The sequence below is a fragment of the Oncorhynchus clarkii genome, chromosome 22 (genome assembly GCF_045791955.1).
Source record: "Oncorhynchus clarkii lewisi isolate Uvic-CL-2024 chromosome 22, UVic_Ocla_1.0, whole genome shotgun sequence".
NCBI classification, from domain to species: Eukaryota; Metazoa; Chordata; class Actinopteri; order Salmoniformes; family Salmonidae; genus Oncorhynchus; species Oncorhynchus clarkii.
The window spans coordinates 7,517,277-7,589,365 of record NC_092168.1 but is presented as its reverse complement, the minus strand read 5'-3'; positions in this window follow the sequence as shown (position 1 = coordinate 7,589,365).

The window sequence follows — 72,089 nt, the reverse complement described above, 5'->3', positions numbered from 1 at the left end:
AGAAACGTTGGGGTCCGTCTCTATGGGCTGAGCCGGTTTCACTGCACCTAGCCTTGCGTCTCTGAGACCTTTCTAAATGTCGTCATTTTTGTAATGGTCAAAATGAATTGAAGTCATTGCAAATGTACGAGGCTGTTCCTCGGTCCGAGAACCTTCTAGAGCCACCTAACTCACCACGCACTATCGACCGGAGGTCTAGAACAGGTTTCTAAAGTTTCGGAACTCTAGGTCTGACGGTTCTTTTTTAGCTCGAACAAAGCTAACTATTGCAGCCACTGACTGTCTCTACGCACCCCAATACGTCCCTCCTTCCAAGTTGTGTGTTAGTGTGATTTAGTTTTCCTTTGAAATTTTATGGGAAAAATGACTGATTTACAGTTCATGGGGGTTGCCTAATGACACATATGAAGTTTTGGACAGATCTGACTTTTTTAGCCTTCGAAGCATTCCCTGAGACACCAATTATGGCACTTCCGGTTGGCACAGGAAGCTATAAGTCAACACATATCCTCATTGGGGTATGCTTTTACAGAATCCTGAGTTTTAAGTCTTTACGTTCAGAACTGACTGATTTACACAGGGTTGAATGCACTATGTCTATCAAACTGCAAGGCAGGGTATGGATATACACTTTTAGGGTGATTTTAACCACTTCCGGTTGGTCCAGGAAGCTTAGAATCAACACAGTTAGACCTCATAGTGGCTTGATGGACTGTCACCGAAGACAGGTTCATACGGCATTCATAACCCACATAGGCTTCAGGTTGAATTTAGGGGTGCAGGCAATGTATTCCTATGGGGAGAGATGTCATTGTAATCTGTGAGATCAAAAAACCCTGTTTTAGTGTGAAGGGTTAATGCCACACGGTCAAGGTTAGGCTTGCACAGATCGGGAGGACCTTAGGAACATTCCTGTGGTGGAATTTTTCTTCTCACCCTAATGGTTCTCTCACTGTCACCCAAAATCAAATGACGTTGTGGGGCAGGCTTCATTTTGGGCCTACTTTTCTAATGGTCGCTGCGCTTAGACCGAGCGAGCTACGGTCAAGCGGGATATCTCGTTGAAGTCGGCACAGTCCGGAGACTATGGTGATGCCATTTTTTGTGTTGATTTCAGAATGCCATTTTGGTGATGGTCCCTCTCCGTTTAAACACATTGCAAATGTACAAAAGTCAACTAGCAAGTCAGTGTCCATCAGTCAATTAGATGTCATTATGACACCAAACTGATACCAATTGACACCAAACCCACTTTTTCCAACTCATTTAGAAGCCTACTATCACATATGTCAGAGCAGGCCCATAATTCACAGCGCCTTCAGTTTAAAACATAATAAAACGTAAAACACATAGTTACGTTCTAGCTGCGGGTCCAGTTCGGACATTATGTGTAGGCCTATGTGAGGCGACCCCGAATCCCGAGTTTCGGCTCGATAGGTCCTTCGGTGCCCGAGCAAAACCCTAATTGGTGCTGAAAATCCACTTTTTTACATGCCTTGCTACGGGGTCCTTGAATGAGCTATCGGACAGAAACGTTGGGGTCCGTCTCTATGGGCCGAGCCGGTTTCACTGCACCTAGCCTTGCGTCTCTGAGACTTTTCTAAATGTCGTCATTTTCGTAATGGTCAAAATGAATTGAAGTCATTGCAAATGTACGAGGCTGTTCCTCGGTCCGAGAACCTTCTAGAGCCACCTAACTCACCACGCACTATCGACCGGAGGTCTAGAACAGGTTTCTACAGTTTCGGAACTCTAGGTCTGACGGTTCTTTTTTAGCTCGAACAAAGCTAACTATTGCAGCCACTGACTGTCTCTACGCACCCCAATACGTCCCTCCTTCCAAGTTGTGTGTTAGTGTGATTTAGTTTTCCTTTGAAATTTTATGGGAAAAATGACTGATTTACAGTTCATGGGGGTTGCCTAATCACACATATGAAGTTTTGGACAGATCTGACTTTTTTAACCCTTCGAAACTGCCCCTGAGACACCAATTATGGCACTTCCGGTTGGCACAGGATGCTATAAGTCAACACATATCCTCATTGGGGTATGCTTTTACAGAATCCTGAGTTTTAAGTCTTTACGTTCAGAACTGACTGATTTACACAGGGTTGAATGCACTATGTCTATCAAACTGCAAGGCAGGGTATGGATATACACTTTTAGGGTGATTTTAACCACTTCCGGTTGGTCCAGTAAGCTTAGAATCAACACAGTTAGACCTCATAGTGGCCTGATGGACTGTCACCGAAGACAGGTTCATACGGCATTCATAACCCACATAGGCTTCAGGTTGAATTTAGGGGTGCAGGCAATGTATTCCTATGGGGAGAGATGTCATTGTAATCTGTGAGATCAAAAAACCCTGTTTTAGTGTGAAGGGTTAATGCCACACGGTCAAGGTTAGGCTTGCACAGATCGGGAGGACCTTAGGAACATTCCTGTGGTGGAATTTTTCTTCTCACCCTAATGGTTCTCTCACTGTCACCCAAAATCAAATGACGTTGTGGGGCAGGCTTCATTTTGGGCCTACTTTTCTAATGGTCGCTGCGCTTAGACCGAGCGAGCTACGGTCAAGCGGGATATCTCGTTGAAGTCGGCACAGTCCGGAGACTATGGTGATGCCATTTTTTGTGTTGATTTCAGAATGCCATTTTGGTGATGGTCCCTCTCCGTTTAAACACATTGCAAATGTACAAAAGTCAACTAGCAAGTCAGTGTCCATCAGTCAATTAGATGTCATTATGACACCAAACTGATACCAATTGACACCAAACCCACTTTTTCCAACTCATTTAGAAGCCTACTATCACATATGTCAGAGCAGGCCCATAATTCACAGCGCCTTCAGTTTAAAACATAATAAAACGTAAAACACATAGTTACGTTCTAGCTGCGGGTCCAGTTCGGACATTATGTGTAGGCCTATGTGAGGCGACCCCGAATCCCGAGTTTCGGCTCGATAGGTCCTTCGGTGCCCGAGCAAAACCCTAATTGGTGCTGAAAATCCACTTTTTTACATGCCTTGCTACGGGGTCCTTGAATGAGCTATCGGACAGAAACGTTGGGGTCCGTCTCTATGGGCCGAGCCGGTTTCACTGCACCTAGCCTTGCGTCTCTGAGACTTTTCTAAATGTCGTCATTTTCGTAATGGTCAAAATGAATTGAAGTCATTGCAAATGTACGAGGCTGTTCCTCGGTCCGAGAACCTTCTAGAGCCACCTAACTCACCACGCACTATCGACCGGAGGTCTAGAACAGGTTTCTACAGTTTCGGAACTCTAGGTCTGACGGTTCTTTTTTAGCTCGAACAAAGCTAACTATTGCAGCCACTGACTGTCTCTACGCACCCCAATACGTCCCTCCTTCCAAGTTGTGTGTTAGTGTGATTTAGTTTTCCTTTGAAATTTTATGGGAAAAATGACTGATTTACAGTTCATGGGGGTTGCCTAATCACACATATGAAGTTTTGGACAGATCTGACTTTTTTAACCCTTCGAAACTGCCCCTGAGACACCAATTATGGCACTTCCGGTTGGCACAGGATGCTATAAGTCAACACATATCCTCATTGGGGTATGCTTTTACAGAATCCTGAGTTTTAAGTCTTTACGTTCAGAACTGACTGATTTACACAGGGTTGAATGCACTATGTCTATCAAACTGCAAGGCAGGGTATGGATATACACTTTTAGGGTGATTTTAACCACTTCCGGTTGGTCCAGGAAGCTTAGAATCAACACAGTTAGACCTCATAGTGGCCTGATGGACTGTCACCGAAGACAGGTTCATACGGCATTCATAACCCACATAGGCTTCAGGTTGAATTTAGGGGTGCAGGCAATGTATTCCTATGGGGAGAGATGTCATTGTAATCTGTGAGATCAAAAAACCCTGTTTTAGTGTGAAGGGTTAATGCCACACGGTCAAGGTTAGGCTTGCACAGATCGGGAGGACCTTAGGAACATTCCTGTGGTGGAATTTTTCTTCTCACCCTAATGGTTCTCTCACTGTCACCCAAAATCAAATGACGTTGTGGGGCAGGCTTCATTTTGGGCCTACTTTTCTAATGGTCGCTGCGCTTAGACCGAGCGAGCTACGGTCAAGCGGGATATCTCGTTGAAGTCGGCACAGTCCGGAGACTATGGTGATGCCATTTTTTGTGTTGATTTCAGAATGCCATTTTGGTGATGGTCCCTCTCCGTTTAAACACATTGCAAATGTACAAAAGTCAACTAGCAAGTCAGTGTCCATCAGTCAATTAGATGTCATTATGACACCAAACTGATACCAATTGACACCAAACCCACTTTTTCCAACTCATTTAGAAGCCTACTATCACATATGTCAGAGCAGGCCCATAATTCACAGCGCCTTCAGTTTAAAACATAATAAAACGTAAAACACATAGTTACGTTCTAGCTGCGGGTCCAGTTCGGACATTATGTGTAGGCCTATGTGAGGCGACCCCGAATCCCGAGTTTCGGCTCGATAGGTCCTTCGGTGCCCGAGCAAAACCCTAATTGGTGCTGAAAATCCACTTTTTTACATGCCTTGCTACGGGGTCCTTGAATGAGCTATCGGACAGAAACGTTGGGGTCCGTCTCTATGGGCCGAGCCGGTTTCACTGCACCTAGCCTTGCGTCTCTGAGACTTTTCTAAATGTCGTCATTTTCGTAATGGTCAAAATGAATTGAAGTCATTGCAAATGTACGAGGCTGTTCCTCGGTCCGAGAACCTTCTAGAGCCACCTAACTCACCACGCACTATCGACCGGAGGTCTAGAACAGGTTTCTACAGTTTCGGAACTCTAGGTCTGACGGTTCTTTTTTAGCTCGAACAAAGCTAACTATTGCAGCCACTGACTGTCTCTACGCACCCCAATACGTCCCTCCTTCCAAGTTGTGTGTTAGTGTGATTTAGTTTTCCTTTGAAATTTTATGGGAAAAATGACTGATTTACAGTTCATGGGGGTTGCCTAATCACACATATGAAGTTTTGGACAGATCTGACTTTTTTAACCCTTCGAAACAGCCCCTGAGACACCAATTATGGCACTTCCGGTTGGCACAGGAAGCTATAAGTCAACACATATCCTCATTGGGGTATGCTTTTACAGAATCCTGAGTTTTAAGTCTTTACGTTCAGAACTGACTGATTTACACAGGGTTGAATGCACTATGTCTATCAAACTGCAAGGCAGGGTATGGATATACACTTTTAGGGTGATTTTAACCACTTCCGGTTGGTCCAGGAAGCTTAGAATCAACACAGGTAGACCTCATAGTGGCCTGATGGACTGTCACCGAAGACAGGTTCATACGGCATTCATAACCCACATAGGCTTCAGGTTGAATTTAGGGGTGCAGGCAATGTATTCCTATGGGGAGAGATGTCATTGTAATCTGTGAGATCAAAAAACCCTGTTTTAGTGTGAAGGGTTAATGCCACACGGTCAAGGTTAGGCTTGCACAGATCGGGAGGACCTTAGGAACATTCCTGTGGTGGAATTTTTCTTCTCACCCTAATGGTTCTCTCACTGTCACCCAAAATCAAATGACGTTGTGGGGCAGGCTTCATTTTGGGCCTACTTTTCTAATGGTCGCTGCGCTTAGACCGAGCGAGCTACGGTCAAGCGGGATATCTCGTTGAAGTCGGCACAGTCCGGAGACTATGGTGATGCCATTTTTTGTGTTGATTTCAGAATGCCATTTTGGTGATGGTCCCTCTCCGTTTAAACACATTGCAAATGTACAAAAGTCAACTAGCAAGTCAGTGTCCATCAGTCAATTAGATGTCATTATGACACCAAACTGATACCAATTGACACCAAACCCACTTTTTCCAACTCATTTAGAAGCCTACTATCACATATGTCAGAGCAGGCCCATAATTCACAGCGCCTTCAGTTTAAAACATAATAAAACGTAAAACACATAGTTACGTTCTAGCTGCGGGTCCAGTTCGGACATTATGTGTAGGCCTATGTGAGGCGACCCCGAATCCCGAGTTTCGGCTCGATAGGTCCTTCGGTGCCCGAGCAAAACCCTAATTGGTGCTGAAAATCCACTTTTTTACATGCCTTGCTACGGGGTCCTTGAATGAGCTATCGGACAGAAACGTTGGGGTCCGTCTCTATGGGCCGAGCCGGTTTCACTGCACCTAGCCTTGCGTCTCTGAGACTTTTCTAAATGTCGTCATTTTCGTAATGGTCAAAATGAATTGAAGTCATTGCAAATGTACGAGGCTGTTCCTCGGTCCGAGAACCTTCTAGAGCCACCTAACTCACCACGCACTATCGACCGGAGGTCTAGAACAGGTTTCTACAGTTTCGGAACTCTAGGTCTGACGGTTCTTTTTTAGCTCGAACAAAGCTAACTATTGCAGCCACTGACTGTCTCTACGCACCCCAATACGTCCCTCCTTCCAAGTTGTGTGTTAGTGTGATTTAGTTTTCCTTTGAAATTTTATGGGAAAAATGACTGATTTACAGTTCATGGGGGTTGCCTAATCACACATATGAAGTTTTGGACAGATCTGACTTTTTTAACCCTTCGAAACAGCCCCTGAGACACCAATTATGGCACTTCCGGTTGGCACAGGAAGCTATAAGTCAACACATATCCTCATTGGGGTATGCTTTTACAGAATCCTGAGTTTTAAGTCTTTACGTTCAGAACTGACTGATTTACACAGGGTTGAATGCACTATGTCTATCAAACTGCAAGGCAGGGTATGGATATACACTTTTAGGGTGATTTTAACCACTTCCGGTTGGTCCAGGAAGCTTAGAATCAACACAGTTAGACCTCATAGTGGCCTGATGGACTGTCACCGAAGACAGGTTCATACGGCATTCATAACCCACATAGGCTTCAGGTTGAATTTAGGGGTGCAGGCAATGTATTCCTATGGGGAGAGATGTCATTGTAATCTGTGAGATCAAAAAACCCTGTTTTAGTGTGAAGGGTTAATGCCACACGGTCAAGGTTAGGCTTGCACAGATCGGGAGGACCTTAGGAACATTCCTGTGGTGGAATTTTTCTTCTCACCCTAATGGTTCTCTCACTGTCACCCAAAATCAAATGACGTTGTGGGGCAGGCTTCATTTTGGGCCTACTTTTCTAATGGTCGCTGCGCTTAGACCGAGCGAGCTACGGTCAAGCGGGATATCTCGTTGAAGTCGGCACAGTCCGGAGACTATGGTGATGCCATTTTTTGTGTTGATTTCAGAATGCCATTTTGGTGATGGTCCCTCTCCGTTTAAACACATTGCAAATGTACAAAAGTCAACTAGCAAGTCAGTGTCCATCAGTCAATTAGATGTCATTATGACACCAAACTGATACCAATTGACACCAAACCCACTTTTTCCAACTCATTTAGAAGCCTACTATCACATATGTCAGAGCAGGCCCATAATTCACAGCGCCTTCAGTTTAAAACATAATAAAACGTAAAACACATAGTTACGTTCTAGCTGCGGGTCCAGTTCGGACATTATGTGTAGGCCTATGTGAGGCGACCCCGAATCCCGAGTTTCGGCTCGATAGGTCCTTCGGTGCCCGAGCAAAACCCTAATTGGTGCTGAAAATCCACTTTTTTACATGCCTTGCTACGGGGTCCTTGAATGAGCTATCGGACAGAAACGTTGGGGTCCGTCTCTATGGGCCGAGCCGGTTTCACTGCACCTAGCCTTGCGTCTCTGAGACTTTTCTAAATGTCGTCATTTTCGTAATGGTCAAAATGAATTGAAGTCATTGCAAATGTACGAGGCTGTTCCTCGGTCCGAGAACCTTCTAGAGCCACCTAACTCACCACGCACTATCGACCGGAGGTCTAGAACAGGTTTCTACAGTTTCGGAACTCTAGGTCTGACGGTTCTTTTTTAGCTCGAACAAAGCTAACTATTGCAGCCACTGACTGTCTCTACGCACCCCAATACGTCCCTCCTTCCAAGTTGTGTGTTAGTGTGATTTAGTTTTCCTTTGAAATTTTATGGGAAAAATGACTGATTTACAGTTCATGGGGGTTGCCTAATCACACATATGAAGTTTTGGACAGATCTGACTTTTTTAACCCTTCGAAACTGCCCCTGAGACACCAATTATGGCACTTCCGGTTGGCACAGGATGCTATAAGTCAACACATATCCTCATTGGGGTATGCTTTTACAGAATCCTGAGTTTTAAGTCTTTACGTTCAGAACTGACTGATTTACACAGGGTTGAATGCACTATGTCTATCAAACTGCAAGGCAGGGTATGGATATACACTTTTAGGGTGATTTTAACCACTTCCGGTTGGTCCAGGAAGCTTAGAATCAACACAGGTAGACCTCATAGTGGCCTGATGGACTGTCACCGAAGACAGGTTCATACGGCATTCATAACCCACATAGGCTTCAGGTTGAATTTAGGGGTGCAGGCAATGTATTCCTATGGGGAGAGATGTCATTGTAATCTGTGAGATCAAAAAACCCTGTTTTAGTGTGAAGGGTTAATGCCACACGGTCAAGGTTAGGCTTGCACAGATCGGGAGGACCTTAGGAACATTCCTGTGGTGGAATTTGTCTTCTCACCCTAATGGTTCTCTCACTGTCACCCAAAATCAAATGACGTTGTGGGGCAGGCTTCATTTTGGGCCTACTTTTCTAATGGTCGCTGCGCTTAGACCGAGCGAGCTACGGTCAAGCGGGATATCTCGTTGAAGTCGGCACAGTCCGGAGACTATGGTGATGCCATTTTTTGTGTTGATTTCAGAATGCCATTTTGGTGATGGTCCCTCTCCGTTTAAACACATTGCAAATGTACAAAAGTCAACTAGCAAGTCAGTGTCCATCAGTCAATTAGATGTCATTATGACACCAAACTGATACCAATTGACACCAAACCCACTTTTTCCAACTCATTTAGAAGCCTACTATCACATATGTCAGAGCAGGCCCATAATTCACAGCGCCTTCAGTTTAAAACATAATAAAACGTAAAACACATAGTTACGTTCTAGCTGCGGGTCCAGTTCGGACATTATGTGTAGGCCTATGTGAGGCGACCCCGAATCCCGAGTTTCGGCTCGATAGGTCCTTCGGTGCCCGAGCAAAACCCTAATTGGTGCTGAAAATCCACTTTTTTACATGCCTTGCTACGGGGTCCTTGAATGAGCTATCGGACAGAAACGTTGGGGTCCGTCTCTATGGGCCGAGCCGGTTTCACTGCACCTAGCCTTGCGTCTCTGAGACTTTTCTAAATGTCGTCATTTTCGTAATGGTCAAAATGAATTGAAGTCATTGCAAATGTACGAGGCTGTTCCTCGGTCCGAGAACCTTCTAGAGCCACCTAACTCACCACGCACTATCGACCGGAGGTCTAGAACAGGTTTCTACAGTTTCGGAACTCTAGGTCTGACGGTTCTTTTTTAGCTCGAACAAAGCTAACTATTGCAGCCACTGACTGTCTCTACGCACCCCAATACGTCCCTCCTTCCAAGTTGTGTGTTAGTGTGATTTAGTTTTCCTTTGAAATTTTATGGGAAAAATGACTGATTTACAGTTCATGGGGGTTGCCTAATCACACATATGAAGTTTTGGACAGATCTGACTTTTTTAACCCTTCGAAACTGCCCCTGAGACACCAATTATGGCACTTCCGGTTGGCACAGGATGCTATAAGTCAACACATATCCTCATTGGGGTATGCTTTTACAGAATCCTGAGTTTTAAGTCTTTACGTTCAGAACTGACTGATTTACACAGGGTTGAATGCACTATGTCTATCAAACTGCAAGGCAGGGTATGGATATACACTTTTAGGGTGATTTTAACCACTTCCGGTTGGTCCAGGAAGCTTAGAATCAACACAGTTAGACCTCATAGTGGCCTGATGGACTGTCACCGAAGACAGGTTCATACGGCATTCATAACCCACATAGGCTTCAGGTTGAATTTAGGGGTGCAGGCAATGTATTCCTACGGGGAGAGATGTCATTGTAATCTGTGAGATCAAAAAACCCTGTTTTAGTGTGAAGGGTTAATGCCACACGGTCAAGGTTAGGCTTGCACAGATCGGGAGGACCTTAGGAACATTCCTGTGGTGGAATTTTTCTTCTCACCCTAATGGTTCTCTCACTGTCACCCAAAATCAAATGACGTTGTGGGGCAGGCTTCATTTTGGGCCTACTTTTCTAATGGTCGCTGCGCTTAGACCGAGCGAGCTACGGTCAAGCGGGATATCTCGTTGAAGTCGGCACAGTCCGGAGACTATGGTGATGCCATTTTTTGTGTTGATTTCAGAATGCCATTTTGGTGATGGTCCCTCTCCGTTTAAACACATTGCAAATGTACAAAAGTCAACTAGCATGTCAGTGTCCATCAGTCAATTAGATGTCATTATGACACCAAACTGATACCAATTGACACCAAACCCACTTTTTCCAACTCATTTAGAAGCCTACTATCACATATGTCAGAGCAGGCCCATAATTCACAGCGCCTTCAGTTTAAAACATAATAAAACGTAAAACACATAGTTACGTTCTAGCTGCGGGTCCAGTTCGGACATTATGTGTAGGCCTATGTGAGGCGACCCCGAATCCCGAGTTTCGGCTCGATAGGTCCTTCGGTGCCCGAGCAAAACCCTAATTGGTGCTGAAAATCCACTTTTTTACATGCCTTGCTACGGGGTCCTTGAATGAGCTATCGGACAGAAACGTTGGGGTCCGTCTCTATGGGCCGAGCCGGTTTCACTGCACCTAGCCTTGCGTCTCTGAGACTTTTCTAAATGTCGTCATTTTCGTAATGGTCAAAATGAATTGAAGTCATTGCAAATGTACGAGGCTGTTCCTCGGTCCGAGAACCTTCTAGAGCCACCTAACTCACCACGCACTATCGACCGGAGGTCTAGAACAGGTTTCTACAGTTTCGGAACTCTAGGTCTGACGGTTCTTTTTTAGCTCGAACAAAGCTAACTATTGCAGCCACTGACTGTCTCTACGCACCCCAATACGTCCCTCCTTCCAAGTTGTGTGTTAGTGTGATTTAGTTTTCCTTTGAAATTTTATGGGAAAAATGACTGATTTACAGTTCATGGGGGTTGCCTAATCACACATATGAAGTTTTGGACAGATCTGACTTTTTTAACCCTTCGAAACAGCCCCTGAGACACCAATTATGGCACTTCCGGTTGGCACAGGAAGCTATAAGTCAACACATATCCTCATTGGGGTATGCTTTTACAGAATCCTGAGTTTTAAGTCTTTACGTTCAGAACTGACTGATTTACACAGGGTTGAATGCACTATGTCTATCAAACTGCAAGGCAGGGTATGGATATACACTTTTAGGGTGATTTTAACCACTTCCGGTTGGTCCAGGAAGCTTAGAATCAACACAGGTAGACCTCATAGTGGCCTGATGGACTGTCACCGAAGACAGGTTCATACGGCATTCATAACCCACATAGGCTTCAGGTTGAATTTAGGGGTGCAGGCAATGTATTCCTATGGGGAGAGATGTCATTGTAATCTGTGAGATCAAAAAACCCTGTTTTAGTGTGAAGGGTTAATGCCACACGGTCAAGGTTAGGCTTGCACAGATCGGGAGGACCTTAGGAACATTCCTGTGGTGGAATTTTTCTTCTCACCCTAATGGTTCTCTCACTGTCACCCAAAATCAAATGACGTTGTGGGGCAGGCTTCATTTTGGGCCTACTTTTCTAATGGTCGCTGCGCTTAGACCGAGCGAGCTACGGTCAAGCGGGATATCTCGTTGAAGTCGGCACAGTCCGGAGACTATGGTGATGCCATTTTTTGTGTTGATTTCAGAATGCCATTTTGGTGATGGTCCCTCTCCGTTTAAACACATTGCAAATGTACAAAAGTCAACTAGCAAGTCAGTGTCCATCAGTCAATTAGATGTCATTATGACACCAAACTGATACCAATTGACACCAAACCCACTTTTTCCAACTCATTTAGAAGCCTACTATCACATATGTCAGAGCAGGCCCATAATTCACAGCGCCTTCAGTTTAAAACATAATAAAACGTAAAACACATAGTTACGTTCTAGCTGCGGGTCCAGTTCGGACATTATGTGTAGGCCTATGTGAGGCGACCCCGAATCCCGAGTTTCGGCTCGATAGGTCCTTCGGTGCCCGAGCAAAACCCTAATTGGTGCTGAAAATCCACTTTTTTACATGCCTTGCTACGGGGTCCTTGAATGAGCTATCGGACAGAAACGTTGGGGTCCGTCTCTATGGGCCGAGCCGGTTTCACTGCACCTAGCCTTGCGTCTCTGAGACTTTTCTAAATGTCGTCATTTTCGTAATGGTCAAAATGAATTGAAGTCATTGCAAATGTACGAGGCTGTTCCTCGGTCCGAGAACCTTCTAGAGCCACCTAACTCACCACGCACTATCGACCGGAGGTCTAGAACAGGTTTCTACAGTTTCGGAACTCTAGGTCTGACGGTTCTTTTTTAGCTCGAACAAAGCTAACTATTGCAGCCACTGACTGTCTCTACGCACCCCAATACGTCCCTCCTTCCAAGTTGTGTGTTAGTGTGATTTAGTTTTCCTTTGAAATTTTATGGGAAAAATGACTGATTTACAGTTCATGGGGGTTGCCTAATCACACATATGAAGTTTTGGACAGATCTGACTTTTTTAACCCTTCGAAACAGCCCCTGAGACACCAATTATGGCACTTCCGGTTGGCACAGGAAGCTATAAGTCAACACATATCCTCATTGGGGTATGCTTTTACAGAATCCTGAGTTTTAAGTCTTTACGTTCAGAACTGACTGATTTACACAGGGTTGAATGCACTATGTCTATCAAACTGCAAGGCAGGGTATGGATATACACTTTTAGGGTGATTTTAACCACTTCCGGTTGGTCCAGGAAGCTTAGAATCAACACAGGTAGACCTCATAGTGGCCTGATGGACTGTCACCGAAGACAGGTTCATACGGCATTCATAACCCACATAGGCTTCAGGTTGAATTTAGGGGTGCAGGCAATGTATTCCTATGGGGAGAGATGTCATTGTAATCTGTGAGATCAAAAAACCCTGTTTTAGTGTGAAGGGTTAATGCCACACGGTCAAGGTTAGGCTTGCACAGATCGGGAGGACCTTAGGAACATTCCTGTGGTGGAATTTTTCTTCTCACCCTAATGGTTCTCTCACTGTCACCCAAAATCAAATGACGTTGTGGGGCAGGCTTCATTTTGGGCCTACTTTTCTAATGGTCGCTGCGCTTAGACCGAGCGAGCTACGGTCAAGCGGGATATCTCGTTGAAGTCGGCACAGTCCGGAGACTATGGTGATGCCATTTTTTGTGTTGATTTCAGAATGCCATTTTGGTGATGGTCCCTCTCCGTTTAAACACATTGCAAATGTACAAAAGTCAACTAGCAAGTCAGTGTCCATCAGTCAATTAGATGTCATTATGACACCAAACTGATACCAATTGACACCAAACCCACTTTTTCCAACTCATTTAGAAGCCTACTATCACATATGTCAGAGCAGGCCCATAATTCACAGCGCCTTCAGTTTAAAACATAATAAAACGTAAAACACATAGTTACGTTCTAGCTGCGGGTCCAGTTCGGACATTATGTGTAGGCCTATGTGAGGCGACCCCGAATCCCGAGTTTCGGCTCGATAGGTCCTTCGGTGCCCGAGCAAAACCCTAATTGGTGCTGAAAATCCACTTTTTTACATGCCTTGCTACGGGGTCCTTGAATGAGCTATCGGACAGAAACTTTTGGGACCGTCTCTTATGGCAGAGCCGGTTTCACTGCACCTAGCCTTGCGTCTCTGAGACTTTTCTAAATGTCGTCATTTTCGTAATGGTCAAAATGAATTGAAGTCATTGCAAATGTACGAGGCTGTTCCTCGGTCCGAGAACCTTCTAGAGCCACCTAACTCACCACGCACTATCGACCGGAGGTCTAGAACAGGTTTCTACAGTTTCGGAACTCTAGGTCTGACGGTTCTTTTTTAGCTCGAACAAAGCTAACTATTGCAGCCACTGACTGTCTCTACGCACCCCAATACGTCCCTCCTTCCAAGTTGTGTGTTAGTGTGATTTAGTTTTCCTTTGAAATTTTATGTGAAAAATGACTGATTTACAGTTCATGGGGGTTGCCTAATCACACATATGAAGTTTTGGACAGATCTGACTTTTTTAACCCTTCGAAACTGCCCCTGAGACACCAATTATGGCACTTCCGGTTGGCACAGGATGCTATAAGTCAACACATATCCTCATTGGGGTATGCTTTTACAGAATCCTGAGTTTTAAGTCTTTACGTTCAGAACTGACTGATTTACACAGGGTTGAATGCACTATGTCTATCAAACTGCAAGGCAGGGTATGGATATACACTTTTAGGGTGATTTTAACCACTTCCGGTTGGTCCAGGAAGCTTAGAATCAACACAGGTAGACCTCATAGTGGCCTGATGGACTGTCACCGAAGACAGGTTCATACGGCATTCATAACCCACATAGGCTTCAGGTTGAATTTAGGGGTGCAGGCAATGTATTCCTATGGGGAGAGATGTCATTGTAATCTGTGAGATCAAAAAACCCTGTTTTAGTGTGAAGGGTTAATGCCACACGGTCAAGGTTAGGCTTGCACAGATCGGGAGGACCTTAGGAACATTCCTGTGGTGGAATTTGTCTTCTCACCCTAATGGTTCTCTCACTGTCACCCAAAATCAAATGACGTTGTGGGGCAGGCTTCATTTTGGGCCTACTTTTCTAATGGTCGCTGCGCTTAGACCGAGCGAGCTACGGTCAAGCGGGATATCTCGTTGAAGTCGGCACAGTCCGGAGACTATGGTGATGCCATTTTTTGTGTTGATTTCAGAATGCCATTTTGGTGATGGTCCCTCTCCGTTTAAACACATTGCAAATGTACAAAAGTCAACTAGCAAGTCAGTGTCCATCAGTCAATTAGATGTCATTATGACACCAAACTGATACCAATTGACACCAAACCCACTTTTTCCAACTCATTTAGAAGCCTACTATCACATATGTCAGAGCAGGCCCATAATTCACAGCGCCTTCAGTTTAAAACATAATAAAACGTAAAACACATAGTTACGTTCTAGCTGCGGGTCCAGTTCGGACATTATGTGTAGGCCTATGTGAGGCGACCCCGAATCCCGAGTTTCGGCTCGATAGGTCCTTCGGTGCCCGAGCAAAACCCTAATTGGTGCTGAAAATCCACTTTTTTACATGCCTTGCTACGGGGTCCTTGAATGAGCTATCGGACAGAAACGTTGGGGTCCGTCTCTATGGGCCGAGCCGGTTTCACTGCACCTAGCCTTGCGTCTCTGAGACTTTTCTAAATGTCGTCATTTTCGTAATGGTCAAAATGAATTGAAGTCATTGCAAATGTACGAGGCTGTTCCTCGGTCCGAGAACCTTCTAGAGCCACCTAACTCACCACGCACTATCGACCGGAGGTCTAGAACAGGTTTCTACAGTTTCGGAACTCTAGGTCTGACGGTTCTTTTTTAGCTCGAACAAAGCTAACTATTGCAGCCACTGACTGTCTCTACGCACCCCAATACGTCCCTCCTTCCAAGTTGTGTGTTAGTGTGATTTAGTTTTCCTTTGAAATTTTATGGGAAAAATGACTGATTTACAGTTCATGGGGGTTGCCTAATCACACATATGAAGTTTTGGACAGATCTGACTTTTTTAACCCTTCGAAACTGCCCCTGAGACACCAATTATGGCACTTCCGGTTGGCACAGGATGCTATAAGTCAACACATATCCTCATTGGGGTATGCTTTTACAGAATCCTGAGTTTTAAGTCTTTACGTTCAGAACTGACTGATTTACACAGGGTTGAATGCACTATGTCTATCAAACTGCAAGGCAGGGTATGGATATACACTTTTAGGGTGATTTTAACCACTTCCGGTTGGTCCAGGAAGCTTAGAATCAACACAGTTAGACCTCATAGTGGCCTGATGGACTGTCACCGAAGACAGGTTCATACGGCATTCATAACCCACATAGGCTTCAGGTTGAATTTAGGGGTGCAGGCAATGTATTCCTACGGGGAGAGATGTCATTGTAATCTGTGAGATCAAAAAACCCTGTTTTAGTGTGAAGGGTTAATGCCACACGGTCAAGGTTAGGCTTGCACAGATCGGGAGGACCTTAGGAACATTCCTGTGGTGGAATTTTTCTTCTCACCCTAATGGTTCTCTCACTGTCACCCAAAATCAAATGACGTTGTGGGGCAGGCTTCATTTTGGGCCTACTTTTCTAATGGTCGCTGCGCTTAGACCGAGCGAGCTACGGTCAAGCGGGATATCTCGTTGAAGTCGGCACAGTCCGGAGACTATGGTGATGCCATTTTTTGTGTTGATTTCAGAATGCCATTTTGGTGATGGTCCCTCTCCGTTTAAACACATTGCAAATGTACAAAAGTCAACTAGCATGTCAGTGTCCATCAGTCAATTAGATGTCATTATGACACCAAACTGATACCAATTGACACCAAACCCACTTTTTCCAACTCATTTAGAAGCCTACTATCACATATGTCAGAGCAGGCCCATAATTCACAGCGCCTTCAGTTTAAAACATAATAAAACGTAAAACACATAGTTACGTTCTAGCTGCGGGTCCAGTTCGGACATTATGTGTAGGCCTATGTGAGGCGACCCCGAATCCCGAGTTTCGGCTCGATAGGTCCTTCGGTGCCCGAGCAAAACCCTAATTGGTGCTGAAAATCCACTTTTTTACATGCCTTGCTACGGGGTCCTTGAATGAGCTATCGGACAGAAACGTTGGGGTCCGTCTCTATGGGCCGAGCCGGTTTCACTGCACCTAGCCTTGCGTCTCTGAGACTTTTCTAAATGTCGTCATTTTCGTAATGGTCAAAATGAATTGAAGTCATTGCAAATGTACGAGGCTGTTCCTCGGTCCGAGAACCTTCTAGAGCCACCTAACTCACCACGCACTATCGACCGGAGGTCTAGAACAGGTTTCTACAGTTTCGGAACTCTAGGTCTGACGGTTCTTTTTTAGCTCGAACAAAGCTAACTATTGCAGCCACTGACTGTCTCTACGCACCCCAATACGTCCCTCCTTCCAAGTTGTGTGTTAGTGTGATTTAGTTTTCCTTTGAAATTTTATGGGAAAAATGACTGATTTACAGTTCATGGGGGTTGCCTAATCACACATATGAAGTTTTGGACAGATCTGACTTTTTTAACCCTTCGAAACTGCCCCTGAGACACCAATTATGGCACTTCCGGTTGGCACAGGATGCTATAAGTCAACACATATCCTCATTGGGGTATGCTTTTACAGAATCCTGAGTTTTAAGTCTTTACGTTCAGAACTGACTGATTTACACAGGGTTGAATGCACTATGTCTATCAAACTGCAAGGCAGGGTATGGATATACACTTTTAGGGTGATTTTAACCACTTCCGGTTGGTCCAGGAAGCTTAGAATCAACACAGTTAGACCTCATAGTGGCCTGATGGACTGTCACCGAAGACAGGTTCATACGGCATTCATAACCCACATAGGCTTCAGGTTGAATTTAGGGGTGCAGGCAATGTATTCCTATGGGGAGAGATGTCATTGTAATCTGTGAGATCAAAAAACCCTGTTTTAGTGTGAAGGGTTAATGCCACACGGTCAAGGTTAGGCTTGCACAGATCGGGAGGACCTTAGGAACATTCCTGTGGTGGAATTTTTCTTCTCACCCTAATGGTTCTCTCACTGTCACCCAAAATCAAATGACGTTGTGGGGCAGGCTTCATTTTGGGCCTACTTTTCTAATGGTCGCTGCGCTTAGACCGAGCGAGCTACGGTCAAGCGGGATATCTCGTTGAAGTCGGCACAGTCCGGAGACTATGGTGATGCCATTTTTTGTGTTGATTTCAGAATGCCATTTTGGTGATGGTCCCTCTCCGTTTAAACACATTGCAAATGTACAAAAGTCAACTAGCAAGTCAGTGTCCATCAGTCAATTAGATGTCATTATGACACCAAACTGATACCAATTGACACCAAACCCACTTTTTCCAACTCATTTAGAAGCCTACTATCACATATGTCAGAGCAGGCCCATAATTCACAGCGCCTTCAGTTTAAAACATAATAAAACGTAAAACACATAGTTACGTTCTAGCTGCGGGTCCAGTTCGGACATTATGTGTAGGCCTATGTGAGGCGACCCCGAATCCCGAGTTTCGGCTCGATAGGTCCTTCGGTGCCCGAGCAAAACCCTAATTGGTGCTGAAAATCCACTTTTTTACATGCCTTGCTACGGGGTCCTTGAATGAGCTATCGGACAGAAACGTTGGGGTCCGTCTCTATGGGCCGAGCCGGTTTCACTGCACCTAGCCTTGCGTCTCTGAGACTTTTCTAAATGTCGTCATTTTCGTAATGGTCAAAATGAATTGAAGTCATTGCAAATGTACGAGGCTGTTCCTCGGTCCGAGAACCTTCTAGAGCCACCTAACTCACCACGCACTATCGACCGGAGGTCTAGAACAGGTTTCTACAGTTTCGGAACTCTAGGTCTGACGGTTCTTTTTTAGCTCGAACAAAGCTAACTATTGCAGCCACTGACTGTCTCTACGCACCCCAATACGTCCCTCCTTCCAAGTTGTGTGTTAGTGTGATTTAGTTTTCCTTTGAAATTTTATGGGAAAAATGACTGATTTACAGTTCATGGGGGTTGCCTAATCACACATATGAAGTTTTGGACAGATCTGACTTTTTTAACCCTTCGAAACTGCCCCTGAGACACCAATTATGGCACTTCCGGTTGGCACAGGATGCTATAAGTCAACACATATCCTCATTGGGGTATGCTTTTACAGAATCCTGAGTTTTAAGTCTTTACGTTCAGAACTGACTGATTTACACAGGGTTGAATGCACTATGTCTATCAAACTGCAAGGCAGGGTATGGATATACACTTTTAGGGTGATTTTAACCACTTCCGGTTGGTCCAGGAAGCTTAGAATCAACACAGTTAGACCTCATAGTGGCCTGATGGACTGTCACCGAAGACAGGTTCATACGGCATTCATAACCCACATAGGCTTCAGGTTGAATTTAGGGGTGCAGGCAATGTATTCCTATGGGGAGAGATGTCATTGTAATCTGTGAGATCAAAAAACCCTGTTTTAGTGTGAAGGGTTAATGCCACACGGTCAAGGTTAGGCTTGCACAGATCGGGAGGACCTTAGGAACATTCCTGTGGTGGAATTTTTCTTCTCACCCTAATGGTTCTCTCACTGTCACCCAAAATCAAATGACGTTGTGGGGCAGGCTTCATTTTGGGCCTACTTTTCTAATGGTCGCTGCGCTTAGACCGAGCGAGCTACGGTCAAGCGGGATATCTCGTTGAAGTCGGCACAGTCCGGAGACTATGGTGATGCCATTTTTTGTGTTGATTTCAGAATGCCATTTTGGTGATGGTCCCTCTCCGTTTAAACACATTGCAAATGTACAAAAGTCAACTAGCAAGTCAGTGTCCATCAGTCAATTAGATGTCATTATGACACCAAACTGATACCAATTGACACCAAACCCACTTTTTCCAACTCATTTAGAAGCCTACTATCACATATGTCAGAGCAGGCCCATAATTCACAGCGCCTTCAGTTTAAAACATAATAAAACGTAAAACACATAGTTACGTTCTAGCTGCGGGTCCAGTTCGGACATTATGTGTAGGCCTATGTGAGGCGACCCCGAATCCCGAGTTTCGGCTCGATAGGTCCTTCGGTGCCCGAGCAAAACCCTAATTGGTGCTGAAAATCCACTTTTTTACATGCCTTGCTACGGGGTCCTTGAATGAGCTATCGGACAGAAACGTTGGGGTCCGTCTCTATGGGCCGAGCCGGTTTCACTGCACCTAGCCTTGCGTCTCTGAGACTTTTCTAAATGTCGTCATTTTCGTAATGGTCAAAATGAATTGAAGTCATTGCAAATGTACGAGGCTGTTCCTCGGTCCGAGAACCTTCTAGAGCCACCTAACTCACCACGCACTATCGACCGGAGGTCTAGAACAGGTTTCTACAGTTTCGGAACTCTAGGTCTGACGGTTCTTTTTTAGCTCGAACAAAGCTAACTATTGCAGCCACTGACTGTCTCTACGCACCCCAATACGTCCCTCCTTCCAAGTTGTGTGTTAGTGTGATTTAGTTTTCCTTTGAAATTTTATGGGAAAAATGACTGATTTACAGTTCATGGGGGTTGCCTAATCACACATATGAAGTTTTGGACAGATCTGACTTTTTTAACCCTTCGAAACTGCCCCTGAGACACCAATTATGGCACTTCCGGTTGGCACAGGATGCTATAAGTCAACACATATCCTCATTGGGGTATGCTTTTACAGAATCCTGAGTTTTAAGTCTTTACGTTCAGAACTGACTGATTTACACAGGGTTGAATGCACTATGTCTATCAAACTGCAAGGCAGGGTATGGATATACACTTTTAGGGTGATTTTAACCACTTCCGGTTGGTCCAGGAAGCTTAGAATCAACACAGTTAGACCTCATAGTGGCCTGATGGACTGTCACCGAAGACAGGTTCATACGGCATTCATAACCCACATAGGCTTCAGGTTGAATTTAGGGGTGCAGGCAATGTATTCCTATGGGGAGAGATGTCATTGTAATCTGTGAGATCAAAAAACCCTGTTTTAGTGTGAAGGGTTAATGCCACACGGTCAAGGTTAGGCTTGCACAGATCGGGAGGACCTTAGGAACATTCCTGTGGTGGAATTTTTCTTCTCACCCTAATGGTTCTCTCACTGTCACCCAAAATCAAATGACGTTGTGGGGCAGGCTTCATTTTGGGCCTACTTTTCTAATGGTCGCTGCGCTTAGACCGAGCGAGCTACGGTCAAGCGGGATATCTCGTTGAAGTCGGCACAGTCCGGAGACTATGGTGATGCCATTTTTTGTGTTGATTTCAGAATGCCATTTTGGTGATGGTCCCTCTCCGTTTAAACACATTGCAAATGTACAAAAGTCAACTAGCAAGTCAGTGTCCATCAGTCAATTAGATGTCATTATGACACCAAACTGATACCAATTGACACCAAACCCACTTTTTCCAACTCATTTAGAAGCCTACTATCACATATGTCAGAGCAGGCCCATAATTCACAGCGCCTTCAGTTTAAAACATAATAAAACGTAAAACACATAGTTACGTTCTAGCTGCGGGTCCAGTTCGGACATTATGTGTAGGCCTATGTGAGGCGACCCCGAATCCCGAGTTTCGGCTCGATAGGTCCTTCGGTGCCCGAGCAAAACCCTAATTGGTGCTGAAAATCCACTTTTTTACATGCCTTGCTACGGGGTCCTTGAATGAGCTATCGGACAGAAACGTTGGGGTCCGTCTCTATGGGCCGAGCCGGTTTCACTGCACCTAGCCTTGCGTCTCTGAGACTTTTCTAAATGTCGTCATTTTCGTAATGGTCAAAATGAATTGAAGTCATTGCAAATGTACGAGGCTGTTCCTCGGTCCGAGAACCTTCTAGAGCCACCTAACTCACCACGCACTATCGACCGGAGGTCTAGAACAGGTTTCTACAGTTTCGGAACTCTAGGTCTGACGGTTCTTTTTTAGCTCGAACAAAGCTAACTATTGCAGCCACTGACTGTCTCTACGCACCCCAATACGTCCCTCCTTCCAAGTTGTGTGTTAGTGTGATTTAGTTTTCCTTTGAAATTTTATGGGAAAAATGACTGATTTACAGTTCATGGGGGTTGCCTAATCACACATATGAAGTTTTGGACAGATCTGACTTTTTTAACCCTTCGAAACTGCCCCTGAGACACCAATTATGGCACTTCCGGTTGGCACAGGATGCTATAAGTCAACACATATCCTCATTGGGGTATGCTTTTACAGAATCCTGAGTTTTAAGTCTTTACGTTCAGAACTGACTGATTTACACAGGGTTGAATGCACTATGTCTATCAAACTGCAAGGCAGGGTATGGATATACACTTTTAGGGTGATTTTAACCACTTCCGGTTGGTCCAGGAAGCTTAGAATCAACACAGTTAGACCTCATAGTGGCCTGATGGACTGTCACCGAAGACAGGTTCATACGGCATTCATAACCCACATAGGCTTCAGGTTGAATTTAGGGGTGCAGGCAATGTATTCCTATGGGGAGAGATGTCATTGTAATCTGTGAGATCAAAAAACCCTGTTTTAGTGTGAAGGGTTAATGCCACACGGTCAAGGTTAGGCTTGCACAGATCGGGAGGACCTTAGGAACATTCCTGTGGTGGAATTTTTCTTCTCACCCTAATGGTTCTCTCACTGTCACCCAAAATCAAATGACGTTGTGGGGCAGGCTTCATTTTGGGCCTACTTTTCTAATGGTCGCTGCGCTTAGACCGAGCGAGCTACGGTCAAGCGGGATATCTCGTTGAAGTCGGCACAGTCCGGAGACTATGGTGATGCCATTTTTTGTGTTGATTTCAGAATGCCATTTTGGTGATGGTCCCTCTCCGTTTAAACACATTGCAAATGTACAAAAGTCAACTAGCATGTCAGTGTCCATCAGTCAATTAGATGTCATTATGACACCAAACTGATACCAATTGACACCAAACCCACTTTTTCCAACTCATTTAGAAGCCTACTATCACATATGTCAGAGCAGGCCCATAATTCACAGCGCCTTCAGTTTAAAACATAATAAAACGTAAAACACATAGTTACGTTCTAGCTGCGGGTCCAGTTCGGACATTATGTGTAGGCCTATGTGAGGCGACCCCGAATCCCGAGTTTCGGCTCGATAGGTCCTTCGGTGCCCGAGCAAAACCCTAATTGGTGCTGAAAATCCACTTTTTTACATGCCTTGCTACGGGGTCCTTGAATGAGCTATCGGACAGAAACGTTGGGGTCCGTCTCTATGGGCCGAGCCGGTTTCACTGCACCTAGCCTTGCGTCTCTGAGACTTTTCTAAATGTCGTCATTTTCGTAATGGTCAAAATGAATTGAAGTCATTGCAAATGTACGAGGCTGTTCCTCGGTCCGAGAACCTTCTAGAGCCACCTAACTCACCACGCACTATCGACCGGAGGTCTAGAACAGGTTTCTACAGTTTCGGAACTCTAGGTCTGACGGTTCTTTTTTAGCTCGAACAAAGCTAACTATTGCAGCCACTGACTGTCTCTACGCACCCCAATACGTCCCTCCTTCCAAGTTGTGTGTTAGTGTGATTTAGTTTTCCTTTGAAATTTTATGGGAAAAATGACTGATTTACAGTTCATGGGGGTTGCCTAATCACACATATGAAGTTTTGGACAGATCTGACTTTTTTAACCCTTCGAAACTGCCCCTGAGACACCAATTATGGCACTTCCGGTTGGCACAGGATGCTATAAGTCAACACATATCCTCATTGGGGTATGCTTTTACAGAATCCTGAGTTTTAAGTCTTTACGTTCAGAACTGACTGATTTACACAGGGTTGAATGCACTATGTCTATCAAACTGCAAGGCAGGGTATGGATATACACTTTTAGGGTGATTTTAACCACTTCCGGTTGGTCCAGGAAGCTTAGAATCAACACAGTTAGACCTCATAGTGGCCTGATGGACTGTCACCGAAGACAGGTTCATACGGCATTCATAACCCACATAGGCTTCAGGTTGAATTTAGGGGTGCAGGCAATGTATTCCTATGGGGAGAGATGTCATTGTAATCTGTGAGATCAAAAAACCCTGTTTTAGTGTGAAGGGTTAATGCCACACGGTCAAGGTTAGGCTTGCACAGATCGGGAGGACCTTAGGAACATTCCTGTGGTGGAATTTTTCTTCTCACCCTAATGGTTCTCTCACTGTCACCCAAAATCAAATGACGTTGTGGGGCAGGCTTCATTTTGGGCCTACTTTTCTAATGGTCGCTGCGCTTAGACCGAGCGAGCTACGGTCAAGCGGGATATCTCGTTGAAGTCGGCACAGTCCGGAGACTATGGTGATGCCATTTTTTGTGTTGATTTCAGAATGCCATTTTGGTGATGGTCCCTCTCCGTTTAAACACATTGCAAATGTACAAAAGTCAACTAGCAAGTCAGTGTCCATCAGTCAATTAGATGTCATTATGACACCAAACTGATACCAATTGACACCAAACCCACTTTTTCCAACTCATTTAGAAGCCTACTATCACATATGTCAGAGCAGGCCCATAATTCACAGCGCCTTCAGTTTAAAACATAATAAAACGTAAAACACATAGTTACGTTCTAGCTGCGGGTCCAGTTCGGACATTATGTGTAGGCCTATGTGAGGCGACCCCGAATCCCGAGTTTCGGCTCGATAGGTCCTTCGGTGCCCGAGCAAAACCCTAATTGGTGCTGAAAATCCACTTTTTTACATGCCTTGCTACGGGGTCCTTGAATGAGCTATCGGACAGAAACGTTGGGGTCCGTCTCTATGGGCCGAGCCGGTTTCACTGCACCTAGCCTTGCGTCTCTGAGACTTTTCTAAATGTCGTCATTTTCGTAATGGTCAAAATGAATTGAAGTCATTGCAAATGTACGAGGCTGTTCCTCGGTCCGAGAACCTTCTAGAGCCACCTAACTCACCACGCACTATCGACCGGAGGTCTAGAACAGGTTTCTACAGTTTCGGAACTCTAGGTCTGACGGTTCTTTTTTAGCTCGAACAAAGCTAACTATTGCAGCCACTGACTGTCTCTACGCACCCCAATACGTCCCTCCTTCCAAGTTGTGTGTTAGTGTGATTTAGTTTTCCTTTGAAATTTTATGGGAAAAATGACTGATTTACAGTTCATGGGGGTTGCCTAATCACACATATGAAGTTTTGGACAGATCTGACTTTTTTAACCCTTCGAAACAGCCCCTGAGACACCAATTATGGCACTTCCGGTTGGCACAGGATGCTATAAGTCAACACATATCCTCATTGGGGTATGCTTTTACAGAATCCTGAGTTTTAAGTCTTTACGTTCAGAACTGACTGATTTACACAGGGTTGAATGCACTATGTCTATCAAACTGCAAGGCAGGGTATGGATATACACTTTTAGGGTGATTTTAACCACTTCCGGTTGGTCCAGGAAGCTTAGAATCAACACAGTTAGACCTCATAGTGGCCTGATGGACTGTCACCGAAGACAGGTTCATACGGCATTCATAACCCACATAGGCTTCAGGTTGAATTTAGGGGTGCAGGCAATGTATTCCTATGGGGAGAGATGTCATTGTAATCTGTGAGATCAAAAAACCCTGTTTTAGTGTGAAGGGTTAATGCCACACGGTCAAGGTTAGGCTTGCACAGATCGGGAGGACCTTAGGAACATTCCTGTGGTGGAATTTTTCTTCTCACCCTAATGGTTCTCTCACTGTCACCCAAAATCAAATGACGTTGTGGGGCAGGCTTCATTTTGGGCCTACTTTTCTAATGGTCGCTGCGCTTAGACCGAGCGAGCTACGGTCAAGCGGGATATCTCGTTGAAGTCGGCACAGTCCGGAGACTATGGTGATGCCATTTTTTGTGTTGATTTCAGAATGCCATTTTGGTGATGGTCCCTCTCCGTTTAAACACATTGCAAATGTACAAAAGTCAACTAGCAAGTCAGTGTCCATCAGTCAATTAGATGTCATTATGACACCAAACTGATACCAATTGACACCAAACCCACTTTTTCCAACTCATTTAGAAGCCTACTATCACATATGTCAGAGCAGGCCCATAATTCACAGCGCCTTCAGTTTAAAACATAATAAAACGTAAAACACATAGTTACGTTCTAGCTGCGGGTCCAGTTCGGACATTATGTGTAGGCCTATGTGAGGCGACCCCGAATCCCGAGTTTCGGCTCGATAGGTCCTTCGGTGCCCGAGCAAAACCCTAATTGGTGCTGAAAATCCACTTTTTTACATGCCTTGCTACGGGGTCCTTGAATGAGCTATCGGACAGAAACGTTGGGGTCCGTCTCTATGGGCCGAGCCGGTTTCACTGCACCTAGCCTTGCGTCTCTGAGACTTTTCTAAATGTCGTCATTTTCGTAATGGTCAAAATGAATTGAAGTCATTGCAAATGTACGAGGCTGTTCCTCGGTCCGAGAACCTTCTAGAGCCACCTAACTCACCACGCACTATCGACCGGAGGTCTAGAACAGGTTTCTACAGTTTCGGAACTCTAGGTCTGACGGTTCTTTTTTAGCTCGAACAAAGCTAACTATTGCAGCCACTGACTGTCTCTACGCACCCCAATACGTCCCTCCTTCCAAGTTGTGTGTTAGTGTGATTTAGTTTTCCTTTGAAATTTTATGGGAAAAATGACTGATTTACAGTTCATGGGGGTTGCCTAATCACACATATGAAGTTTTGGACAGATCTGACTTTTTTAACCCTTCGAAACTGCCCCTGAGACACCAATTATGGCACTTCCGGTTGGCACAGGATGCTATAAGTCAACACATATCCTCATTGGGGTATGCTTTTACAGAATCCTGAGTTTTAAGTCTTTACGTTCAGAACTGACTGATTTACACAGGGTTGAATGCACTATGTCTATCAAACTGCAAGGCAGGGTATGGATATACACTTTTAGGGTGATTTTAACCACTTCCGGTTGGTCCAGGAAGCTTAGAATCAACACAGTTAGACCTCATAGTGGCCTGATGGACTGTCACCGAAGACAGGTTCATACGGCATTCATAACCCACATAGGCTTCAGGTTGAATTTAGGGGTGCAGGCAATGTATTCCTATGGGGAGAGATGTCATTGTAATCTGTGAGATCAAAAAACCCTGTTTTAGTGTGAAGGGTTAATGCCACACGGTCAAGGTTAGGCTTGCACAGATCGGGAGGACCTTAGGAACATTCCTGTGGTGGAATTTGTCTTCTCACCCTAATGGTTCTCTCACTGTCACCCAAAATCAAATGACGTTGTGGGGCAGGCTTCATTTTGGGCCTACTTTTCTAATGGTCGCTGCGCTTAGACCGAGCGAGCTACGGTCAAGCGGGATATCTCGTTGAAGTCGGCACAGTCCGGAGACTATGGTGATGCCATTTTTTGTGTTGATTTCAGAATGCCATTTTGGTGATGGTCCCTCTCCGTTTAAACACATTGCAAATGTACAAAAGTCAACTAGCAAGTCAGTGTCCATCAGTCAATTAGATGTCATTATGACACCAAACTGATACCAATTGACACCAAACCCACTTTTTCCAACTCATTTAGAAGCCTACTATCACATATGTCAGAGCAGGCCCATAATTCACAGCGCCTTCAGTTTAAAACATAATAAAACGTAAAACACATAGTTACGTTCTAGCTGCGGGTCCAGTTCGGACATTATGTGTAGGCCTATGTGAGGCGACCCCGAATCCCGAGTTTCGGCTCGATAGGTCCTTCGGTGCCCGAGCAAAACCCTAATTGGTGCTGAAAATCCACTTTTTTACATGCCTTGCTACGGGGTCCTTGAATGAGCTATCGGACAGAAACTTTTGGGACCGTCTCTTATGGCCGAGCCGGTTTCACTGCACCTAGCCTTGCGTCTCTGAGACTTTTCTAAATGTCGTCATTTTCGTAATGGTCAAAATGAATTGAAGTCATTGCAAATGTACGAGGCTGTTCCTCGGTCCGAGAACCTTCTAGAGCCACCTAACTCACCACGCACTATCGACCGGAGGTCTAGAACAGGTTTCTACAGTTTCGGAACTCTAGGTCTGACGGTTCTTTTTTAGCTCGAACAAAGCTAACTATTGCAGCCACTGACTGTCTCTACGCACCCCAATACGTCCCTCCTTCCAAGTTGTGTGTTAGTGTGATTTAGTTTTCCTTTGAAATTTTATGGGAAAAATGACTGATTTACAGTTCATGGGGGTTGCCTAATCACACATATGAAGTTTTGGACAGATCTGACTTTTTTAACCCTTCGAAACAGCCCCTGAGACACCAATTATGGCACTTCCGGTTGGCACAGGAAGCTATAAGTCAACACATATCCTCATTGGGGTATGCTTTTACAGAATCCTGAGTTTTAAGTCTTTACGTTCAGAACTGACTGATTTACACAGGGTTGAATGCACTATGTCTATCAAACTGCAAGGCAGGGTATGGATATACACTTTTAGGGTGATTTTAACCACTTCCGGTTGGTCCAGGAAGCTTAGAATCAACACAGGTAGACCTCATAGTGGCCTGATGGACTGTCACCGAAGACAGGTTCATACGGCATTCATAACCCACATAGGCTTCAGGTTGAATTTAGGGGTGCAGGCAATGTATTCCTATGGGGAGAGATGTCATTGTAATCTGTGAGATCAAAAAACCCTGTTTTAGTGTGAAGGGTTAATGCCACACGGTCAAGGTTAGGCTTGCACAGATCGGGAGGACCTTAGGAACATTCCTGTGGTGGAATTTGTCTTCTCACCCTAATGGTTCTCTCACTGTCACCCAAAATCAAATGACGTTGTGGGGCAGGCTTCATTTTGGGCCTACTTTTCTAATGGTCGCTGCGCTTAGACCGAGCGAGCTACGGTCAAGCGGGATATCTCGTTGAAGTCGGCACAGTCCGGAGACTATGGTGATGCCATTTTTTGTGTTGATTTCAGAATGCCATTTTGGTGATGGTCCCTCTCCGTTTAAACACATTGCAAATGTACAAAAGTCAACTAGCAAGTCAGTGTCCATCAGTCAATTAGATGTCATTATGACACCAAACTGATACCAATTGACACCAAACCCACTTTTTCCAACTCATTTAGAAGCCTACTATCACATATGTCAGAGCAGGCCCATAATTCACAGCGCCTTCAGTTTAAAACATAATAAAACGTAAAACACATAGTTACGTTCTAGCTGCGGGTCCAGTTCGGACATTATGTGTAGGCCTATGTGAGGCGACCCCGAATCCCGAGTTTCGGCTCGATAGGTCCTTCGGTGCCCGAGCAAAACCCTAATTGGTGCTGAAAATCCACTTTTTTACATGCCTTGCTACGGGGTCCTTGAATGAGCTATCGGACAGAAACGTTGGGGTCCGTCTCTATGGGCCGAGCCGGTTTCACTGCACCTAGCCTTGCGTCTCTGAGACTTTTCTAAATGTCGTCATTTTCGTAATGGTCAAAATGAATTGAAGTCATTGCAAATGTACGAGGCTGTTCCTCGGTCCGAGAACCTTCTAGAGCCACCTAACTCACCACGCACTATCGACCGGAGGTCTAGAACAGGTTTCTACAGTTTCGGAACTCTAGGTCTGACGGTTCTTTTTTAGCTCGAACAAAGCTAACTATTGCAGCCACTGACTGTCTCTACGCACCCCAATACGTCCCTCCTTCCAAGTTGTGTGTTAGTGTGATTTAGTTTTCCTTTGAAATTTTATGGGAAAAATGACTGATTTACAGTTCATGGGGGTTGCCTAATCACACATATGAAGTTTTGGACAGATCTGACTTTTTTAGCCTTCGAAGCAGCCCCTGAGACACCAATTATGGCACTTCCGGTTGGCACAGGATGCTATAAGTCAACACATATCCTCATTGGGGTATGCTTTTACAGAATCCTGAGTTTTAAGTCTTTACGTTCAGAACTGACTGATTTACACAGGGTTGAATGCACTATGTCTATCAAACTGCAAGGCAGGGTATGGATATACACTTTTAGGGTGATTTTAACCACTTCCGGTTGGTCCAGGAAGCTTAGAATCAACACAGGTAGACCTCATAGTGGCCTGATGGACTGTCACCGAAGACAGGTTCATACGGCATTCATAACCCACATAGGCTTCAGGTTGAATTTAGGGGTGCAGGCAATGTATTCCTATGGGGAGAGATGTCATTGTAATCTGTGAGATCAAAAAACCCTGTTTTAGTGTGAAGGGTTAATGCCACACGGTCAAGGTTAGGCTTGCACAGATCGGGAGGACCTTAGGAACATTCCTGTGGTGGAATTTGTCTTCTCACCCTAACGGTTCTCTCACTGTCACCCAAAATCAAATGACGTTGTGGGGCAGGCTTCATTTTGGGCCTACTTTTCTAATGGTCGCTGCGCTTAGACCGAGCGAGCTACGGTCAAGCGGGATATCTCGTTGAAGTCGGCACAGTCCGGAGACTATGGTGATGCCATTTTTTGTGTTGATTTCAGAATGCCATTTTGGTGATGGTCCCTCTCCGTTTAAACACATTGCAAATGTACAAAAGTCAACTAGCAAGTCAGTGTCCATCAGTCAATTAGATGTCATTATGACACCAAACTGATACCAATTGACACCAAACCCACTTTTTCCAACTCATTTAGAAGCCTACTATCACATATGTCAGAGCAGGCCCATAATTCACAGCGCCTTCAGTTTAAAACATAATAAAACATAGTTACGTTCTAGCTGCGGGTCCAGTTCGGACATTATGTGTAGGCCTATGTGAGGCGACCCCGAATCCCGAGTTTCGGCTCGATAGGTCCTTCGGTGCCCGAGCAAAACCCTAATTGGTGCTGAAAATCCACTTTTTTACATGCCTTGCTACGGGGTCCTTGAATGAGCTATCGGACAGAAACGTTGGGGTCCGTCTCTATGGGCCGAGCCGGTTTCACTGCACCTAGCCTTGCGTCTCTGAGACTTTTCTAAATGTCGTCATTTTCGTAATGGTCAAAATGAATTGAAGTCATTGCAAATGTACGAGGCTGTTCCTCGGTCCGAGAACCTTCTAGAGCCACCTAACTCACCACGCACTATCGACCGGAGGTCTAGAACAGGTTTCTAAAGTTTCGGAACTCTAGGTCTGACGGTTCTTTTTTAGCTCGAACAAAGCTAACTATTGCAGCCACTGACTGTCTCTACGCACCCCAATACGTCCCTCCTTCCAAGTTGTGTGTTAGTGTGATTTAGTTTTCCTTTGAAATTTTATGGGAAAAATGACTGATTTACAGTTCATGGGGGTTGCCTAATCACACATATGAAGTTTTGGACAGATCTGACTTTTTTAACCCTTCGAAACAGCCCCTGAGACACCAATTATGGCACTTCCGGTTGGCACAGGAAGCTATAAGTCAACACATATCCTCATTGGGGTATGCTTTTACAGAATCCTGAGTTTTAAGTCTTTACGTTCAGAACTGACTGATTTACACAGGGTTGAATGCACTATGTCTATCAAACTGCAAGGCAGGGTATGGATATACACTTTTAGGGTGATTTTAACCACTTCCGGTTGGTCCAGGAAGCTTAGAATCAACACAGTTAGACCTCATAGTGGCCTGATGGACTGTCACCGAAGACAGGTTCATACGGCATTCATAACCCACATAGGCTTCAGGTTGAATTTAGGGGTGCAGGCAATGTATTCCTATGGGGAGAGATGTCATTGTAATCTGTGAGATCAAAAAACCCTGTTTTAGTGTGAAGGGTTAATGCCACACGGTCAAGGTTAGGCTTGCACAGATCGGGAGGACCTTAGGAACATTCCTGTGGTGGAATTTTTCTTCTCACCCTAATGGTTCTCTCACTGTCACCCAAAATCAAATGACGTTGTGGGGCAGGCTTCATTTTGGGCCTACTTTTCTAATGGTCGCTGCGCTTAGACCGAGCGAGCTACGGTCAAGCGGGATATCTCGTTGAAGTCGGCACAGTCCGGAGACTATGGTGATGCCATTTTTTGTGTTGATTTCAGAATGCCATTTTGGTGATGGTCCCTCTCCGTTTAAACACATTGCAAATGTACAAAAGTCAACTAGCAAGTCAGTGTCCATCAGTCAATTAGATGTCATTATGACACCAAACTGATACCAATTGACACCAAACCCACTTTTTCCAACTCATTTAGAAGCCTACTATCACATATGTCAGAGCAGGCCCATAATTCACAGCGCCTTCAGTTTAAAACATAATAAAACGTAAAACACATAGTTACGTTCTAGCTGCGGGTCCAGTTCGGACATTATGTGTAGGCCTATGTGAGGCGACCCCGAATCCCGAGTTTCGGCTCGATAGGTCCTTCGGTGCCCGAGCAAAACCCTAATTGGTGCTGAAAATCCACTTTTTTACATGCCTTGCTACGGGGTCCTTGAATGAGCTATCGGACAGAAACGTTGGGGTCCGTCTCTATGGGCCGAGCCGGTTTCACTGCACCTAGCCTTGCGTCTCTGAGACTTTTCTAAATGTCGTCATTTTCGTAATGGTCAAAATGAATTGAAGTCATTGCAAATGTACGAGGCTGTTCCTCGGTCCGAGAACCTTCTAGAGCCACCTAACTCACCACGCACTATCGACCGGAGGTCTAGAACAGGTTTCTACAGTTTCGGAACTCTAGGTCTGACGGTTCTTTTTTAGCTCGAACAAAGCTAACTATTGCAGCCACTGACTGTCTCTACGCACCCCAATACGTCCCTCCTTCCAAGTTGTGTGTTAGTGTGATTTAGTTTTCCTTTGAAATTTTATGGGAAAAATGACTGATTTACAGTTCATGGGGGTTGCCTAATCACACATATGAAGTTTTGGACAGATCTGACTTTTTTAACCCTTCGAAACTGCCCCTGAGACACCAATTATGGCACTTCCGGTTGGCACAGGATGCTATAAGTCAACACATATCCTCATTGGGGTATGCTTTTACAGAATCCTGAGTTTTAAGTCTTTACGTTCAGAACTGACTGATTTACACAGGGTTGAATGCACTATGTCTATCAAACTGCAAGGCAGGGTATGGATATACACTTTTAGGGTGATTTTAACCACTTCCGGTTGGTCCAGGAAGCTTAGAATCAACACAGTTAGACCTCATAGTGGCCTGATGGACTGTCACCGAAGACAGGTTCATACGGCATTCATAACCCACATAGGCTTCAGGTTGAATTTAGGGGTGCAGGCAATGTATTCCTATGGGGAGAGATGTCATTGTAATCTGTGAGATCAAAAAACCCTGTTTTAGTGTGAAGGGTTAATGCCACACGGTCAAGGTTAGGCTTGCACAGATCGGGAGGACCTTAGGAACATTCCTGTGGTGGAATTTTTCTTCTCACCCTAATGGTTCTCTCACTGTCACCCAAAATCAAATGACGTTGTGGGGCAGGCTTCATTTTGGGCCTACTTTTCTAATGGTCGCTGCGCTTAGACCGAGCGAGCTACGGTCAAGCGGGATATCTCGTTGAAGTCGGCACAGTCCGGAGACTATGGTGATGCCATTTTTTGTGTTGATTTCAGAATGCCATTTTGGTGATGGTCCCTCTCCGTTTAAACACATTGCAAATGTACAAAAGTCAACTAGCAAGTCAGTGTCCATCAGTCAATTAGATGTCATTATGACACCAAACTGATACCAATTGACACCAAACCCACTTTTTCCAACTCATTTAGAAGCCTACTATCACATATGTCAGAGCAGGCCCATAATTCACAGCGCCTTCAGTTTAAAACATAATAAAACGTAAAACACATAGTTACGTTCTAGCTGCGGGTCCAGTTCGGACATTATGTGTAGGCCTATGTGAGGCGACCCCGAATCCCGAGTTTCGGCTCGATAGGTCCTTCGGTGCCCGAGCAAAACCCTAATTGGTGCTGAAAATCCACTTTTTTACATGCCTTGCTACGGGGTCCTTGAATGAGCTATCGGACAGAAACGTTGGGGTCCGTCTCTATGGGCCGAGCCGGTTTCACTGCACCTAGCCTTGCGTCTCTGAGACTTTTCTAAATGTCGTCATTTTCGTAATGGTCAAAATGAATTGAAGTCATTGCAAATGTACGAGGCTGTTCCTCGGTCCGAGAACCTTCTAGAGCCACCTAACTCACCACGCACTATCGACCGGAGGTCTAGAACAGGTTTCTACAGTTTCGGAACTCTAGGTCTGACGGTTCTTTTTTAGCTCGAACAAAGCTAACTATTGCAGCCACTGACTGTCTCTACGCACCCCAATACGTCCCTCCTTCCAAGTTGTGTGTTAGTGTGATTTAGTTTTCCTTTGAAATTTTATGGGAAAAATGACTGATTTACAGTTCATGGGGGTTGCCTAATCACACATATGAAGTTTTGGACAGATCTGACTTTTTTAACCCTTCGAAACTGCCCCTGAGACACCAATTATGGCACTTCCGGTTGGCACAGGATGCTATAAGTCAACACATATCCTCATTGGGGTATGCTTTTACAGAATCCTGAGTTTTAAGTCTTTACGTTCAGAACTGACTGATTTACACAGGGTTGAATGCACTATGTCTATCAAACTGCAAGGCAGGGTATGGATATACACTTTTAGGGTGATTTTAACCACTTCCGGTTGGTCCAGGAAGCTTAGAATCAACACAGTTAGACCTCATAGTGGCCTGATGGACTGTCACCGAAGACAGGTTCATACGGCATTCATAACCCACATAGGCTTCAGGTTGAATTTAGGGGTGCAGGCAATGTATTCCTATGGGGAGAGATGTCATTGTAATCTGTGAGATCAAAAAACCCTGTTTTAGTGTGAAGGGTTAATGCCACACGGTCAAGGTTAGGCTTGCACAGATCGGGAGGACCTTAGGAACATTCCTGTGGTGGAATTTGTCTTCTCACCCTAATGGTTCTCTCACTGTCACCCAAAATCAAATGACGTTGTGGGGCAGGCTTCATTTTGGGCCTACTTTTCTAATGGTCGCTGCGCTTAGACCGAGCGAGCTACGGTCAAGCGGGATATCTCGTTGAAGTCGGCACAGTCCGGAGACTATGGTGATGCCATTTTTTGTGTTGATTTCAGAATGCCATTTTGGTGATGGTCCCTCTCCGTTTAAACACATTGCAAATGTACAAAAGTCAACTAGCAAGTCAGTGTCCATCAGTCAATTAGATGTCATTATGACACCAAACTGATACCAATTGACACCAAACCCACTTTTTCCAACTCATTTAGAAGCCTACTATCACATATGTCAGAGCAGGCCCATAATTCACAGCGCCTTCAGTTTAAAACATAATAAAACGTAAAACACATAGTTACGTTCTAGCTGCGGGTCCAGTTCGGACATTATGTGTAGGCCTATGTGAGGCGACCCCGAATCCCGAGTTTCGGCTCGATAGGTCCTTCGGTGCCCGAGCAAAACCCTAATTGGTGCTGAAAATCCACTTTTTTACATGCCTTGCTACGGGGTCCTTGAATGAGCTATCGGACAGAAACGTTGGGGTCCGTCTCTATGGGCCGAGCCGGTTTCACTGCACCTAGCCTTGCGTCTCTGAGACTTTTCTAAATGTCGTCATTTTCGTAATGGTCAAAATGAATTGAAGTCATTGCAAATGTACGAGGCTGTTCCTCGGTCCGAGAACCTTCTAGAGCCACCTAACTCACCACGCACTATCGACCGGAGGTCTAGAACAGGTTTCTACAGTTTCGGAACTCTAGGTCTGACGGTTCTTTTTTAGCTCGAACAAAGCTAACTATTGCAGCCACTGACTGTCTCTACGCACCCCAATACGTCCCTCCTTCCAAGTTGTGTGTTAGTGTGATTTAGTTTTCCTTTGAAATTTTATGGGAAAAATGACTGATTTACAGTTCATGGGGGTTGCCTAATCACACATATGAAGTTTTGGACAGATCTGACTTTTTTAACCCTTCGAAACAGCCCCTGAGACACCAATTATGGCACTTCCGGTTGGCACAGGAAGCTATAAGTCAACACATATCCTCATTGGGGTATGCTTTTACAGAATCCTGAGTTTTAAGTCTTTACGTTCAGAACTGACTGATTTACACAGGGTTGAATGCACTATGTCTATCAAACTGCAAGGCAGGGTATGGATATACACTTTTAGGGTGATTTTAACCACTTCCGGTTGGTCCAGGAAGCTTAGAATCAACACAGGTAGACCTCATAGTGGCCTGATGGACTGTCACCGAAGACAGGTTCATACGGCATTCATAACCCACATAGGCTTCAGGTTGAATTTAGGGGTGCAGGCAATGTATTCCTATGGGGAGAGATGTCATTGTAATCTGTGAGATCAAAAAACCCTGTTTTAGTGTGAAGGGTTAATGCCACACGGTCAAGGTTAGGCTTGCACAGATCGGGAGGACCTTAGGAACATTCCTGTGGTGGAATTTTTCTTCTCACCCTAATGGTTCTCTCACTGTCACCCAAAATCAAATGACGTTGTGGGGCAGGCTTCATTTTGGGCCTACTTTTCTAATGGTCGCTGCGCTTAGACCGAGCGAGCTACGGTCAAGCGGGATATCTCGTTGAAGTCGGCACAGTCCGGAGACTATGGTGATGCCATTTTTTGTGTTGATTTCAGAATGCCATTTTGGTGATGGTCCCTCTCCGTTTAAACACATTGCAAATGTACAAAAGTCAACTAGCAAGTCAGTGTCCATCAGTCAATTAGATGTCATTATGACACCAAACTGATACCAATTGACACCAAACCCACTTTTTCCAACTCATTTAGAAGCCTACTATCACATATGTCAGAGCAGGCCCATAATTCACAGCGCCTTCAGTTTAAAACATAATAAAACGTAAAACACATAGTTACGTTCTAGCTGCGGGTCCAGTTCGGACATTATGTGTAGGCCTATGTGAGGCGACCCCGAATCCCGAGTTTCGGCTCGATAGGTCCTTCGGTGCCCGAGCAAAACCCTAATTGGTGCTGAAAATCCACTTTTTTACATGCCTTGCTACGGGGTCCTTGAATGAGCTATCGGACAGAAACGTTGGGGTCCGTCTCTATGGGCCGAGCCGGTTTCACTGCACCTAGCCTTGCGTCTCTGAGACTTTTCTAAATGTCGTCATTTTCGTAATGGTCAAAATGAATTGAAGTCATTGCAAATGTACGAGGCTGTTCCTCGGTCCGAGAACCTTCTAGAGCCACCTAACTCACCACGCACTATCGACCGGAGGTCTAGAACAGGTTTCTACAGTTTCGGAACTCTAGGTCTGACGGTTCTTTTTTAGCTCGAACAAAGCTAACTATTGCAGCCACTGACTGTCTCTACGCACCCCAATACGTCCCTCCTTCCAAGTTGTGTGTTAGTGTGATTTAGTTTTCCTTTGAAATTTTATGGGAAAAATGACTGATTTACAGTTCATGGGGGTTGCCTAATCACACATATGAAGTTTTGGACAGATCTGACTTTTTTAACCCTTCGAAACTGCCCCTGAGACACCAATTATGGCACTTCCGGTTGGCACAGGATGCTATAAGTCAACACATATCCTCATTGGGGTATGCTTTTACAGAATCCTGAGTTTTAAGTCTTTACGTTCAGAACTGACTGATTTACACAGGGTTGAATGCACTATGTCTATCAAACTGCAAGGCAGGGTATGGATATACACTTTTAGGGTGATTTTAACCACTTCCGGTTGGTCCAGGAAGCTTAGAATCAACACAGTTAGACCTCATAGTGGCCTGATGGACTGTCACCGAAGACAGGTTCATACGGCATTCATAACCCACATAGGCTTCAGGTTGAATTTAGGGGTGCAGGCAATGTATTCCTATGGGGAGAGATGTCATTGTAATCTGTGAGATCAAAAAACCCTGTTTTAGTGTGAAGGGTTAATGCCACACGGTCAAGGTTAGGCTTGCACAGATCGGGAGGACCTTAGGAACATTCCTGTGGTGGAATTTTTCTTCTCACCCTAATGGTTCTCTCACTGTCACCCAAAATCAAATGACGTTGTGGGGCAGGCTTCATTTTGGGCCTACTTTTCTAATGGTCGCTGCGCTTAGACCGAGCGAGCTACGGTCAAGCGGGATATCTCGTTGAAGTCGGCACAGTCCGGAGACTATGGTGATGCCATTTTTTGTGTTGATTTCAGAATGCCATTTTGGTGATGGTCCCTCTCCGTTTAAACACATTGCAAATGTACAAAAGTCAACTAGCAAGTCAGTGTCCATCAGTCAATTAGATGTCATTATGACACCAAACTGATACCAATTGACACCAAACCCACTTTTTCCAACTCATTTAGAAGCCTACTATCACATATGTCAGAGCAGGCCCATAATTCACAGCGCCTTCAGTTTAAAACATAATAAAACGTAAAACACATAGTTACGTTCTAGCTGCGGGTCCAGTTCGGACATTATGTGTAGGCCTATGTGAGGCGACCCCGAATCCCGAGTTTCGGCTCGATAGGTCCTTCGGTGCCCGAGCAAAACCCTAATTGGTGCTGAAAATCCACTTTTTTACATGCCTTGCTACGGGGTCCTTGAATGAGCTATCGGACAGAAACGTTGGGGTCCGTCTCTATGGGCCGAGCCGGTTTCACTGCACCTAGCCTTGCGTCTCTGAGACTTTTCTAAATGTCGTCATTTTCGTAATGGTCAAAATGAATTGAAGTCATTGCAAATGTACGAGGCTGTTCCTCGGTCCGAGAACCTTCTAGAGCCACCTAACTCACCACGCACTATCGACCGGAGGTCTAGAACAGGTTTCTACAGTTTCGGAACTCTAGGTCTGACGGTTCTTTTTTAGCTCGAACAAAGCTAACTATTGCAGCCACTGACTGTCTCTACGCACCCCAATACGTCCCTCCTTCCAAGTTGTGTGTTAGTGTGATTTAGTTTTCCTTTGAAATTTTATGGGAAAAATGACTGATTTACAGTTCATGGGGGTTGCCTAATCACACATATGAAGTTTTGGACAGATCTGACTTTTTTAACCCTTCGAAACTGCCCCTGAGACACCAATTATGGCACTTCCGGTTGGCACAGGATGCTATAAGTCAACACATATCCTCATTGGGGTATGCTTTTACAGAATCCTGAGTTTTAAGTCTTTACGTTCAGAACTGACTGATTTACACAGGGTTGAATGCACTATGTCTATCAAACTGCAAGGCAGGGTATGGATATACACTTTTAGGGTGATTTTAACCACTTCCGGTTGGTCCAGGAAGCTTAGAATCAACACAGTTAGACCTCATAGTGGCCTGATGGACTGTCACCGAAGACAGGTTCATACGGCATTCATAACCCACATAGGCTTCAGGTTGAATTTAGGGGTGCAGGCAATGTATTCCTATGGGGAGAGATGTCATTGTAATCTGTGAGATCAAAAAACCCTGTTTTAGTGTGAAGGGTTAATGCCACACGGTCAAGGTTAGGCTTGCACAGATCGGGAGGACCTTAGGAACATTCCTGTGGTGGAATTTTTCTTCTCACCCTAATGGTTCTCTCACTGTCACCCAAAATCAAATGACGTTGTGGGGCAGGCTTCATTTTGGGCCTACTTTTCTAATGGTCGCTGCGCTTAGACCGAGCGAGCTACGGTCAAGCGGGATATCTCGTTGAAGTCGGCACAGTCCGGAGACTATGGTGATGCCATTTTTTGTGTTGATTTCAGAATGCCATTTTGGTGATGGTCCCTCTCCGTTTAAACACATTGCAAATGTACAAAAGTCAACTAGCAAGTCAGTGTCCATCAGTCAATTAGATGTCATTATGACACCAAACTGATACCAATTGACACCAAACCCACTTTTTCCAACTCATTTAGAAGCCTACTATCACATATGTCAGAGCAGGCCCATAATTCACAGCGCCTTCAGTTTAAAACATAATAAAACGTAAAACACATAGTTACGTTCTAGCTGCGGGTCCAGTTCGGACATTATGTGTAGGCCTATGTGAGGCGACCCCGAATCCCGAGTTTCGGCTCGATAGGTCCTTCGGTGCCCGAGCAAAACCCTAATTGGTGCTGAAAATCCACTTTTTTACATGCCTTGCTACGGGGTCCTTGAATGAGCTATCGGACAGAAACGTTGGGGTCCGTCTCTATGGGCCGAGCCGGTTTCACTGCACCTAGCCTTGCGTCTCTGAGACTTTTCTAAATGTCGTCATTTTCGTAATGGTCAAAATGAATTGAAGTCATTGCAAATGTACGAGGCTGTTCCTCGGTCCGAGAACCTTCTAGAGCCACCTAACTCACCACGCACTATCGACCGGAGGTCTAGAACAGGTTTCTACAGTTTCGGAACTCTAGGTCTGACGGTTCTTTTTTAGCTCGAACAAAGCTAACTATTGCAGCCACTGACTGTCTCTACGCACCCCAATACGTCCCTCCTTCCAAGTTGTGTGTTAGTGTGATTTAGTTTTCCTTTGAAATTTTATGGGAAAAATGACTGATTTACAGTTCATGGGGGTTGCCTAATCACACATATGAAGTTTTGGACAGATCTGACTTTTTTAACCCTTCGAAACTGCCCCTGAGACACCAATTATGGCACTTCCGGTTGGCACAGGATGCTATAAGTCAACACATATCCTCATTGGGGTATGCTTTTACAGAATCCTGAGTTTTAAGTCTTTACGTTCAGAACTGACTGATTTACACAGGGTTGAATGCACTATGTCTATCAAACTGCAAGGCAGGGTATGGATATACACTTTTAGGGTGATTTTAACCACTTCCGGTTGGTCCAGGAAGCTTAGAATCAACACAGTTAGACCTCATAGTGGCCTGATGGACTGTCACCGAAGACAGGTTCATACGGCATTCATAACCCACATAGGCTTCAGGTTGAATTTAGGGGTGCAGGCAATGTATTCCTATGGGGAGAGATGTCATTGTAATCTGTGAGATCAAAAAACCCTGTTTTAGTGTGAAGGGTTAATGCCACACGGTCAAGGTTAGGCTTGCACAGATCGGGAGGACCTTAGGAACATTCCTGTGGTGGAATTTTTCTTCTCACCCTAATGGTTCTCTCACTGTCACCCAAAATCAAATGACGTTGTGGGGCAGGCTTCATTTTGGGCCTACTTTTCTAATGGTCGCTGCGCTTAGACCGAGCGAGCTACGGTCAAGCGGGATATCTCGTTGAAGTCGGCACAGTCCGGAGACTATGGTGATGCCATTTTTTGTGTTGATTTCAGAATGCCATTTTGGTGATGGTCCCTCTCCGTTTAAACACATTGCAAATGTACAAAAGTCAACTAGCATGTCAGTGTCCATCAGTCAATTAGATGTCATTATGACACCAAACTGATACCAATTGACACCAAACCCACTTTTTCCAACTCATTTAGAAGCCTACTATCACATATGTCAGAGCAGGCCCATAATTCACAGCGCCTTCAGTTTAAAACATAATAAAACGTAAAACACATAGTTACGTTCTAGCTGCGGGTCCAGTTCGGACATTATGTGTAGGCCTATGTGAGGCGACCCCGAATCCCGAGTTTCGGCTCGATAGGTCCTTCGGTGCCCGAGCAAAACCCTAATTGGTGCTGAAAATCCACTTTTTTACATGCCTTGCTACGGGGTCCTTGAATGAGCTATCGGACAGAAACGTTGGGGTCCGTCTCTATGGGCCGAGCCGGTTTCACTGCACCTAGCCTTGCGTCTCTGAGACTTTTCTAAATGTCGTCATTTTCGTAATGGTCAAAATGAATTGAAGTCATTGCAAATGTACGAGGCTGTTCCTCGGTCCGAGAACCTTCTAGAGCCACCTAACTCACCACGCACTATCGACCGGAGGTCTAGAACAGGTTTCTACAGTTTCGGAACTCTAGGTCTGACGGTTCTTTTTTAGCTCGAACAAAGCTAACTATTGCAGCCACTGACTGTCTCTACGCACCCCAATACGTCCCTCCTTCCAAGTTGTGTGTTAGTGTGATTTAGTTTTCCTTTGAAATTTTATGGGAAAAATGACTGATTTACAGTTCATGGGGGTTGCCTAATCACACATATGAAGTTTTGGACAGATCTGACTTTTTTAACCCTTCGAAACTGCCCCTGAGACACCAATTATGGCACTTCCGGTTGGCACAGGATGCTATAAGTCAACACATATCCTCATTGGGGTATGCTTTTACAGAATCCTGAGTTTTAAGTCTTTACGTTCAGAACTGACTGATTTACACAGGGTTGAATGCACTATGTCTATCAAACTGCAAGGCAGGGTATGGATATACACTTTTAGGGTGATTTTAACCACTTCCGGTTGGTCCAGGAAGCTTAGAATCAACACAGTTAGACCTCATAGTGGCCTGATGGACTGTCACCGAAGACAGGTTCATACGGCATTCATAACCCACATAGGCTTCAGGTTGAATTTAGGGGTGCAGGCAATGTATTCCTATGGGGAGAGATGTCATTGTAATCTGTGAGATCAAAAAACCCTGTTTTAGTGTGAAGGGTTAATGCCACACGGTCAAGGTTAGGCTTGCACAGATCGGGAGGACCTTAGGAACATTCCTGTGGTGGAATTTTTCTTCTCACCCTAATGGTTCTCTCACTGTCACCCAAAATCAAATGACGTTGTGGGGCAGGCTTCATTTTGGGCCTACTTTTCTAATGGTCGCTGCGCTTAGACCGAGCGAGCTACGGTCAAGCGGGATATCTCGTTGAAGTCGGCACAGTCCGGAGACTATGGTGATGCCATTTTTTGTGTTGATTTCAGAATGCCATTTTGGTGATGGTCCCTCTCCGTTTAAACACATTGCAAATGTACAAAAGTCAACTAGCAAGTCAGTGTCCATCAGTCAATTAGATGTCATTATGACACCAAACTGATACCAATTGACACCAAACCCACTTTTTCCAACTCATTTAGAAGCCTACTATCACATATGTCAGAGCAGGCCCATAATTCACAGCGCCTTCAGTTTAAAACATAATAAAACGTAAAACACATAGTTACGTTCTAGCTGCGGGTCCAGTTCGGACATTATGTGTAGGCCTATGTGAGGCGACCCCGAATCCCGAGTTTCGGCTCGATAGGTCCTTCGGTGCCCGAGCAAAACCCTAATTGGTGCTGAAAATCCACTTTTTTACATGCCTTGCTACGGGGTCCTTGAATGAGCTATCGGACAGAAACGTTGGGGTCCGTCTCTATGGGCCGAGCCGGTTTCACTGCACCTAGCCTTGCGTCTCTGAGACTTTTCTAAATGTCGTCATTTTCGTAATGGTCAAAATGAATTGAAGTCATTGCAAATGTACGAGGCTGTTCCTCGGTCCGAGAACCTTCTAGAGCCACCTAACTCACCACGCACTATCGACCGGAGGTCTAGAACAGGTTTCTACAGTTTCGGAACTCTAGGTCTGACGGTTCTTTTTTAGCTCGAACAAAGCTAACTATTGCAGCCACTGACTGTCTCTACGCACCCCAATACGTCCCTCCTTCCAAGTTGTGTGTTAGTGTGATTTAGTTTTCCTTTGAAATTTTATGGGAAAAATGACTGATTTACAGTTCATGGGGGTTGCCTAATCACACATATGAAGTTTTGGACAGATCTGACTTTTTTAACCCTTCGAAACTGCCCCTGAGACACCAATTATGGCACTTCCGGTTGGCACAGGATGCTATAAGTCAACACATATCCTCATTGGGGTATGCTTTTACAGAATCCTGAGTTTTAAGTCTTTACGTTCAGAACTGACTGATTTACACAGGGTTGAATGCACTATGTCTATCAAACTGCAAGGCAGGGTATGGATATACACTTTTAGGGTGATTTTAACCACTTCCGGTTGGTCCAGGAAGCTTAGAATCAACACAGTTAGACCTCATAGTGGCCTGATGGACTGTCACCGAAGACAGGTTCATACGGCATTCATAACCCACATAGGCTTCAGGTTGAATTTAGGGGTGCAGGCAATGTATTCCTATGGGGAGAGATGTCATTGTAATCTGTGAGATCAAAAAACCCTGTTTTAGTGTGAAGGGTTAATGCCACACGGTCAAGGTTAGGCTTGCACAGATCGGGAGGACCTTAGGAACATTCCTGTGGTGGAATTTTTCTTCTCACCCTAATGGTTCTCTCACTGTCACCCAAAATCAAATGACGTTGTGGGGCAGGCTTCATTTTGGGCCTACTTTTCTAATGGTCGCTGCGCTTAGACCGAGCGAGCTACGGTCAAGCGGGATATCTCGTTGAAGTCGGCACAGTCCGGAGACTATGGTGATGCCATTTTTTGTGTTGATTTCAGAATGCCATTTTGGTGATGGTCCCTCTCCGTTTAAACACATTGCAAATGTACAAAAGTCAACTAGCAAGTCAGTGTCCATCAGTCAATTAGATGTCATTATGACACCAAACTGATACCAATTGACACCAAACCCACTTTTTCCAACTCATTTAGAAGCCTACTATCACATATGTCAGAGCAGGCCCATAATTCACAGCGCCTTCAGTTTAAAACATAATAAAACGTAAAACACATAGTTACGTTCTAGCTGCGGGTCCAGTTCGGACATTATGTGTAGGCCTATGTGAGGCGACCCCGAATCCCGAGTTTCGGCTCGATAGGTCCTTCGGTGCCCGAGCAAAACCCTAATTGGTGCTGAAAATCCACTTTTTTACATGCCTTGCTACGGGGTCCTTGAATGAGCTATCGGACAGAAACGTTGGGGTCCGTCTCTATGGGCCGAGCCGGTTTCACTGCACCTAGCCTTGCGTCTCTGAGACTTTTCTAAATGTCGTCATTTTCGTAATGGTCAAAATGAATTGAAGTCATTGCAAATGTACGAGGCTGTTCCTCGGTCCGAGAACCTTCTAGAGCCACCTAACTCACCACGCACTATCGACCGGAGGTCTAGAACAGGTTTCTACAGTTTCGGAACTCTAGGTCTGACGGTTCTTTTTTAGCTCGAACAAAGCTAACTATTGCAGCCACTGACTGTCTCTACGCACCCCAATACGTCCCTCCTTCCAAGTTGTGTGTTAGTGTGATTTAGTTTTCCTTTGAAATTTTATGGGAAAAATGACTGATTTACAGTTCATGGGGGTTGCCTAATCACACATATGAAGTTTTGGACAGATCTGACTTTTTTAACCCTTCGAAACTGCCCCTGAGACACCAATTATGGCACTTCCGGTTGGCACAGGATGCTATAAGTCAACACATATCCTCATTGGGGTATGCTTTTACAGAATCCTGAGTTTTAAGTCTTTACGTTCAGAACTGACTGATTTACACAGGGTTGAATGCACTATGTCTATCAAACTGCAAGGCAGGGTATGGATATACACTTTTAGGGTGATTTTAACCACTTCCGGTTGGTCCAGGAAGCTTAGAATCAACACAGTTAGACCTCATAGTGGCCTGATGGACTGTCACCGAAGACAGGTTCATACGGCATTCATAACCCACATAGGCTTCAGGTTGAATTTAGGGGTGCAGGCAATGTATTCCTATGGGGAGAGATGTCATTGTAATCTGTGAGATCAAAAAACCCTGTTTTAGTGTGAAGGGTTAATGCCACACGGTCAAGGTTAGGCTTGCACAGATCGGGAGGACCTTAGGAACATTCCTGTGGTGGAATTTGTCTTCTCACCCTAATGGTTCTCTCACTGTCACCCAAAATCAAATGACGTTGTGGGGCAGGCTTCATTTTGGGCCTACTTTTCTAATGGTCGCTGCGCTTAGACCGAGCGAGCTACGGTCAAGCGGGATATCTCGTTGAAGTCGGCACAGTCCGGAGACTATGGTGATGCCATTTTTTGTGTTGATTTCAGAATGCCATTTTGGTGATGGTCCCTCTCCGTTTAAACACATTGCAAATGTACAAAAGTCAACTAGCAAGTCAGTGTCCATCAGTCAATTAGATGTCATTATGACACCAAACTGATACCAATTGACACCAAACCCACTTTTTCCAACTCATTTAGAAGCCTACTATCACATATGTCAGAGCAGGCCCATAATTCACAGCGCCTTCAGTTTAAAACATAATAAAACGTAAAACACATAGTTACGTTCTAGCTGCGGGTCCAGTTCGGACATTATGTGTAGGCCTATGTGAGGCGACCCCGAATCCCGAGTTTCGGCTCGATAGGTCCTTCGGTGCCCGAGCAAAACCCTAATTGGTGCTGAAAATCCACTTTTTTACATGCCTTGCTACGGGGTCCTTGAATGAGCTATCGGACAGAAACGTTGGGGTCCGTCTCTATGGCCGAGCCGGTTTCACTGCACCTAGCCTTGCGTCTCTGAGACTTTTCTAAATGTCGTCATTTTCGTAATGGTCAAAATGAATTGAAGTCATTGCAAATGTACGAGGCTGTTCCTCGGTCCGAGAACCTTCTAGAGCCACCTAACTCACCACGCACTATCGACCGGAGGTCTAGAACAGGTTTCTACAGTTTCGGAACTCTAGGTCTGACGGTTCTTTTTTAGCTCGAACAAAGCTAACTATTGCAGCCACTGACTGTCTCTACGCACCCCAATACGTCCCTCCTTCCAAGTTGTGTGTTAGTGTGATTTAGTTTTCCTTTGAAATTTTATGGGAAAAATGACTGATTTACAGTTCATGGGGGTTGCCTAATCACACATATGAAGTTTTGGACAGATCTGACTTTTTTAACCCTTCGAAACAGCCCCTGAGACACCAATTATGGCACTTCCGGTTGGCACAGGAAGCTATAAGTCAACACATATCCTCATTGGGGTATGCTTTTACAGAATCCTGAGTTTTAAGTCTTTACGTTCAGAACTGACTGATTTACACAGGGTTGAATGCACTATGTCTATCAAACTGCAAGGCAGGGTATGGATATACACTTTTAGGGTGATTTTAACCACTTCCGGTTGGTCCAGGAAGCTTAGAATCAACACAGTTAGACCTCATAGTGGCCTGATGGACTGTCACCGAAGACAGGTTCATACGGCATTCATAACCCACATAGGCTTCAGGTTGAATTTAGGGGTGCAGGCAATGTATTCCTATGGGGAGAGATGTCATTGTAATCTGTGAGATCAAAAAACCCTGTTTTAGTGTGAAGGGTTAATGCCACACGGTCAAGGTTAGGCTTGCACAGATCGGGAGGACCTTAGGAACATTCCTGTGGTGGAATTTGTCTTCTCACCCTAATGGTTCTCTCACTGTCACCCAAAATCAAATGACGTTGTGGGGCAGGCTTCATTTTGGGCCTACTTTTCTAATGGTCGCTGCGCTTAGACCGAGCGAGCTACGGTCAAGCGGGATATCTCGTTGAAGTCGGCACAGTCCGGAGACTATGGTGATGCCATTTTTTGTGTTGATTTCAGAATGCCATTTTGGTGATGGTCCCTCTCCGTTTAAACACATTGCAAATGTACAAAAGTCAACTAGCAAGTCAGTGTCCATCAGTCAATTAGATGTCATTATGACACCAAACTGATACCAATTGACACCAAACCCACTTTTTCCAACTCATTTAGAAGCCTACTATCACATATGTCAGAGCAGGCCCATAATTCACAGCGCCTTCAGTTTAAAACATAATAAAACGTAAAACACATAGTTACGTTCTAGCTGCGGGTCCAGTTCGGACATTATGTGTAGGCCTATGTGAGGCGACCCCGAATCCCGAGTTTCGGCTCGATAGGTCCTTCGGTGCCCGAGCAAAACCCTAATTGGTGCTGAAAATCCACTTTTTTACATGCCTTGCTACGGGGTCCTTGAATGAGCTATCGGACAGAAACGTTGGGGTCCGTCTCTATGGGCCGAGCCGGTTTCACTGCACCTAGCCTTGCGTCTCTGAGACTTTTCTAAATGTCGTCATTTTCGTAATGGTCAAAATGAATTGAAGTCATTGCAAATGTACGAGGCTGTTCCTCGGTCCGAGAACCTTCTAGAGCCACCTAACTCACCACGCACTATCGACCGGAGGTCTAGAACAGGTTTCTACAGTTTCGGAACTCTAGGTCTGACGGTTCTTTTTTAGCTCGAACAAAGCTAACTATTGCAGCCACTGACTGTCTCTACGCACCCCAATACGTCCCTCCTTCCAAGTTGTGTGTTAGTGTGATTTAGTTTTCCTTTGAAATTTTATGGGAAAAATGACTGATTTACAGTTCATGGGGGTTGCCTAATCACACATATGAAGTTTTGGACAGATCTGACTTTTTTAACCCTTCGAAACTGCCCCTGAGACACCAATTATGGCACTTCCGGTTGGCACAGGATGCTATAAGTCAACACATATCCTCATTGGGGTATGCTTTTACAGAATCCTGAGTTTTAAGTCTTTACGTTCAGAACTGACTGATTTACACAGGGTTGAATGCACTATGTCTATCAAACTGCAAGGCAGGGTATGGATATACACTTTTAGGGTGATTTTAACCACTTCCGGTTGGTCCAGGAAGCTTAGAATCAACACAGGTAGACCTCATAGTGGCCTGATGGACTGTCACCGAAGACAGGTTCATACGGCATTCATAACCCACATAGGCTTCAGGTTGAATTTAGGGGTGCAGGCAATGTATTCCTATGGGGAGAGATGTCATTGTAATCTGTGAGATCAAAAAACCCTGTTTTAGTGTGAAGGGTTAATGCCACACGGTCAAGGTTAGGCTTGCACAGATCGGGAGGACCTTAGGAACATTCCTGTGGTGGAATTTTTCTTCTCACCCTAATGGTTCTCTCACTGTCACCCAAAATCAAATGACGTTGTGGGGCAGGCTTCATTTTGGGCCTACTTTTCTAATGGTCGCTGCGCTTAGACCGAGCGAGCTACGGTCAAGCGGGATATCTCGTTGAAGTCGGCACAGTCCGGAGACTATGGTGATGCCATTTTTTGTGTTGATTTCAGAATGCCATTTTGGTGATGGTCCCTCTCCGTTTAAACACATTGCAAATGTACAAAAGTCAACTAGCAAGTCAGTGTCCATCAGTCAATTAGATGTCATTATGACACCAAACTGATACCAATTGACACCAAACCCACTTTTTCCAACTCATTTAGAAGCCTACTATCACATATGTCAGAGCAGGCCCATAATTCACAGCGCCTTCAGTTTAAAACATAATAAAACGTAAAACACATAGTTACGTTCTAGCTGCGGGTCCAGTTCGGACATTATGTGTAGGCCTATGTGAGGCGACCCCGAATCCCGAGTTTCGGCTCGATAGGTCCTTCGGTGCCCGAGCAAAACCCTAATTGGTGCTGAAAATCCACTTTTTTACATGCCTTGCTACGGGGTCCTTGAATGAGCTATCGGACAGAAACGTTGGGGTCCGTCTCTATGGGCCGAGCCGGTTTCACTGCACCTAGCCTTGCGTCTCTGAGACTTTTCTAAATGTCGTCATTTTCGTAATGGTCAAAATGAATTGAAGTCATTGCAAATGTACGAGGCTGTTCCTCGGTCCGAGAACCTTCTAGAGCCACCTAACTCACCACGCACTATCGACCGGAGGTCTAGAACAGGTTTCTACAGTTTCGGAACTCTAGGTCTGACGGTTCTTTTTTAGCTCGAACAAAGCTAACTATTGCAGCCACTGACTGTCTCTACGCACCCCAATACGTCCCTCCTTCCAAGTTGTGTGTTAGTGTGATTTAGTTTTCCTTTGAAATTTTATGGGAAAAATGACTGATTTACAGTTCATGGGGGTTGCCTAATCACACATATGAAGTTTTGGACAGATCTGACTTTTTTAACCCTTCGAAACAGCCCCTGAGACACCAATTATGGCACTTCCGGTTGGCACAGGATGCTATAAGTCAACACATATCCTCATTGGGGTATGCTTTTACAGAATCCTGAGTTTTAAGTCTTTACGTTCAGAACTGACTGATTTACACAGGGTTGAATGCACTATGTCTATCAAACTGCAAGGCAGGGTATGGATATACACTTTTAGGGTGATTTTAACCACTTCCGGTTGGTCCAGGAAGCTTAGAATCAACACAGTTAGACCTCATAGTGGCCTGATGGACTGTCACCGAAGACAGGTTCATACGGCATTCATAACCCACATAGGCTTCAGGTTGAATTTAGGGGTGCAGGCAATGTATTCCTATGGGGAGAGATGTCATTGTAATCTGTGAGATCAAAAAACCCTGTTTTAGTGTGAAGGGTTAATGCCACACGGTCAAGGTTAGGCTTGCACAGATCGGGAGGACCTTAGGAACATTCCTGTGGTGGAATTTTTCTTCTCACCCTAATGGTTCTCTCACTGTCACCCAAAATCAAATGACGTTGTGGGGCAGGCTTCATTTTGGGCCTACTTTTCTAATGGTCGCTGCGCTTAGACCGAGCGAGCTACGGTCAAGCGGGATATCTCGTTGAAGTCGGCACAGTCCGGAGACTATGGTGATGCCATTTTTTGTGTTGATTTCAGAATGCCATTTTGGTGATGGTCCCTCTCCGTTTAAACACATTGCAAATGTACAAAAGTCAACTAGCAAGTCAGTGTCCATCAGTCAATTAGATGTCATTATGACACCAAACTGATACCAATTGACACCAAACCCACTTTTTCCAACTCATTTAGAAGCCTACTATCACATATGTCAGAGCAGGCCCATAATTCACAGCGCCTTCAGTTTAAAACATAATAAAACGTAAAACACATAGTTACGTTCTAGCTGCGGGTCCAGTTCGGACATTATGTGTAGGCCTATGTGAGGCGACCCCGAATCCCGAGTTTCGGCTCGATAGGTCCTTCGGTGCCCGAGCAAAACCCTAATTGGTGCTGAAAATCCACTTTTTTACATGCCTTGCTACGGGGTCCTTGAATGAGCTATCGGACAGAAACGTTGGGGTCCGTCTCTATGGGCCGAGCCGGTTTCACTGCACCTAGCCTTGCGTCTCTGAGACTTTTCTAAATGTCGTCATTTTCGTAATGGTCAAAATGAATTGAAGTCATTGCAAATGTACGAGGCTGTTCCTCGGTCCGAGAACCTTCTAGAGCCACCTAACTCACCACGCACTATCGACCGGAGGTCTAGAACAGGTTTCTACAGTTTCGGAACTCTAGGTCTGACGGTTCTTTTTTAGCTCGAACAAAGCTAACTATTGCAGCCACTGACTGTCTCTACGCACCCCAATACGTCCCTCCTTCCAAGTTGTGTGTTAGTGTGATTTAGTTTTCCTTTGAAATTTTATGGGAAAAATGACTGATTTACAGTTCATGGGGGTTGCCTAATCACACATATGAAGTTTTGGACAGATCTGACTTTTTTAACCCTTCGAAACTGCCCCTGAGACACCAATTATGGCACTTCCGGTTGGCACAGGATGCTATAAGTCAACACATATCCTCATTGGGGTATGCTTTTACAGAATCCTGAGTTTTAAGTCTTTACGTTCAGAACTGACTGATTTACACAGGGTTGAATGCACTATGTCTATCAAACTGCAAGGCAGGGTATGGATATACACTTTTAGGGTGATTTTAACCACTTCCGGTTGGTCCAGGAAGCTTAGAATCAACACAGTTAGACCTCATAGTGGCCTGATGGACTGTCACCGAAGACAGGTTCATACGGCATTCATAACCCACATAGGCTTCAGGTTGAATTTAGGGGTGCAGGCAATGTATTCCTATGGGGAGAGATGTCATTGTAATCTGTGAGATCAAAAAACCCTGTTTTAGTGTGAAGGGTTAATGCCACACGGTCAAGGTTAGGCTTGCACAGATCGGGAGGACCTTAGGAACATTCCTGTGGTGGAATTTTTCTTCTCACCCTAATGGTTCTCTCACTGTCACCCAAAATCAAATGACGTTGTGGGGCAGGCTTCATTTTGGGCCTACTTTTCTAATGGTCGCTGCGCTTAGACCGAGCGAGCTACGGTCAAGCGGGATATCTCGTTGAAGTCGGCACAGTCCGGAGACTATGGTGATGCCATTTTTTGTGTTGATTTCAGAATGCCATTTTGGTGATGGTCCCTCTCCGTTTAAACACATTGCAAATGTACAAAAGTCAACTAGCAAGTCAGTGTCCATCAGTCAATTAGATGTCATTATGACACCAAACTGATACCAATTGACACCAAACCCACTTTTTCCAACTCATTTAGAAGCCTACTATCACATATGTCAGAGCAGGCCCATAATTCACAGCGCCTTCAGTTTAAAACATAATAAAACGTAAAACACATAGTTACGTTCTAGCTGCGGGTCCAGTTCGGACATTATGTGTAGGCCTATGTGAGGCGACCCCGAATCCCGAGTTTCGGCTCGATAGGTCCTTCGGTGCCCGAGCAAAACCCTAATTGGTGCTGAAAATCCACTTTTTTACATGCCTTGCTACGGGGTCCTTGAATGAGCTATCGGACAGAAACGTTGGGGTCCGTCTCTATGGCCGAGCCGGTTTCACTGCACCTAGCCTTGCGTCTCTGAGACTTTTCTAAATGTCGTCATTTTCGTAATGGTCAAAATGAATTGAAGTCATTGCAAATGTACGAGGCTGTTCCTCGGTCCGAGAACCTTCTAGAGCCACCTAACTCACCACGCACTATCGACCGGAGGTCTAGAACAGGTTTCTACAGTTTCGGAACTCTAGGTCTGACGGTTCTTTTTTAGCTCGAACAAAGCTAACTATTGCAGCCACTGACTGTCTCTACGCACCCCAATACGTCCCTCCTTCCAAGTTGTGTGTTAGTGTGATTTAGTTTTCCTTTGAAATTTTATGGGAAAAATGACTGATTTACAGTTCATGGGGGTTGCCTAATCACACATATGAAGTTTTGGACAGATCTGACTTTTTTAACCCTTCGAAACAGCCCCTGAGACACCAATTATGGCACTTCCGGTTGGCACAGGAAGCTATAAGTCAACACATATCCTCATTGGGGTATGCTTTTACAGAATCCTGAGTTTTAAGTCTTTACGTTCAGAACTGACTGATTTACACAGGGTTGAATGCACTATGTCTATCAAACTGCAAGGCAGGGTATGGATATACACTTTTAGGGTGATTTTAACCACTTCCGGTTGGTCCAGGAAGCTTAGAATCAACACAGTTAGACCTCATAGTGGCCTGATGGACTGTCACCGAAGACAGGTTCATACGGCATTCATAACCCACATAGGCTTCAGGTTGAATTTAGGGGTGCAGGCAATGTATTCCTATGGGGAGAGATGTCATTGTAATCTGTGAGATCAAAAAACCCTGTTTTAGTGTGAAGGGTTAATGCCACACGGTCAAGGTTAGGCTTGCACAGATCGGGAGGACCTTAGGAACATTCCTGTGGTGGAATTTTTCTTCTCACCCTAATGGTTCTCTCACTGTCACCCAAAATCAAATGACGTTGTGGGGCAGGCTTCATTTTGGGCCTACTTTTCTAATGGTCGCTGCGCTTAGACCGAGCGAGCTACGGTCAAGCGGGATATCTCGTTGAAGTCGGCACAGTCCGGAGACTATGGTGATGCCATTTTTTGTGTTGATTTCAGAATGCCATTTTGGTGATGGTCCCTCTCCGTTTAAACACATTGCAAATGTACAAAAGTCAACTAGCAAGTCAGTGTCCATCAGTCAATTAGATGTCATTATGACACCAAACTGATACCAATTGACACCAAACCCACTTTTTCCAACTCATTTAGAAGCCTACTATCACATATGTCAGAGCAGGCCCATAATTCACAGCGCCTTCAGTTTAAAACATAATAAAACGTAAAACACATAGTTACGTTCTAGCTGCGGGTCCAGTTCGGACATTATGTGTAGGCCTATGTGAGGCGACCCCGAATCCCGAGTTTCGGCTCGATAGGTCCTTCGGTGCCCGAGCAAAACCCTAATTGGTGCTGAAAATCCACTTTTTTACATGCCTTGCTACGGGGTCCTTGAATGAGCTATCGGACAGAAACGTTGGGGTCCGTCTCTATGGGCCGAGCCGGTTTCACTGCACCTAGCCTTGCGTCTCTGAGACTTTTCTAAATGTCGTCATTTTCGTAATGGTCAAAATGAATTGAAGTCATTGCAAATGTACGAGGCTGTTCCTCGGTCCGAGAACCTTCTAGAGCCACCTAACTCACCACGCACTATCGACCGGAGGTCTAGAACAGGTTTCTAAAGTTTCGGAACTCTAGGTCTGACGGTTCTTTTTTAGCTCGAACAAAGCTAACTATTGCAGCCACTGACTGTCTCTACGCACCCCAATACGTCCCTCCTTCCAAGTTGTGTGTTAGTGTGATTTAGTTTTCCTTTGAAATTTTATGGGAAAAATGACTGATTTACAGTTCATGGGGGTTGCCTAATCACACATATGAAGTTTTGGACAGATCTGACTTTTTTAACCCTTCGAAACAGCCCCTGAGACACCAATTATGGCACTTCCGGTTGGCACAGGATGCTATAAGTCAACACATATCCTCATTGGGGTATGCTTTTACAGAATCCTGAGTTTTAAGTCTTTACGTTCAGAACTGACTGATTTACACAGGGTTGAATGCACTATGTCTATCAAACTGCAAGGCAGGGTATGGATATACACTTTTAGGGTGATTTTAACCACTTCCGGTTGGTCCAGGAAGCTTAGAATCAACACAGGTAGACCTCATAGTGGCCTGATGGACTGTCACCGAAGACAGGTTCATACGGCATTCATAACCCACATAGGCTTCAGGTTGAATTTAGGGGTGCAGGCAATGTATTCCTATGGGGAGAGATGTCATTGTAATCTGTGAGATCAAAAAACCCTGTTTTAGTGTGAAGGGTTAATGCCACACGGTCAAGGTTAGGCTTGCACAGATCGGGAGGACCTTAGGAACATTCCTGTGGTGGAATTTTTCTTCTCACCCTAATGGTTCTCTCACTGTCACCCAAAATCAAATGACGTTGTGGGGCAGGCTTCATTTTGGGCCTACTTTTCTAATGGTCGCTGCGCTTAGACCGAGCGAGCTACGGTCAAGCGGGATATCTCGTTGAAGTCGGCACAGTCCGGAGACTATGGTGATGCCATTTTTTGTGTTGATTTCAGAATGCCATTTTGGTGATGGTCCCTCTCCGTTTAAACACATTGCAAATGTACAAAAGTCAACTAGCAAGTCAGTGTCCATCAGTCAATTAGATGTCATTATGACACCAAACTGATACCAATTGACACCAAACCCACTTTTTCCAACTCATTTAGAAGCCTACTATCACATATGTCAGAGCAGGCCCATAATTCACAGCGCCTTCAGTTTAAAACATAATAAAACGTAAAACACATAGTTACGTTCTAGCTGCGGGTCCAGTTCGGACATTATGTGTAGGCCTATGTGAGGCGACCCCGAATCCCGAGTTTCGGCTCGATAGGTCCTTCGGTGCCCGAGCAAAACCCTAATTGGTGCTGAAAATCCACTTTTTTACATGCCTTGCTACGGGGTCCTTGAATGAGCTATCGGACAGAAACGTTGGGGTCCGTCTCTATGGGCCGAGCCGGTTTCACTGCACCTAGCCTTGCGTCTCTGAGACTTTTCTAAATGTCGTCATTTTCGTAATGGTCAAAATGAATTGAAGTCATTGCAAATGTACGAGGCTGTTCCTCGGTCCGAGAACCTTCTAGAGCCACCTAACTCACCACGCACTATCGACCGGAGGTCTAGAACAGGTTTCTAAAGTTTCGGAACTCTAGGTCTGACGGTTCTTTTTTAGCTCGAACAAAGCTAACTATTGCAGCCACTGACTGTCTCTACGCACCCCAATACGTCCCTCCTTCCAAGTTGTGTGTTAGTGTGATTTAGTTTTCCTTTGAAATTTTATGGGAAAAATGACTGATTTACAGTTCATGGGGGTTGCCTAATCACACATATGAAGTTTTGGACAGATCTGACTTTTTTAACCCTTCGAAACAGCCCCTGAGACACCAATTATGGCACTTCCGGTTGGCACAGGAAGCTATAAGTCAACACATATCCTCATTGGGGTATGCTTTTACAGAATCCTGAGTTTTAAGTCTTTACGTTCAGAACTGACTGATTTACACAGGGTTGAATGCACTATGTCTATCAAACTGCAAGGCAGGGTATGGATATACACTTTTAGGGTGATTTTAACCACTTCCGGTTGGTCCAGGAAGCTTAGAATCAACACAGTTAGACCTCATAGTGGCCTGATGGACTGTCACCGAAGACAGGTTCATACGGCATTCATAACCCACATAGGCTTCAGGTTGAATTTAGGGGTGCAGGCAATGTATTCCTATGGGGAGAGATGTCATTGTAATCTGTGAGATCAAAAAACCCTGTTTTAGTGTGAAGGGTTAATGCCACACGGTCAAGGTTAGGCTTGCACAGATCGGGAGGACCTTAGGAACATTCCTGTGGTGGAATTTTTCTTCTCACCCTAATGGTTCTCTCACTGTCACCCAAAATCAAATGACGTTGTGGGGCAGGCTTCATTTTGGGCCTACTTTTCTAATGGTCGCTGCGCTTAGACCGAGCGAGCTACGGTCAAGCGGGATATCTCGTTGAAGTCGGCACAGTCCGGAGACTATGGTGATGCCATTTTTTGTGTTGATTTCAGAATGCCATTTTGGTGATGGTCCCTCTCCGTTTAAACACATTGCAAATGTACAAAAGTCAACTAGCAAGTCAGTGTCCATCAGTCAATTAGATGTCATTATGACACCAAACTGATACCAATTGACACCAAACCCACTTTTTCCAACTCATTTAGAAGCCTACTATCACATATGTCAGAGCAGGCCCATAATTCACAGCGCCTTCAGTTTAAAACATAATAAAACGTAAAACACATAGTTACGTTCTAGCTGCGGGTCCAGTTCGGACATTATGTGTAGGCCTATGTGAGGCGACCCCGAATCCCGAGTTTCGGCTCGATAGGTCCTTCGGTGCCCGAGCAAAACCCTAATTGGTGCTGAAAATCCACTTTTTTACATGCCTTGCTACGGGGTCCTTGAATGAGCTATCGGACAGAAACGTTGGGGTCCGTCTCTATGGGCCGAGCCGGTTTCACTGCACCTAGCCTTGCGTCTCTGAGACTTTTCTAAATGTCGTCATTTTCGTAATGGTCAAAATGAATTGAAGTCATTGCAAATGTACGAGGCTGTTCCTCGGTCCGAGAACCTTCTAGAGCCACCTAACTCACCACGCACTATCGACCGGAGGTCTAGAACAGGTTTCTACAGTTTCGGAACTCTAGGTCTGACGGTTCTTTTTTAGCTCGAACAAAGCTAACTATTGCAGCCACTGACTGTCTCTACGCACCCCAATACGTCCCTCCTTCCAAGTTGTGTGTTAGTGTGATTTAGTTTTCCTTTGAAATTTTATGGGAAAAATGACTGATTTACAGTTCATGGGGGTTGCCTAATCACACATATGAAGTTTTGGACAGATCTGACTTTTTTAACCCTTCGAAACTGCCCCTGAGACACCAATTATGGCACTTCCGGTTGGCACAGGATGCTATAAGTCAACACATATCCTCATTGGGGTATGCTTTTACAGAATCCTGAGTTTTAAGTCTTTACGTTCAGAACTGACTGATTTACACAGGGTTGAATGCACTATGTCTATCAAACTGCAAGGCAGGGTATGGATATACACTTTTAGGGTGATTTTAACCACTTCCGGTTGGTCCAGGAAGCTTAGAATCAACACAGTTAGACCTCATAGTGGCCTGATGGACTGTCACCGAAGACAGGTTCATACGGCATTCATAACCCACATAGGCTTCAGGTTGAATTTAGGGGTGCAGGCAATGTATTCCTATGGGGAGAGATGTCATTGTAATCTGTGAGATCAAAAAACCCTGTTTTAGTGTGAAGGGTTAATGCCACACGGTCAAGGTTAGGCTTGCACAGATCGGGAGGACCTTAGGAACATTCCTGTGGTGGAATTTTTCTTCTCACCCTAATGGTTCTCTCACTGTCACCCAAAATCAAATGACGTTGTGGGGCAGGCTTCATTTTGGGCCTACTTTTCTAATGGTCGCTGCGCTTAGACCGAGCGAGCTACGGTCAAGCGGGATATCTCGTTGAAGTCGGCACAGTCCGGAGACTATGGTGATGCCATTTTTTGTGTTGATTTCAGAATGCCATTTTGGTGATGGTCCCTCTCCGTTTAAACACATTGCAAATGTACAAAAGTCAACTAGCAAGTCAGTGTCCATCAGTCAATTAGATGTCATTATGACACCAAACTGATACCAATTGACACCAAACCCACTTTTTCCAACTCATTTAGAAGCCTACTATCACATATGTCAGAGCAGGCCCATAATTCACAGCGCCTTCAGTTTAAAACATAATAAAACGTAAAACACATAGTTACGTTCTAGCTGCGGGTCCAGTTCGGACATTATGTGTAGGCCTATGTGAGGCGACCCCGAATCCCGAGTTTCGGCTCGATAGGTCCTTCGGTGCCCGAGCAAAACCCTAATTGGTGCTGAAAATCCACTTTTTTACATGCCTTGCTACGGGGTCCTTGAATGAGCTATCGGACAGAAACGTTGGGGTCCGTCTCTATGGGCCGAGCCGGTTTCACTGCACCTAGCCTTGCGTCTCTGAGACTTTTCTAAATGTCGTCATTTTCGTAATGGTCAAAATGAATTGAAGTCATTGCAAATGTACGAGGCTGTTCCTCGGTCCGAGAACCTTCTAGAGCCACCTAACTCACCACGCACTATCGACCGGAGGTCTAGAACAGGTTTCTACAGTTTCGGAACTCTAGGTCTGACGGTTCTTTTTTAGCTCGAACAAAGCTAACTATTGCAGCCACTGACTGTCTCTACGCACCCCAATACGTCCCTCCTTCCAAGTTGTGTGTTAGTGTGATTTAGTTTTCCTTTGAAATTTTATGGGAAAAATGACTGATTTACAGTTCATGGGGGTTGCCTAATCACACATATGAAGTTTTGGACAGATCTGACTTTTTTAACCCTTCGAAACAGCCCCTGAGACACCAATTATGGCACTTCCGGTTGGCACAGGAAGCTATAAGTCAACACATATCCTCATTGGGGTATGCTTTTACAGAATCCTGAGTTTTAAGTCTTTACGTTCAGAACTGACTGATTTACACAGGGTTGAATGCACTATGTCTATCAAACTGCAAGGCAGGGTATGGATATACACTTTTAGGGTGATTTTAACCACTTCCGGTTGGTCCAGGAAGCTTAGAATCAACACAGGTAGACCTCATAGTGGCCTGATGGACTGTCACCGAAGACAGGTTCATACGGCATTCATAACCCACATAGGCTTCAGGTTGAATTTAGGGGTGCAGGCAATGTATTCCTATGGGGAGAGATGTCATTGTAATCTGTGAGATCAAAAAACCCTGTTTTAGTGTGAAGGGTTAATGCCACACGGTCAAGGTTAGGCTTGCACAGATCGGGAGGACCTTAGGAACATTCCTGTGGTGGAATTTTTCTTCTCACCCTAATGGTTCTCTCACTGTCACCCAAAATCAAATGACGTTGTGGGGCAGGCTTCATTTTGGGCCTACTTTTCTAATGGTCGCTGCGCTTAGACCGAGCGAGCTACGGTCAAGCGGGATATCTCGTTGAAGTCGGCACAGTCCGGAGACTATGGTGATGCCATTTTTTGTGTTGATTTCAGAATGCCATTTTGGTGATGGTCCCTCTCCGTTTAAACACATTGCAAATGTACAAAAGTCAACTAGCAAGTCAGTGTCCATCAGTCAATTAGATGTCATTATGACACCAAACTGATACCAATTGACACCAAACCCACTTTTTCCAACTCATTTAGAAGCCTACTATCACATATGTCAGAGCAGGCCCATAATTCACAGCGCCTTCAGTTTAAAACATAATAAAACGTAAAACACATAGTTACGTTCTAGCTGCGGGTCCAGTTCGGACATTATGTGTAGGCCTATGTGAGGCGACCCCGAATCCCGAGTTTCGGCTCGATAGGTCCTTCGGTGCCCGAGCAAAACCCTAATTGGTGCTGAAAATCCACTTTTTTACATGCCTTGCTACGGGGTCCTTGAATGAGCTATCGGACAGAAACGTTGGGGTCCGTCTCTATGGGCCGAGCCGGTTTCACTGCACCTAGCCTTGCGTCTCTGAGACTTTTCTAAATGTCGTCATTTTCGTAATGGTCAAAATGAATTGAAGTCATTGCAAATGTACGAGGCTGTTCCTCGGTCCGAGAACCTTCTAGAGCCACCTAACTCACCACGCACTATCGACCGGAGGTCTAGAACAGGTTTCTACAGTTTCGGAACTCTAGGTCTGACGGTTCTTTTTTAGCTCGAACAAAGCTAACTATTGCAGCCACTGACTGTCTCTACGCACCCCAATACGTCCCTCCTTCCAAGTTGTGTGTTAGTGTGATTTAGTTTTCCTTTGAAATTTTATGGGAAAAATGACTGATTTACAGTTCATGGGGGTTGCCTAATCACACATATGAAGTTTTGGACAGATCTGACTTTTTTAACCCTTCGAAACTGCCCCTGAGACACCAATTATGGCACTTCCGGTTGGCACAGGATGCTATAAGTCAACACATATCCTCATTGGGGTATGCTTTTACAGAATCCTGAGTTTTAAGTCTTTACGTTCAGAACTGACTGATTTACACAGGGTTGAATGCACTATGTCTATCAAACTGCAAGGCAGGGTATGGATATACACTTTTAGGGTGATTTTAACCACTTCCGGTTGGTCCAGGAAGCTTAGAATCAACACAGTTAGACCTCATAGTGGCCTGATGGACTGTCACCGAAGACAGGTTCATACGGCATTCATAACCCACATAGGCTTCAGGTTGAATTTAGGGGTGCAGGCAATGTATTCCTATGGGGAGAGATGTCATTGTAATCTGTGAGATCAAAAAACCCTGTTTTAGTGTGAAGGGTTAATGCCACACGGTCAAGGTTAGGCTTGCACAGATCGGGAGGACCTTAGGAACATTCCTGTGGTGGAATTTTTCTTCTCACCCTAATGGTTCTCTCACTGTCACCCAAAATCAAATGACGTTGTGGGGCAGGCTTCATTTTGGGCCTACTTTTCTAATGGTCGCTGCGCTTAGACCGAGCGAGCTACGGTCAAGCGGGATATCTCGTTGAAGTCGGCACAGTCCGGAGACTATGGTGATGCCATTTTTTGTGTTGATTTCAGAATGCCATTTTGGTGATGGTCCCTCTCCGTTTAAACACATTGCAAATGTACAAAAGTCAACTAGCAAGTCAGTGTCCATCAGTCAATTAGATGTCATTATGACACCAAACTGATACCAATTGACACCAAACCCACTTTTTCCAACTCATTTAGAAGCCTACTATCACATATGTCAGAGCAGGCCCATAATTCACAGCGCCTTCAGTTTAAAACATAATAAAACGTAAAACACATAGTTACGTTCTAGCTGCGGGTCCAGTTCGGACATTATGTGTAGGCCTATGTGAGGCGACCCCGAATCCCGAGTTTCGGCTCGATAGGTCCTTCGGTGCCCGAGCAAAACCCTAATTGGTGCTGAAAATCCACTTTTTTACATGCCTTGCTACGGGGTCCTTGAATGAGCTATCGGACAGAAACGTTGGGGTCCGTCTCTATGGGCCGAGCCGGTTTCACTGCACCTAGCCTTGCGTCTCTGAGACTTTTCTAAATGTCGTCATTTTCGTAATGGTCAAAATGAATTGAAGTCATTGCAAATGTACGAGGCTGTTCCTCGGTCCGAGAACCTTCTAGAGCCACCTAACTCACCACGCACTATCGACCGGAGGTCTAGAACAGGTTTCTACAGTTTCGGAACTCTAGGTCTGACGGTTCTTTTTTAGCTCGAACAAAGCTAACTATTGCAGCCACTGACTGTCTCTACGCACCCCAATACGTCCCTCCTTCCAAGTTGTGTGTTAGTGTGATTTAGTTTTCCTTTGAAATTTTATGGGAAAAATGACTGATTTACAGTTCATGGGGGTTGCCTAATCACACATATGAAGTTTTGGACAGATCTGACTTTTTTAACCCTTCGAAACTGCCCCTGAGACACCAATTATGGCACTTCCGGTTGGCACAGGATGCTATAAGTCAACACATATCCTCATTGGGGTATGCTTTTACAGAATCCTGAGTTTTAAGTCTTTACGTTCAGAACTGACTGATTTACACAGGGTTGAATGCACTATGTCTATCAAACTGCAAGGCAGGGTATGGATATACACTTTTAGGGTGATTTTAACCACTTCCGGTTGGTCCAGGAAGCTTAGAATCAACACAGTTAGACCTCATAGTGGCCTGATGGACTGTCACCGAAGACAGGTTCATACGGCATTCATAACCCACATAGGCTTCAGGTTGAATTTAGGGGTGCAGGCAATGTATTCCTATGGGGAGAGATGTCATTGTAATCTGTGAGATCAAAAAACCCTGTTTTAGTGTGAAGGGTTAATGCCACACGGTCAAGGTTAGGCTTGCACAGATCGGGAGGACCTTAGGAACATTCCTGTGGTGGAATTTTTCTTCTCACCCTAATGGTTCTCTCACTGTCACCCAAAATCAAATGACGTTGTGGGGCAGGCTTCATTTTGGGCCTACTTTTCTAATGGTCGCTGCGCTTAGACCGAGCGAGCTACGGTCAAGCGGGATATCTCGTTGAAGTCGGCACAGTCCGGAGACTATGGTGATGCCATTTTTTGTGTTGATTTCAGAATGCCATTTTGGTGATGGTCCCTCTCCGTTTAAACACATTGCAAATGTACAAAAGTCAACTAGCAAGTCAGTGTCCATCAGTCAATTAGATGTCATTATGACACCAAACTGATACCAATTGACACCAAACCCACTTTTTCCAACTCATTTAGAAGCCTACTATCACATATGTCAGAGCAGGCCCATAATTCACAGCGCCTTCAGTTTAAAACATAATAAAACGTAAAACACATAGTTACGTTCTAGCTGCGGGTCCAGTTCGGACATTATGTGTAGGCCTATGTGAGGCGACCCCGAATCCCGAGTTTCGGCTCGATAGGTCCTTCGGTGCCCGAGCAAAACCCTAATTGGTGCTGAAAATCCACTTTTTTACATGCCTTGCTACGGGGTCCTTGAATGAGCTATCGGACAGAAACGTTGGGGTCCGTCTCTATGGGCCGAGCCGGTTTCACTGCACCTAGCCTTGCGTCTCTGAGACTTTTCTAAATGTCGTCATTTTCGTAATGGTCAAAATGAATTGAAGTCATTGCAAATGTACGAGGCTGTTCCTCGGTCCGAGAACCTTCTAGAGCCACCTAACTCACCACGCACTATCGACCGGAGGTCTAGAACAGGTTTCTACAGTTTCGGAACTCTAGGTCTGACGGTTCTTTTTTAGCTCGAACAAAGCTAACTATTGCAGCCACTGACTGTCTCTACGCACCCCAATACGTCCCTCCTTCCAAGTTGTGTGTTAGTGTGATTTAGTTTTCCTTTGAAATTTTATGGGAAAAATGACTGATTTACAGTTCATGGGGGTTGCCTAATCACACATATGAAGTTTTGGACAGATCTGACTTTTTTAACCCTTCGAAACTGCCCCTGAGACACCAATTATGGCACTTCCGGTTGGCACAGGATGCTATAAGTCAACACATATCCTCATTGGGGTATGCTTTTACAGAATCCTGAGTTTTAAGTCTTTACGTTCAGAACTGACTGATTTACACAGGGTTGAATGCACTATGTCTATCAAACTGCAAGGCAGGGTATGGATATACACTTTTAGGGTGATTTTAACCACTTCCGGTTGGTCCAGGAAGCTTAGAATCAACACAGTTAGACCTCATAGTGGCCTGATGGACTGTCACCGAAGACAGGTTCATACGGCATTCATAACCCACATAGGCTTCAGGTTGAATTTAGGGGTGCAGGCAATGTATTCCTATGGGGAGAGATGTCATTGTAATCTGTGAGATCAAAAAACCCTGTTTTAGTGTGAAGGGTTAATGCCACACGGTCAAGGTTAGGCTTGCACAGATCGGGAGGACCTTAGGAACATTCCTGTGGTGGAATTTTTCTTCTCACCCTAATGGTTCTCTCACTGTCACCCAAAATCAAATGACGTTGTGGGGCAGGCTTCATTTTGGGCCTACTTTTCTAATGGTCGCTGCGCTTAGACCGAGCGAGCTACGGTCAAGCGGGATATCTCGTTGAAGTCGGCACAGTCCGGAGACTATGGTGATGCCATTTTTTGTGTTGATTTCAGAATGCCATTTTGGTGATGGTCCCTCTCCGTTTAAACACATTGCAAATGTACAAAAGTCAACTAGCAAGTCAGTGTCCATCAGTCAATTAGATGTCATTATGACACCAAACTGATACCAATTGACACCAAACCCACTTTTTCCAACTCATTTAGAAGCCTACTATCACATATGTCAGAGCAGGCCCATAATTCACAGCGCCTTCAGTTTAAAACATAATAAAACGTAAAACACATAGTTACGTTCTAGCTGCGGGTCCAGTTCGGACATTATGTGTAGGCCTATGTGAGGCGACCCCGAATCCCGAGTTTCGGCTCGATAGGTCCTTCGGTGCCCGAGCAAAACCCTAATTGGTGCTGAAAATCCACTTTTTTACATGCCTTGCTACGGGGTCCTTGAATGAGCTATCGGACAGAAACGTTGGGGTCCGTCTCTATGGGCCGAGCCGGTTTCACTGCACCTAGCCTTGCGTCTCTGAGACTTTTCTAAATGTCGTCATTTTCGTAATGGTCAAAATGAATTGAAGTCATTGCAAATGTACGAGGCTGTTCCTCGGTCCGAGAACCTTCTAGAGCCACCTAACTCACCACGCACTATCGACCGGAGGTCTAGAACAGGTTTCTACAGTTTCGGAACTCTAGGTCTGACGGTTCTTTTTTAGCTCGAACAAAGCTAACTATTGCAGCCACTGACTGTCTCTACGCACCCCAATACGTCCCTCCTTCCAAGTTGTGTGTTAGTGTGATTTAGTTTTCCTTTGAAATTTTATGGGAAAAATGACTGATTTACAGTTCATGGGGGTTGCCTAATCACACATATGAAGTTTTGGACAGATCTGACTTTTTTAACCCTTCGAAACTGCCCCTGAGACACCAATTATGGCACTTCCGGTTGGCACAGGATGCTATAAGTCAACACATATCCTCATTGGGGTATGCTTTTACAGAATCCTGAGTTTTAAGTCTTTACGTTCAGAACTGACTGATTTACACAGGGTTGAATGCACTATGTCTATCAAACTGCAAGGCAGGGTATGGATATACACTTTTAGGGTGATTTTAACCACTTCCGGTTGGTCCAGGAAGCTTAGAATCAACACAGTTAGACCTCATAGTGGCCTGATGGACTGTCACCGAAGACAGGTTCATACGGCATTCATAACCCACATAGGCTTCAGGTTGAATTTAGGGGTGCAGGCAATGTATTCCTATGGGGAGAGATGTCATTGTAATCTGTGAGATCAAAAAACCCTGTTTTAGTGTGAAGGGTTAATGCCACACGGTCAAGGTTAGGCTTGCACAGATCGGGAGGACCTTAGGAACATTCCTGTGGTGGAATTTTTCTTCTCACCCTAATGGTTCTCTCACTGTCACCCAAAATCAAATGACGTTGTGGGGCAGGCTTCATTTTGGGCCTACTTTTCTAATGGTCGCTGCGCTTAGACCGAGCGAGCTACGGTCAAGCGGGATATCTCGTTGAAGTCGGCACAGTCCGGAGACTATGGTGATGCCATTTTTTGTGTTGATTTCAGAATGCCATTTTGGTGATGGTCCCTCTCCGTTTAAACACATTGCAAATGTACAAAAGTCAACTAGCAAGTCAGTGTCCATCAGTCAATTAGATGTCATTATGACACCAAACTGATACCAATTGACACCAAACCCACTTTTTCCAACTCATTTAGAAGCCTACTATCACATATGTCAGAGCAGGCCCATAATTCACAGCGCCTTCAGTTTAAAACATAATAAAACGTAAAACACATAGTTACGTTCTAGCTGCGGGTCCAGTTCGGACATTATGTGTAGGCCTATGTGAGGCGACCCCGAATCCCGAGTTTCGGCTCGATAGGTCCTTCGGTGCCCGAGCAAAACCCTAATTGGTGCTGAAAATCCACTTTTTTACATGCCTTGCTACGGGGTCCTTGAATGAGCTATCGGACAGAAACGTTGGGGTCCGTCTCTATGGGCCGAGCCGGTTTCACTGCACCTAGCCTTGCGTCTCTGAGACTTTTCTAAATGTCGTCATTTTCGTAATGGTCAAAATGAATTGAAGTCATTGCAAATGTACGAGGCTGTTCCTCGGTCCGAGAACCTTCTAGAGCCACCTAACTCACCACGCACTATCGACCGGAGGTCTAGAACAGGTTTCTACAGTTTCGGAACTCTAGGTCTGACGGTTCTTTTTTAGCTCGAACAAAGCTAACTATTGCAGCCACTGACTGTCTCTACGCACCCCAATACGTCCCTCCTTCCAAGTTGTGTGTTAGTGTGATTTAGTTTTCCTTTGAAATTTTATGGGAAAAATGACTGATTTACAGTTCATGGGGGTTGCCTAATCACACATATGAAGTTTTGGACAGATCTGACTTTTTTAACCCTTCGAAACAGCCCCTGAGACACCAATTATGGCACTTCCGGTTGGCACAGGAAGCTATAAGTCAACACATATCCTCATTGGGGTATGCTTTTACAGAATCCTGAGTTTTAAGTCTTTACGTTCAGAACTGACTGATTTACACAGGGTTGAATGCACTATGTCTATCAAACTGCAAGGCAGGGTATGGATATACACTTTTAGGGTGATTTTAACCACTTCCGGTTGGTCCAGGAAGCTTAGAATCAACACAGGTAGACCTCATAGTGGCCTGATGGACTGTCACCGAAGACAGGTTCATACGGCATTCATAACCCACATAGGCTTCAGGTTGAATTTAGGGGTGCAGGCAATGTATTCCTATGGGGAGAGATGTCATTGTAATCTGTGAGATCAAAAAACCCTGTTTTAGTGTGAAGGGTTAATGCCACACGGTCAAGGTTAGGCTTGCACAGATCGGGAGGACCTTAGGAACATTCCTGTGGTGGAATTTGTCTTCTCACCCTAATGGTTCTCTCACTGTCACCCAAAATCAAATGACGTTGTGGGGCAGGCTTCATTTTGGGCCTACTTTTCTAATGGTCGCTGCGCTTAGACCGAGCGAGCTACGGTCAAGCGGGATATCTCGTTGAAGTCGGCACAGTCCGGAGACTATGGTGATGCCATTTTTTGTGTTGATTTCAGAATGCCATTTTGGTGATGGTCCCTCTCCGTTTAAACACATTGCAAATGTACAAAAGTCAACTAGCAAGTCAGTGTCCATCAGTCAATTAGATGTCATTATGACACCAAACTGATACCAATTGACACCAAACCCACTTTTTCCAACTCATTTAGAAGCCTACTATCACATATGTCAGAGCAGGCCCATAATTCACAGCGCCTTCAGTTTAAAACATAATAAAACGTAAAACACATAGTTACGTTCTAGCTGCGGGTCCAGTTCGGACATTATGTGTAGGCCTATGTGAGGCGACCCCGAATCCCGAGTTTCGGCTCGATAGGTCCTTCGGTGCCCGAGCAAAACCCTAATTGGTGCTGAAAATCCACTTTTTTACATGCCTTGCTACGGGGTCCTTGAATGAGCTATCGGACAGAAACGTTGGGGTCCGTCTCTATGGGCCGAGCCGGTTTCACTGCACCTAGCCTTGCGTCTCTGAGACTTTTCTAAATGTCGTCATTTTCGTAATGGTCAAAATGAATTGAAGTCATTGCAAATGTACGAGGCTGTTCCTCGGTCCGAGAACCTTCTAGAGCCACCTAACTCACCACGCACTATCGACCGGAGGTCTAGAACAGGTTTCTACAGTTTCGGAACTCTAGGTCTGACGGTTCTTTTTTAGCTCGAACAAAGCTAACTATTGCAGCCACTGACTGTCTCTACGCACCCCAATACGTCCCTCCTTCCAAGTTGTGTGTTAGTGTGATTTAGTTTTCCTTTGAAATTTTATGGGAAAAATGACTGATTTACAGTTCATGGGGGTTGCCTAATCACACATATGAAGTTTTGGACAGATCTGACTTTTTTAACCCTTCGAAACTGCCCCTGAGACACCAATTATGGCACTTCCGGTTGGCACAGGATGCTATAAGTCAACACATATCCTCATTGGGGTATGCTTTTACAGAATCCTGAGTTTTAAGTCTTTACGTTCAGAACTGACTGATTTACACAGGGTTGAATGCACTATGTCTATCAAACTGCAAGGCAGGGTATGGATATACACTTTTAGGGTGATTTTAACCACTTCCGGTTGGTCCAGGAAGCTTAGAATCAACACAGTTAGACCTCATAGTGGCCTGATGGACTGTCACCGAAGACAGGTTCATACGGCATTCATAACCCACATAGGCTTCAGGTTGAATTTAGGGGTGCAGGCAATGTATTCCTATGGGGAGAGATGTCATTGTAATCTGTGAGATCAAAAAACCCTGTTTTAGTGTGAAGGGTTAATGCCACACGGTCAAGGTTAGGCTTGCACAGATCGGGAGGACCTTAGGAACATTCCTGTGGTGGAATTTTTCTTCTCACCCTAATGGTTCTCTCACTGTCACCCAAAATCAAATGACGTTGTGGGGCAGGCTTCATTTTGGGCCTACTTTTCTAATGGTCGCTGCGCTTAGACCGAGCGAGCTACGGTCAAGCGGGATATCTCGTTGAAGTCGGCACAGTCCGGAGACTATGGTGATGCCATTTTTTGTGTTGATTTCAGAATGCCATTTTGGTGATGGTCCCTCTCCGTTTAAACACATTGCAAATGTACAAAAGTCAACTAGCAAGTCAGTGTCCATCAGTCAATTAGATGTCATTATGACACCAAACTGATACCAATTGACACCAAACCCACTTTTTCCAACTCATTTAGAAGCCTACTATCACATATGTCAGAGCAGGCCCATAATTCACAGCGCCTTCAGTTTAAAACATAATAAAACGTAAAACACATAGTTACGTTCTAGCTGCGGGTCCAGTTCGGACATTATGTGTAGGCCTATGTGAGGCGACCCCGAATCCCGAGTTTCGGCTCGATAGGTCCTTCGGTGCCCGAGCAAAACCCTAATTGGTGCTGAAAATCCACTTTTTTACATGCCTTGCTACGGGGTCCTTGAATGAGCTATCGGACAGAAACGTTGGGGTCCGTCTCTATGGGCCGAGCCGGTTTCACTGCACCTAGCCTTGCGTCTCTGAGACTTTTCTAAATGTCGTCATTTTCGTAATGGTCAAAATGAATTGAAGTCATTGCAAATGTACGAGGCTGTTCCTCGGTCCGAGAACCTTCTAGAGCCACCTAACTCACCACGCACTATCGACCGGAGGTCTAGAACAGGTTTCTACAGTTTCGGAACTCTAGGTCTGACGGTTCTTTTTTAGCTCGAACAAAGCTAACTATTGCAGCCACTGACTGTCTCTACGCACCCCAATACGTCCCTCCTTCCAAGTTGTGTGTTAGTGTGATTTAGTTTTCCTTTGAAATTTTATGGGAAAAATGACTGATTTACAGTTCATGGGGGTTGCCTAATCACACATATGAAGTTTTGGACAGATCTGACTTTTTTAACCCTTCGAAACTGCCCCTGAGACACCAATTATGGCACTTCCGGTTGGCACAGGATGCTATAAGTCAACACATATCCTCATTGGGGTATGCTTTTACAGAATCCTGAGTTTTAAGTCTTTACGTTCAGAACTGACTGATTTACACAGGGTTGAATGCACTATGTCTATCAAACTGCAAGGCAGGGTATGGATATACACTTTTAGGGTGATTTTAACCACTTCCGGTTGGTCCAGGAAGCTTAGAATCAACACAGTTAGACCTCATAGTGGCCTGATGGACTGTCACCGAAGACAGGTTCATACGGCATTCATAACCCACATAGGCTTCAGGTTGAATTTAGGGGTGCAGGCAATGTATTCCTATGGGGAGAGATGTCATTGTAATCTGTGAGATCAAAAAACCCTGTTTTAGTGTGAAGGGTTAATGCCACACGGTCAAGGTTAGGCTTGCACAGATCGGGAGGACCTTAGGAACATTCCTGTGGTGGAATTTTTCTTCTCACCCTAATGGTTCTCTCACTGTCACCCAAAATCAAATGACGTTGTGGGGCAGGCTTCATTTTGGGCCTACTTTTCTAATGGTCGCTGCGCTTAGACCGAGCGAGCTACGGTCAAGCGGGATATCTCGTTGAAGTCGGCACAGTCCGGAGACTATGGTGATGCCATTTTTTGTGTTGATTTCAGAATGCCATTTTGGTGATGGTCCCTCTCCGTTTAAACACATTGCAAATGTACAAAAGTCAACTAGCAAGTCAGTGTCCATCAGTCAATTAGATGTCATTATGACACCAAACTGATACCAATTGACACCAAACCCACTTTTTCCAACTCATTTAGAAGCCTACTATCACATATGTCAGAGCAGGCCCATAATTCACAGCGCCTTCAGTTTAAAACATAATAAAACGTAAAACACATAGTTACGTTCTAGCTGCGGGTCCAGTTCGGACATTATGTGTAGGCCTATGTGAGGCGACCCCGAATCCCGAGTTTCGGCTCGATAGGTCCTTCGGTGCCCGAGCAAAACCCTAATTGGTGCTGAAAATCCACTTTTTTACATGCCTTGCTACGGGGTCCTTGAATGAGCTATCGGACAGAAACGTTGGGGTCCGTCTCTATGGGCCGAGCCGGTTTCACTGCACCTAGCCTTGCGTCTCTGAGACTTTTCTAAATGTCGTCATTTTCGTAATGGTCAAAATGAATTGAAGTCATTGCAAATGTACGAGGCTGTTCCTCGGTCCGAGAACCTTCTAGAGCCACCTAACTCACCACGCACTATCGACCGGAGGTCTAGAACAGGTTTCTACAGTTTCGGAACTCTAGGTCTGACGGTTCTTTTTTAGCTCGAACAAAGCTAACTATTGCAGCCACTGACTGTCTCTACGCACCCCAATACGTCCCTCCTTCCAAGTTGTGTGTTAGTGTGATTTAGTTTTCCTTTGAAATTTTATGGGAAAAATGACTGATTTACAGTTCATGGGGGTTGCCTAATCACACATATGAAGTTTTGGACAGATCTGACTTTTTTAACCCTTCGAAACAGCCCCTGAGACACCAATTATGGCACTTCCGGTTGGCACAGGAAGCTATAAGTCAACACATATCCTCATTGGGGTATGCTTTTACAGAATCCTGAGTTTTAAGTCTTTACGTTCAGAACTGACTGATTTACACAGGGTTGAATGCACTATGTCTATCAAACTGCAAGGCAGGGTATGGATATACACTTTTAGGGTGATTTTAACCACTTCCGGTTGGTCCAGGAAGCTTAGAATCAACACAGGTAGACCTCATAGTGGCCTGATGGACTGTCACCGAAGACAGGTTCATACGGCATTCATAACCCACATAGGCTTCAGGTTGAATTTAGGGGTGCAGGCAATGTATTCCTATGGGGAGAGATGTCATTGTAATCTGTGAGATCAAAAAACCCTGTTTTAGTGTGAAGGGTTAATGCCACACGGTCAAGGTTAGGCTTGCACAGATCGGGAGGACCTTAGGAACATTCCTGTGGTGGAATTTGTCTTCTCACCCTAATGGTTCTCTCACTGTCACCCAAAATCAAATGACGTTGTGGGGCAGGCTTCATTTTGGGCCTACTTTTCTAATGGTCGCTGCGCTTAGACCGAGCGAGCTACGGTCAAGCGGGATATCTCGTTGAAGTCGGCACAGTCCGGAGACTATGGTGATGCCATTTTTTGTGTTGATTTCAGAATGCCATTTTGGTGATGGTCCCTCTCCGTTTAAACACATTGCAAATGTACAAAAGTCAACTAGCAAGTCAGTGTCCATCAGTCAATTAGATGTCATTATGACACCAAACTGATACCAATTGACACCAAACCCACTTTTTCCAACTCATTTAGAAGCCTACTATCACATATGTCAGAGCAGGCCCATAATTCACAGCGCCTTCAGTTTAAAACATAATAAAACGTAAAACACATAGTTACGTTCTAGCTGCGGGTCCAGTTCGGACATTATGTGTAGGCCTATGTGAGGCGACCCCGAATCCCGAGTTTCGGCTCGATAGGTCCTTCGGTGCCCGAGCAAAACCCTAATTGGTGCTGAAAATCCACTTTTTTACATGCCTTGCTACGGGGTCCTTGAATGAGCTATCGGACAGAAACGTTGGGGTCCGTCTCTATGGGCCGAGCCGGTTTCACTGCACCTAGCCTTGCGTCTCTGAGACTTTTCTAAATGTCGTCATTTTCGTAATGGTCAAAATGAATTGAAGTCATTGCAAATGTACGAGGCTGTTCCTCGGTCCGAGAACCTTCTAGAGCCACCTAACTCACCACGCACTATCGACCGGAGGTCTAGAACAGGTTTCTACAGTTTCGGAACTCTAGGTCTGACGGTT